The sequence below is a fragment of the Nuphar pumila genome, chromosome 2 (genome assembly GCF_984573655.1).
Source record: "Nuphar pumila chromosome 2, dmNupPumi1.hap1.1, whole genome shotgun sequence".
NCBI lineage: Eukaryota > Viridiplantae > Streptophyta > Magnoliopsida > Nymphaeales > Nymphaeaceae > Nuphar > Nuphar pumila.
The window spans coordinates 124601046-124673134 of NC_143250.1; the positions used below are offsets into that span (position 1 = coordinate 124601046).

General features: G+C 35.0%; 1 protein-coding gene and 1 pseudogene across 1 annotated transcript; both read left to right on the plus strand.

Annotated features, from left to right (window-relative positions):
- Window positions 1–6997: 6997 nt before the first annotated feature.
- LOC149847005 (microtubule-associated protein 70-1-like) lies at window positions 6998–29264 on the plus strand. The gene is made up of 11 exons (XM_089996736.1): window positions 6998–7911; window positions 8062–8147; window positions 8649–8714; window positions 9599–9769; window positions 9876–10046; window positions 10171–10326; window positions 10430–10576; window positions 10744–10815; window positions 10890–11435; window positions 11536–11723; window positions 28862–29264. The coding sequence occupies exons 1-11, from the start codon at window positions 7683–7685 to the stop codon at window positions 28878–28880; spliced, it is 1851 nt and encodes a 616-aa protein (XP_089852862.1). The 5' UTR covers window positions 6998–7682; the 3' UTR covers window positions 28881–29264.
- Window positions 29265–49481: 20217 nt separating this feature from the next.
- LOC149847006 (pentatricopeptide repeat-containing protein At4g19191, mitochondrial pseudogene) lies at window positions 49482–51281 on the plus strand (annotated as a pseudogene).
- The last annotated feature ends 20808 nt before the right edge of the window (window positions 51282–72089 follow it).

The window sequence follows — 72089 nt, forward strand, 5'->3', positions numbered from 1 at the left end:
TGAGTCATTTCATGTAAATTTTTGTAGAGATTCGTCTAGGGACAAGGTGGACATGTAACTAGAGGATATTGGCTAGGTGTATGTCAAATTTAAGGAGATTCTAATATGTTTTGACCTTGCCTATCCTTTGTCCAAAGTTGACAGGTCCTGCCGAGTTCGGATTTTCTTTATTTATAATTCCGGTAGAATAGTTAAGTTTTTGTTTAAGAATAATCTAGGGTTGTTGCATGCTTGCCTATGAGTTTAGATGTAATTTGTTATGCAGGTTAAGCAAATGCAATACTTAATGCTAATGCATACTATTTCACTTACGATAAAAGTAAACATGATTAAAATGAAAGCAAATCATAAACTAAACTCGAAACTTTTTCTCTTCGGGCACAAGTAAAGAGGTAATGATAGATATTCTCCTCTCCAAAGAAGCAACCTCTAAAAGAAAATACCTACAAAACAAAGTCAACAACTATACATATACTAACAGGACTATTATCAAAATAACAAAAAGCCTGTGGGACTAACAATTAAAAACTCAAACAAATTAATTCTAGCTAAATCTGAAAACAACTGAAAGAAAATCAATAACTAATCAACTAATCGACAATAAATCTATCTAATTTAACATTACTAAAAAAAAACAAAAACAATAAGATTATACTAATAGTCACAACTTAACAGAAAACTAAATAAAAATACCTCTATTTTTCTTGACGAAAAACATTGCACAACACATGGACCAGACCTAACTAACACTAATATATCAAATAACACAAAGCAACACCCAAAAAAAAAAAACTAGACTATTCTACCCGAATTGTAAATAAAGAAAATTCGAACTCGGCAGGACCTATCAACTTTGAATAGAGGATGGGCAAGGTCAAAATAGATTAGAATCTCCTTAAATTTGACATACACCTAGCCAATATCCTCTAGTTATGTGTCCACCTTGTCCCTAGACAAATCTCTACAAAAATTCACATGAAATGATGCACTAAAATACAAAATTTACTTTACCAATTTCTATTTTATTGATAAAACAATTAAAAACTAAGAAATTTAATATAATTAAATACTAATCAAAACGAAGACTATTCTAAATTAAATTCTAAACTAAGAAATAATCACTAACTTAATGACAAAATGCTGGAAATTAATTAAAAACACTAAAAAAACTAAACTGCATGATATATCTACCGCTAACTTAAACAAGTACTTGGCTAATATCGACTAATTCAGACCTAAAAATGATAATGATAACAGAATCTGACATAAAATATCAAGATGAAAATAAATTTTAATTTAACTAGTATCGAATTAATCAATAAACAATTAAAATTAACTATGACACATCAAAACCGCAAGACAATCTAACATTGATTGACGCTATTAAATCTAATATATCTAATTCTAATTAATCTAATCTCAAATAAATTTTAAAAGAAAAACTAGAAAACAACTTAATTAATAAATTAATTCAATAAACTAACAAAAAACTACATGCCTAATCTAATTAAACATATTCTATGCTTAACTACAAGCAGTGGGTGAGAGGACTTACCTCAAGGGCCGTCCAACGAATTTTAAGAAGAAGAGAGCAGTCTGCCTTCTTTGAAAACACATACACACATTTTTTTCCTTGTTGTACGTTGATATCCTCTTGTTGCATATGTTCTGGAGCTGAGTCTATAAAGGGGAAGATCGATGGAGAAGAAAAGATGGTCAATGGTTATTAGATGAGATTCTCGGTCGTCGGCAATAAAGGTAATTGGCATTTTCATGCCAAATCCAATTTAAAACTCTAAAAGATTGTACCTACAATTATTAGATACAAAACACAGCAAAAAAAATAAAGAGAAAGCAAAGAACACGAAGAGAATCACAGAGAAAATAAAAAAGAAAAGGAAGAAAAAAAAGAAAAACGATAGAGAAGAAGAGGAAGAAGAAAACATAGAGAAAAAGAAGAAAAGAGGACAACACAACTTTCAATTTAAAACTCTAAAAGATTGTGCAGTTCTTTTTTAAAAATAACCATTTGCAAAATCTCACTATGCATCCATGATTGATCCATATTCACAAATGGCAACCCTACTATATTCAACAAGAGAATCTTTCAATAGTGACAATAATTTAGGTGAGCACAAATGCACAATTTTAAAAAAAATGCCTCTAATTAGTAATTTGAGAAAGATGTAAAATTAAAAATGACATTTTACTATATGCAAAAGGAATTAAGTTTAATGTTGATTGACATGAAAAAATACCTAAATACTAATTGAAAGAAAAAAGTAAAAATAATCATAGAACTTATGCATTCCTCGTATTATGGAATGCATGAGTTTTTTATGATGTGATGTATGCATGATGTTAGGTAGTCTAAAATAGAGCTGTTGAACAAACTCATGCATTCCTCACATGATAATCATAACACACAATATGACAAAAATGCAACACAACATTTACATTATAATGTTCACATAGTAGAGCACAAGATTGAGTTGTCTATACCTAAGGGTATATACAACACACACACTTCTTATCTCTTCTCTTACCTCCCCCAGGCTCAGCCTGACTACACAGTTTATATATATATATATATATATATATATATATATATATATATATATATATAGAGAGAGAGAGAGAGAGAGAGAGAGAGAGAGAGAGAGATCTTTATACCTCATTATTTGGATACTTAGCATTAAGTATTGCATTTGCTTAACATGCATAACAAATTACATCTAAACTCATAGGCAAGCATGTAACAACCCTAAATATCCACAACTAAATGGTGTATGCATATTTTTCAATTTAATTAATATAGGCAACCATAATAGCCTTAAATATCCACAACTAAGTGGTGTGTGCACATTTTTCTATTCAATCAATTAACCATGTTTAAAAATGTTAATGTTTTTTACCACAAATCTAATGACAACTTTGATGGAAGTAAACTTTAGAATCTTTATAAATAACCATAAAAAACAGTAGGTTGATTTTTATTTTAAGAAAAATAAAAATCAAAACATTTTTCGATGTGTAACAAAGTGAACCTTAGCAATTGATATGACTAAGTGAATTTCTTGACATAACCTGTTTAAAGCATTGCTGCTAGGCAATATATAGACACCATTTATTTAATAATTTATCGATTGTCAAAATGTAACTATATTTTTGTTTTTTTTTCCAGTTTAAAAATGTGGTCTTTGTTTCAGGAAAGGTTGTTCTAGATGTATGGGGGTACACCTTCCTTGGTGAGAAATGCTAACGACAGGGATTTTGATTATAGCCAGAAACTGTTGGCTCAATGTTTATAGGGATTGTTATATTAGTTTGTAAAACTATTATAGAAAAACAACAATAGTTTGACAAATGAGAATAGTAAAGCAAACATTTATGTTTTAACTTACCTTGTATGAAGATTGTAGCCAATATTAATGTTTGAGCTCTCACCTCAATTGATTGTGAGGCTTTAATATGGTTGAACTCATGATGCCATAGACCACTTAAATGACCAAGAGTATTGATAATAGGTTGATTCAGTGTAGTGAAATAATGTTATATGGTAGGAGGGCCATTGCTTGGTGTAGCAGTATAGCTCTTGGGCTATCACCGTAGAGACATTGGTTTAAGTCCAAAGGGTGTCAATTTCTTGCAAAAGCATAAAGTTGGCACCACCCTTGGTACACCCCTCCCCACACCCTAGAGTAGTGACCACACTAGATATGACCTTACATTATGTGATATACAAAAAAAAATGTTATTAAAAAAATGTTCAAAAATGGATATGCACATGCACACAAACTGGATTTAATGACACACAGATTGTGAGTTCCTTGTTATATTTCCAAATGTCTTTAGATGTTTATTCAGAGAATGTAGGTCTGGAGGTAGAATGAACATAAAAGGCTGTGAAACTAAACAGTCAGTGAATAAATCAACAAATTATCAGTGATATCTTGTGAATAAATCAAAGTAAAACTATAAGCTATCCAACAATCAGCGAATAAATCATCAAATTATCAAGTAAAAACTGACATCTTGTCTATTTGAAGGCTGAAATATTTGGCATCATTTAAGACAACGGTCAAATAAACTAATTTCATGCTCAAGACAAAAAATAGTTAATTAACAAATTTTGGATAATAAATAAATTCCATAGGGAGGAGGATGATAATCATTTATATTCATATACGTACTACATAATCTAGTTTCTATATAACAATAGAAAATGGAAGATCTCTCTAGTAACCTAGAACAAAATATAATATGATCTAGTGGGTCATCGATATAGCAATAGAAAATGAAAGAATACATACATATGTTGAATATAAGAACTACCAAATGGTTTGCAAATAGTAACCTGTAAGTTTTCTCTATTAACCAACAAAAACTTAAAATATGATCCATACAAGTTTAACCTTGAACCCCAAAAGCTGATCAACTTGCATCAGGACCTAGTTGGTCTATTGGGTTGATGGTTTGGGTCATGAGCTTGCATTAAGATCCAAACTCATAAAAAACCAAGCCATTTTTTTGGTGCCCCAAAGTGGTTTGGCGTAGTGTGATGGCCCCCAAAGAAGAAAAAGAAGAGAAAAGAAGGAGGAGAGAGAGAGAGAGAGAGGAGGGAGGGGGTGGGGTAGGGTTGATCCGATGGTGTCAGCAGAGTAGGGAGGAGGGATGTCGAGGTTTGGCGGCGACAATCGAGAAGGGAAGAGGGAGGCCGGGTTCGAGTTCGACTGCATCACCAGAGAGAGAGAGAGAGAGAGATCACACGGGCCGTTGGACCTTAATTATATACTCAATAATGGTGACAATTATGTCACCATTATAGAGTAATCTATGTCACCGCTATTGACTCTAATCCTTGTATATATATTTAATGGCCACACATATCGCCATTAATAACACATCGATAATGGTGACGTACATGGTTGACGTTATAGAGTAAAACCCTATAACAATGATGTCATAATATCATCATCATTGATCAATAACGATGCCATTTAATGGCCGTTAAATATTGCCGTCCAAAGTATTTTAATGCCAATATTTAACGACTATATATATACGTCACCGTTAAAGATAATCTATAACAATAACATTTATTAATCATCATTAGAGACATCTTTAATGACGATATATAAAAACACTGTTATAGATATATCTATAACGTCGATATATAAAGTAGTTGTTATTGCAACAATTCAACTCCAACAATAGCGGCAACTTTTTATGTGGCCGTTAATGAGTCACCGCTATTGACCCATATTCTTGTAGGTATGGGTGAGATGGGTTGGGTCGAATATCCAACAAAAATCATATCGCCAACCTGACCCACATGTTACCTGAACTCGAATCGGCCTGATTAACATTTTGGTTGGCATTTTTTATTCGAATATGTGAGTTTGGATTGGGTTGGATACCTGCCATAAACCGACCCATTGACAATCCCATCGCAAGATGATTTGTTTCTCTCTCAAATTTCTTAAGGTTTTAGCATGAGCTTAACACGGAACTTGCAACAATAATTAAATAGTATTGCTTCTCTTTGTTGTCTACTACCTATAAATTAGAAAATAACAATGTTATCTACAAAAAGAGATGTGCTTGATGGTTTCTTCAGTATGTATATTTAGATATAACTTTCCAGTTTGACCAATTTGAATGTTGATCACTGTGGCGACCGATAGTGACAAAAGTTAAAAACGGTAAAATATCGGCAGCTAAAAACTTGTGAGAATTTGATTTTTTTTTGAATCTTATATTTTCGGTAAAATCTTGGCAATAAAAAAAAAAATTTTATAATAAAATATAAATACAAATATTAAAAAATAAAAACATGGTTTTCATGATAAATAGCTGATAAAATATAAATTTCGCGTTTAAAACATTTATGTTTTTGATGAAAAACACATAAGAAATTGAAAATATCCCAAGAAATTACTGTTTTTAACTTTCGAATAATTTCTCACAATATTTTTGTGAGATTTTCATAAATCTCTCGAGATTTGTCACACACATAGAGAGAGACTTGTAAATTGAATAATCAATTAAATTTGCAAGAAGGTTTAGGCTGTCAATGGGTTGGGTTTGTCTAACATAATAGATGTTATTCACATCAACCTAAGCTGAGTCAAACCAACATGCAGATTAAGTTTGGGCCATGAATTTTTTTAGATATCCGAGTTAGCCTATGTCACATGGACACGCTTGGATACGTGGCTGTAAACACCGACACATATCATCATTATTTTAATAAAATATATTTTTATAGGAAGCAGATCAGGTCATGCTGAAAATGAGCGTTTTTGCTCATGCGGACATCGTGGCCGTCTGTTTGCATTTTGGATGAATGCCACGTGGTTTTGTTGACTTTTGAGCTTTTTAAAATGCAAATCGCATGGCCACGAGCAAAAACGCTCATTTTCAGCATGACCTGATCTGCTTCCACATGTCACCCAAACTCGATCCGGTATTCAATCCATCAGGGTGCACCCAAACCGCTTAAATAGCAACGGTTTCGATTCGGGTTAACTGAATTGAGAAAACGGAATCTTAAACTTGGCCCATATTATTTTAATATATATTGAAAAACACTCTAGTTTTATAAAAATGGAAGCAGATCAGGTCATGCTGAGAATGAGTGTTTTTGCTCATGCTGACATCGTGGCCATCCGATTTGCATTTTAAAAAGCTCAAAAGTCAACAAAACCACGTGGCATTCATCCAAAATGCAAACAGACGGCCACGATGTCCGCATGAGCAAAAACGCTCATTTTCAGCATGACCTGATCTGCTTCCGACATATGTAGGTTGGAGTTTCACCGAAGAACCGAGCGAAAAAACCTTGCTCATGTCTTTAACTCAAAAGGCAGAGGGCTGATCAGCCAACATCTAATTTTCCAAGTACGACTCCACTTGACCTGTTTTATGCAAGTCAGGGGTATTTTCGTAGTTTATCTTCACCCGTTCACTGCGTAGTATAAAAAAAGCCGACGACCGGGAAGTGTCACGGCGACAGTTGTTCAGCGAGAGGAAAGAGGAGAGAAGACGGGAGAAGCAAGCAAACCGGGTTTCCGAGTCAGATCGGATATGGTGAAATTGAATCGGTTTAGCGTCATTTCCGAGTCTCACGCGCTCTAGTAAAGGCCCCCGTTTTCACACTGTAGTGCTAAGAAAAGATTGGGTCCGGGTCGGATCAAGACGAGTCCATGACTATACGTATCAGACTGAGTTTGGGTTTCGGGTCCCGCCCATGGTCAGCTTATGAACATTCATGCCTCGAACCGACTCTCATCCAACACGAACGAGTCGTTCTACTGATGAATCGGTCTCCCTGCCGTTCAAACTGGGAAAGGGATGAAAAAGAGAAAACCCCTTCTTTTTAGGGATTAAAAAATCACCGTCTGATAAAAACGAACCTTCCCTCCCTCTCTTCCTCGTTTCACACATTCTCTCACTCCTTGCAGAAGAAAACAGCAGAGAGAGAGAGAGAGGGTCTCGGTTCGAACCCTAGTTCCACCTTTGAACCCCTTGCAATAGCGCTCTCGATCGATTTGGGTGTCGGCATTGCTGAATCGAGGGGTTTTGAGGGTCGCGGGAGGTGGGTTTCCAGTTCGGCCGGGGCGTCTGGGGTCAGGAGGCTAGGGTTTGGATGCGAGAGAGGAAAAACAGCCGGAATTAGGATGGGCGATGCTTACGGCGAGGGCGGGGAGGTCTCGGCCGCGGAGCTTAGCTATAGTGGCAATGGCTCGGAGGCTGCGGCAGCCCCAGGATTGACGGTTTCCGGCTCGTTCAAGGTGAAGAAAAAGAGCATGATCCGGCCAAGCCTGGAGACCGACGAGTTCATCAACCTCTTGCACGGTTCGGATCCAGTCAAGGTGGAACTCAATCGGCTCGAGAACGAAGTCAGAGGTGAGTCCTTTCGCTCTCTCGATCTGAATTCTCACGCAAAAATAGGTTTTTTTGTGCCACCTTCTGAGGATTTCTTCGATTTCGTTGTGGAATGGGAAATGCGTTTTCGATCTCCTTTTTTCATGCGAGAAAATTGGAGTTTTCTTGCAGATAAGGATCGCGAGTTAGGTGAGGCTCAGGCGGAGATTAAAGCGCTGAGACTGTCCGAACGTCAAAGGGAGAAAGCGGTTGAGGAGGTAATTTCATTTCATATATATATATATTTTTGGCTGATTTGAAAGGGTTCTTTTAATGGATCATTGATGTAGAAGGAATTATGATGATGATCTTTTACTTCATTTTTATTAATCATAGTGTTTTCTAAGGATCATTAATATAGAGCGAATTTTTACTTCTTTTTGCTAATTTTAGTGTTTTTATAATGGACCCTGATCGAGGCCGAATTATTACGTTGAGTTTTTGGGCTTTCATCTGCTATATTGCTAATTTATTATTTCTGCACACTAGCAATTTAGAGATTGTGTTCGGATCTTCCTTTTTGTGGATCATTCATCCAGGGTTAACTTTTTCTCATGAATGTACTGTTATTCGTTGAATTTTGTGGAGTTACTGGCAATTAGTTCAGTTTTTATATTTGAAAATTTGATTTTTTTATGGTCTCCATTTGTGATGATTTTGAGATATATTTGATTTAATTGAATTTTTTAATTTTTTCTTCTTTTCGGGATTTTTTTTAGCTTAAGGAGGAATTGGAAAAGTTAGAAGAGAAACTCAAGGTGACAGAATCTCTTTTGGAAAGCAAGGTACTTCGTGAACTTCTGTATATTTCCTGCGTTCATTTGTTTGAGCTTCTATAGCTTTTCAGTGGGTAAATATTGAATCAGGCCAAATGCAATGTCTGGATCAGTGGTGTTGGCCCCATCTCAATTGAGGGATTTCATGTTCAATCCCTACCGGGGCTACTCTCTTGGCATGGTTATCAGAAACTGAAAAGGAGGAAACAATCAGACCCCAAATCTTCTGATTGAGATTTTGTCCAATACCACACATCCTATTCTTGGGAAAATCTCACAAAATACTTAAAGATTCTGGTTTTTCTTTGAAAAATCTCAAGAAAGTATTGGCATATATGAAAATTTAAAATTTAAAAAATAAATATATTCATTTGTAAAATATATAATGTACAAATATTAAAACAATATTTTTATTGCATTAATTTTGTGATAAAAATGCAAAATTTTTAAGTTAGTTAATACTTTGACAGTATTGTGTTCTCTCGGCATTATATCAGCTTTTGAAAATATCACAATAAAATCATGATCTTTTCAAGATGTGCCGATATTTGTTGCACAGTAAGATTATTGTACCGACACCCAAATGCTTATCATGTTTCTTTTTTCCTTTCTTTCTTGGAAAAGATGCAATTATGTGCATCACTAATATGATGTTTGCCCTTCTTATATTTCTTATTTTTATTATTGATATTATTCTCAATGTCATTATTATCTTTGACCGAGGGGTCTTGGTTTTTGAACCTGCAGGGGCCTATCCCTATCTTGGCTAATGATTGTTATGCTTATTATTATGGTTTTTATATAGCTGTAGTTATTATATGTTTATTTGATTATTGTTCTTGGTTTTATGTTTCAATACTATGGAAAGTAAATCTTAATGGATTTGTGTGCAGAATCTTGAAATTAAGAAGATAAATGATGAAAAAAAGGCATCAATGGCTGCACAATTCGCAGCAGAGGCTACCCTCCGAAGGGTTCATGCAGCTCAGAAGGATGATGATATGCCCCCAATTGAAGCCATTCTTGCTCCATTGGAGGCAGAACTGAAGCTTGCTCGCCAGGAGGTGCTATGGCAGTTTCAAAATATTAACATTAGTACATATATCTTGATGTGGCATTGCCTGGGTGATTAACATGTTATGTCCACCTTTTGCTGCTTTTCTGTTTTAGATTGCAAAACTGCAAGATGACAACAAGGCACTAGATCGACTTACTAAATCAAAAGAGGCAGCCTTGCTTGAAGCAGAAAGAACTGTTCAGATTGCGTTAGCAAAGGCTTCTTTGGTGGATGATCTGCAGAACAAGAACCAAGAATTAATGAAACAGATAGAAATCTGCCAGGTAACTCGTTATCACTCTTTGATGTCTCCTAACATTTTAATTATGATGCCTGACAAATGTCTCACATTCTACCTACAAATTGTTTCTGTTTCATCTTCATCCTTCATGTCATGTCATGTGTCAGGAAGAAAACAAGATTTTGGATAAAATGCATCGTCAAAAGGTTGCAGAGGTTGAGAAACTTAGCCAAACCGTGCGTGAGTTAGAAGAGGCAGTTCTTGCTGGTGGTGCAGTAGCAAATGCTGTGAGAGATTACCAGAGGAAAGTTCAAGAGATGAATGTATGTATGCCCCTGTAATAACTCCTAGGGTATGATAGAGATTTTATGTATGTGTGTATATATGTGCTGTGTGTAATTTCATAAGCAGCTTTGTGTTTCTTAGGAGGAAAGAAAGACCCTTGATAGAGAACTGGCCCGTGCAAAGGTCACAGCAAATAGGGTTGCTGTTGTGGTGGCAAATGAATGGAAGGATGCTAATGACAAGGTCATGCCAGTTAAGCAGTGGCTTGAGGAAAGAAGATTTTTGCAGGTTTCACACTTTTAAGTTCCTGTTCATCTGTTTTCTGATGCCTATTCTTGCTTGAATTGCCTGATGTTGGCTTTTTCTTCTGGTTAAAGCATGCAAAGAGGTTGTTATTGCATTATATATTTTCATGGACTAGGTTTCAGCATTTTATGGAATCTGTGTATGTATAGGGTGAGATGCAACAGCTCCGAGATAAACTTGCTGTAGTAGAGCGTGCTGCAAAATCTGAAGCACAGTTGAAGGTGACTCTCTTTCTCTCTCTCTCTCTCTCTCTCTTGGCCACTCACTAAAATTTGTGTTTCTTTTGTGTGTACAGGAAAAATATCAAATAAGATTAAAAGTTCTGGAGGAGAGCTTGAAGTCATCTGGAAGTGGTGCCAAGTGCACTTCTTCAGAGGGAAGAAGTGTGAGCAATGGCCCTTCACAACGTCAGTCCCTTGGTGGAGCTGATAATAACTCTAAATTGACACCTAATGGTGTTCTATCTAAGAGACTGCCTTCTTATTCCTTGCAATCAAGGTCTTCCATTTCAAGCAGCACCAGTACTATTTTGAAACATGCAAATGGAACATCCAAGTCATTTGATGGTGGTAGTAGGTCATTAGATCGGAACAAGGTCCTTTCAAATGGAACTGGAGCTAACTGTTCTCTTGACAAAGATTCAGAGAATAATAGAGATAGTGAGGCATATAATTCTTGGAAGGATAACCCTGATGGGAAATCCAGTGAATTTCCAAAAGTTGAGACAAATGATTATGTCTCTGGATTGTTATATGACATGCTTCAGAAAGAGGTCATAGCTTTGAGAAAAGCTAGCCATGAGAAGGATCAAAGCCTTAAAGATAAGGATGATGCTATTGAGGTGCACAGTGTTTCTATTTTTTTTTCCTATAAGCATGAACAGGGAGAAAAAAAAACAAAAAGGATTATACTTACAAATTTTTGTTGCTGCTGTTCTCTAGATGCTAGCAAAGAAGGTAGACACATTAACAAAGGCAATGGAGGTGGAGGCCAAGAAGATGAGAAGGGAAGTTGCTGCCATGGAGAAGGAAGTAGCGGCTATGCGAGTTGAGAAAGTGCAGGATCAAAGGGCAAGGAGAATGAGCAGTTCCAGGGGTCCTATGAGCAGTTCTCAGTTACTCCCTGGAAGGTATTTCTTGGCATTGTTCATGAGTATGGTGATCAGGGGATACAACACTTTGGATATTTGTTAGTGCACTGCCAATAGTTTTCCGACCAATCTGTGTTAACTTTTCCATTTAACACTTGTGAACTATGTTACATAGGCATGAGTCATGACAAAAGTCCCCACGTACCCGTGTACCGGTACCAGGTGTGGGTACATGCTGGGCCTGGGTCGTGTTGGGTCCAACTGAATCCCAACCCGAACCCCAACTGTCTCTCTCTCTCTCTCTCTATTTTTTCCCTATTTTTCCTGTCTCCACCCTAACCAGTGGGAAAATAAGAAGAACGAGGGGAGGAGAAGACCAGAGAGAGAGAGAGAGAGAGAGAGAGAGAGAGAGAGAGAGAGAGAGAGAGAGAGAGAGCAATGCACCTCTGCTTTTTTGAAAAAAAAATAAAAGGACGACCTGATGTGATGCTGCTCCATACTGCACTACTCCTCGGTGAGCCTTCGATGTTGTCCTCTTCCTTCTCGCTCCTTCGATTCCTTTGCGCCGTGCTTCTCTCGGTAACTCTCTCATCACCACCTACTTTCGTTCTTCCTTCTCTGTTGCTCCCTCTTGTCCACCATGATGAGACTCTCTCTCTCTCTTCTTTTCTTTTTCTCTTTCCAACATCTAGCATACACTTCTAATACCCGGCAACAAGGTGTTATAATTGAGTCATTCTTGGATCAGGACCAGACCAGATTTGAATTATTCTTGGATCTGATCCAGGTCTGAATCAGGCCTGGGTCTGATTTGATCCAGATCTGAGTCTAACCTAATATAGGAATCAGACCTGGGTCTGATCTAGCTCCCAGTCAAACTTGGGTCAAAGTCAAGACTGACATAACTATATACACAGAGAGAGAGAGAGAGAGAGAGAGAGAGAGAGAGAGAGAGAGAGAGAGAGAGAGAGAGAGAGAGAGAGAGAGAGAGAGATCATTCTTGGGTCAGACCCAGACCTGTGTCTGATCCAGATCTGAATCAGACTTATCTGGAGTCTGGTCTAGGTCCAGGTATTATAACTGAATCATTCTTGGATCAGATCCAGACCAGATTTGAATTAGGCTTGGATCTGACCTAGGTCTGAATCAGGCCTGGGTCTGATCTGATTCAGACCTGACTCCTGAGTCTAACCTATATAGGAATCAGGCCTGGGTTTGATCTAAGTCGGAGTCAAACTTGGGTCAAAGTCAAGACTGACATAATTTATATATATGTATGTATGTATGTATTTATGTATATGTATAGATTATTCTTGGGTTAGACCCAGACCTTTGTCTGATCCAGATCTGAATCAGACCTGAGTCTGACCAAGGTCTTAATCAGTCTGGGGTCTGGACTCTGGTCTAGGTCTGAGTCAAATTTGGGTAAAAAAAATATTTTATCCCTTTTTGAAAAGAAAAGAACCCCCCCTCCCCCCGCTTGTGTTGGGGGGGTGGGGGATGTTTGTTTCATTTTAAAATGTCGTATTCATGTGACATAGACCCCAACTAGCTGGTGGTGAAGGCCAGGGCCTTGACCAGGCTAGCGGTGGTTTGCCGGGCTGGTCTAGGCCATTGGCATTTCTTTCCATAGTCGGGTGAGACAAAGGGGAAGGGACATGGTGGTGGCAGTTATGGGAATAGTGTTAGGGGATTTGAATCCAAGAGTTGCCAGTCGAGGAAATAGGAGCGAGACGCAACACTTCTAAAATTTTAGGAGGTGGGAAGCGCAGGGTGACTTAAAAGCGAACTGGAAATCGTTTCGGATGCGAGAAGGGAAGAGAATCAGAAGCGAAGAGGGAAGCGACCTAAGATTCGAGTGGGAAGGGAATAGGAATCGAGTTTTCTCGATATTGGGCCAAAAAAAAATTTGTTAAAGGCTTCAATCCCCTCAAAAAAGGGAAACTCACTATTTGATATTGGGAAGCGATGAGAAGTGCACTTCCCATTTAAAAGGGTCGCTTTCCCAAGCATTTCGGAAGCAACACATTTCGCTCTTCCGAAATGCGCTTCCTTGAGTCCTATAGCGTTTTCGGTAACCCTGTTTGAAACACGCTCGTCGCCGTTGGTATAACAAAGGCAAAGGGGTGGGGCCTCGGCTGATAGGCGGCTGTTGGAACTACCGTGGTTGGCTGTGGACACCTAGAATTTCGATCTAAAAGGCACAAGATATGCTCCTGCTTTCATGTCCAACAATATAAGCTTGCACCAAATAAGTCACTTCCCATGACTCTAGGATTTGGTCGATGGGACTATTCCAACAAGGAGAAAGATGAGTCGTCATAGTTGTTGGTGGTTCAATGCTTTGAGTGATCAAGCATACAACAACCAAGATTATCACTGAACTGAGAAAATTTTCGAGTAGAAATTGTCATGAAATACAAAAGAGAAAAGATAATGTCACAAAGTGACTAGGAAATGCACAAACACACAAGCAATAGGACACTAATGGGCAAGAATACAACAAGCCACAAAATGGCAACAAACATAAAATGAGAACAAGAGCTAAAAAATATAGGAACTTTTATAGAGAAAAGCTTCAAGAAACTTAAAGATTACATGGGGCAAAACTCCTTATTTATACACAAAGGGGACCCAAGGAGGGACTCCTTGTAGAGTCGTTGGAGCTCCGCCAACAGTCATATTTGTGACCGTTGGAGGGGTCCAACGTCTCTATGGTGGACCCTCTTATCATGTAATAAAGAAAAAGTAAAAAAGAAAAAGAAAAAGGAAGAAAAAAAGCATATTCTAAATGAATATGCATGTTACAAGTGAAATGACTATTTTACCCCTAATGGGTATTACAATATATATATATATATATATATATATATATATATATATATCACTTTTAGGCTTAGTTCTAGGTAATAAGTCAAATAGAAAAGAGTAATCAATTTCTTTAGATTTTTGAATTTCAAAACCATTTTGTTCTTCAAGAAAGGTTATGTTTCTTGAGACATAAAGTTTATTGTTTTGTACATCATAACACCTATAACCTATTTTATTTTTACCATAGCCAATAAAAGCACATTCAAGAGCATTTGGTGATAATTTATCTTGTCCTTGAAAAAGAACAAAGCATTTTCAACAAAAAACTCATAATCTTTTAAAAGCCGGAGATATTTTGAACAATTTCTCAAAATTGACAACATTTTTTAAAGAAGCGGAAGGCATACGATTTATGAGATAAGTTGCGGTAAGAATAGATTCGGCCCAAAATTTTTTTGGAACATTTTTAGAAACAAGAAGAATCCTTGTTGTTTCAATGAGATGTCTATGTTTCCTCTCGGCAAAACCATTTTATTGAGAAGTTTTGGACAAGATCTTTGATGTACAATGCCGTTTAGTTTAAGATAGTTTTGAAATTCTTTTGACATGTATTCTCCTCCAGAATTAGATTTAAAAATAACTATGTTGTTTTGAAATTGATTTTGAATAAGAATGTGAAATTCTTTAAAATTGGAGAAGACATCGAATTTGTTTTTAATAAAATACACCTATGTGTATCTAGTAAAATCATCAATAAAGACAACATAATAGGAATAACCTCCTTTAGACATAACGAGTGTCGATCCTTATACATCGGAATGCACTAGTTCAAATGGTCTTTCTGAAACAAAATTACTATGTGAATACGGAAGCGAATGCATTTTCCTAAGGATACAATCATTGCAAGTAAATATTTTTTCATTACAATTTTTTTTCAAAAATGAAAAAAGATACAACTTGGAAATACTAGAATGACCAAGCCTTTTGTGCCAAGTCTCAATATCTTTATATTAAACATGATTACAAAAAGATTTAGATGGCAACAGAAAAAAATCTATGTAATATAGATCTCCTCTTTTATGGCCTTGCCCAATCCGCTTCTCGGATCAGATATCCTGCACATAGCAATGAGTTGGTGAAAAAAAGATACTACATTCAAAATCGGCGATTTGAGTGCGAAAAGAGATTTAAATTGAGTTTTGGAATGATTCTAATTTTTGGAACATAAATTTCTTTGTTTTGATCATAAACTTTTTCAAGGTTTCCCATTCCTTCAACATCTAATGATGTTCTGTCGGTTCAAGAAACAAAGGATTTTAAAGTATTGAGACTTGGTTTTGACAAAAGAGATGCATTCATAGACATGTGGAAAGAGGCACCTGAATCAAGAATCCAAGAGGTCATACCTGTAATTGATGAGATAGCGGCACCAGAGGTGGAAGGTGTGGAAGAATTGATTCTCATGAATTGTTAGAATGTTTCGGTAAGTTGTGTAATGGAGTCTTTTATATCTTCATTTCTCTTTGATTCTTCGCTTGAATTGCTTGGACATTCGCTTGAGCTTAGGGCAATCCGGTTGAAGATGACTCGGTTCATTACAATGGTGACAAACAATTTTCTTTCACCACCATTGTTATTTTTTCAAAAATGAATGAGGCGGTTTATATGTCCTCGTATTCTTTCTTGGTATTGATACCGCATGGACCTCATCAATATTTTTTTTAAAGCCAAGCGAGTTTTTTCTTGGCATAAGTCGGGCTAAAATTTCACTAAGAGGGGTAGAAGCCTTATGGAGAAGGGACCTTCTTAATTGTTCAAATTCAGGATGAAGCCCATGAATAAATTGAAAAAACCCTATCTCTTAATGAGGATAGAGCACTATAATAGTCTTTAATGCTCATGTCTCTTTGCTTATTTTTTCTTGCAAAAAGAAATACCTAGCAAGATCTTTTTGAGTGTACGTACATTTAATAAAAAACCAAGTTTCATTTGCTTTCTTGAATTTTGCAAGATTGACCCATATTTTGAGCTCCACATTGTTCATAAACTATGCCAATATCTTGGCATGCTCGCTTTCCCAATCTTTCATGTTAGATTGGTATTCTTGATTAGCTATGGCCTTTTCTTCTTCATGCATGGTCTTTTCTTCATTTCCCTCATTCTTTGTAAGCTTTAGTTGTGGTTCCAAAATGGTTTCACATACATAACCCCAAAGTCTTTTACCTTTGAGATTGTTTTTCATGGCGGCCACCCACATCTTATAATTTGTTCCATTCAATTTGAATGAACGATCGATCTTTGAGTCTTTGTCGGACATCTTGGAGGAGTTTGATCAAGAGCAATAAAAAGAGTGATGCATAAAAATTACTCAAACATGAGTAAGAATATGCCAATGGTACTTTCACAACCAAGACTTTGATACCATGTTATGAAATACAAAAGAGGAAAGATAATGTCATAAAGTGGCTAGGAAATGCACAAGCACACAAGTACTAGGCCACTAATGGACAAGAATACAACAAGCCACAATAAACATAAAATGAGAATCAGAGCTACAAAATATAGAAACTTTTATAGAGAAAAGCTTCAAAAAGCTTAAAGATTACAACCCCTTATTTATACACAAAGGGGACCCAAGGAGGGGCTCCCCATAGAGTCGTTGGAGCCCCTCCAACTGTCATATTTGTGACCGTTGGAGGGGTCCAACGTCTCTATGGTAGACCCTCTTATCATGTAATAAAGAAAAAGTAAAAAAGAAAAAAAAAGAACAAGAAAATAAAAGCATATTCTAAATGAATATGCATGTTACAAGTGAAATGACTATTTTACCCCTAGTGGGTATTACAATATATATACAGACATATATATTTAATATATATGTATATGTCTCTCTCTCTCTCTATATATATATACTTATATGTATATGTGTGCCTCTCTCTCTCTATATCTAGATATATATAGGAATGATAAATACAATTTAACAGAAATAACTCATCTCTCCGTCAAGGTGTGCTCCCCACATTGAATACTTAGGAGATATGAAATCTGATAGAATCATCGCTCGATCGAATCAAGATTAAGATCGTGCTCTGATGCCAATTGATGTGAACCCAATATCGGATTTACGAGAAAAGTTATCCAAAACTGGGAATTAACTAGGAAAACAGGAATTTGAGAGAAATTGCAAGAAAATAACTGAAAAATTAAAGAAATATGGAACATAATTAATTTCAATATTCCATCTGAACTCTAATTGCTCTTTAGATTTTTCCAATATTTACAATAGATGAATCTGAATCCAATAGACTTAACCTACCTATTTTTAGTAAACATAAATCAAGAAACATCCTAATCTAATAAAACTGTCAAATTCAGATATAAATTGGTTAAATAGATTCAATATCTGTTACAAAGACTTGAAACAAAAAAAATATCCAAAGTGAAAATTATGGATGTAAATGATCCAAAAAGCCTGAACTATGATCCACACCCTTGCTGCACCAGGATGTGTGAAATCATTTGAAAAAAGTTGCATCACCTGAATAAAATACTAAGAAATTGAAATTAAGAAAACTTTTGAAGGCAAAGATCACAGTCAATAGCTATATTAGCCTATTAGAAATTGTCTAGATCACTTGTTTAAGAGAATAAAATGCAAATATACATTCAACAAAAGTACAAAGTATTCAAAATCAATGGCTTATTAAGCTGATTTTGGACATTAAATATTTAAATAACAAAAAAATCTTTGCATCAATTAATGCATATTTTATTACATATATTACAAATATGAGAATCTTCTAAGCCTAACAACTTAAGTCGGCTATTATATGATACCTTTATTTCAAACAATTAAAAAAAGATTTTAAAGATAGATAGAGTTTTAATGGTCTATACTTGTGGTAATATGATATCCACCAATCTAAAGTAGAAAATCCTTTCATTTAAAAGACACTTACGAAGCAATAGCAAAACATATTTATGTTAGCTCACCCTGCATTCTGACCATGATATAAGAAATTTAATACAATTGTACAAGGAGTTATGAACATTAAATGACAAATATATATTCTAACTTTGAATCGCCTTCTAAAGATTTTTTGGTAGGGCTCGGCATTGGTTCAGGCCACTCAGGGTGGATCAGGCCTAAGTCTGTTCCAGCTTTTTGGGACCCAACTTGGCCTTGACTGAGCTTTGGCCCAGCCTATGGCCTGTTGATGGGCTGGATGGCCTGGTCTATAATGGACCCAGGCTGGGCTAGCCTAGCCTGGGGGTTGTCTCATGAGAATGACATGAATCCCGATGCACTCCAGAATGGATATCAAGAACCAAAAATATAATGTATTTGAATACACACTCATCGTAGAAGTAATAATGAAACACAAAAATTATAAAATGAATAATTTCATTAAGAATGAAATTCAAGTAATACAAAAAGAAATGCAAAATTACAAACGACCTCACTACAAACACTCAAACACACCAAAACCTAAAAACTACCCTTCACTTTTTCAACCCCTACACATGTACACACCCACATATTTATAGCGAAGAGAGTAGAGAAGAGAGAAAAGGGGAGATCCTTTTCTAAACGACTATAAAAAGTCAACTTGCATTGACTTAGTCAACCTAAGTTGACTATAATATATATATATATATTATATGTATATATATACATACATATATAATATATAAAATATATGAAGATATGTGTTATATTATATATATATATACATATTTATATATACATTCGTGTATATATTATATATACATCCATCTTATCTGTTAACCTCTCAAACTTAGAGTGACTCACTGTAAGTTTAAAATTACAAAAGAAGAAACCCATTACATAAAATGTCTCCATAAATTTCACCATTTAGTGCTTTAAAGGGTGCTTAATCATCCATTACATAGAAGGTCTTAAATATCATCAATTCTTGAAAACCTATAAATAGAGCTAACAAAACATCCCAACTATACACATATCATAAAAAGATTTCAAAAGATTAGTTGTATATTATAGAGAGAGGATGACCAAGCGCGCAAACATATAATATATAAAAAATATTTAATAAGTCAATTTAATCATTTTTCAAAATCATTTAAAACAAAAATAATAATTTTTTGAAAAATCATTAATTTCAAACACGAGTCATTAATCACTTTAATCATTCATGAAAATCATACTTACATATATCTATCACAAAAGACATTAATGTATAACATACATGGATTTTTAACATTATCAATACCATGAAGTAATAACTCACAAGGGAGTATAAATAAAACTATGAAGTAATAACTCACAAGGGAGTATAAATAAAAGGTTATTTTTACATAGCGGGAGATAAAAAATGATTTCAATCACTCAATAAAGACTTAAGAAAAGTCAAATACACATAGATCAATTTCATTTTAGAAGCAATATTAGCGATACAACTAAAAAAGGTCACTTATGGACCAATTGCAAGAGATAACAACATGAATCTCGATGCACTCAAGAATGGATATCAAGAACAGAAAATACAATGAATTTGAATACACACTCATGATATAAGTAACAATAAAATACAAGAATTATAAAATGAATAATTTTATTAAGAATGAAATTCAAATAATACAAAATTACAAATAACCTCACTACAAACACTAAAACACACAAAAACCCAAAAACTGTAAAGAAATACCCAATGCACAAGTACAAGCCTCTTTTGGGAAAGAACAATACACATGAACAAAGACCACTTATGGGTCTAAATACAAAACTCAATCACAAATGCCTCTTATGGGCAAAACCAATACATAAAAAATATAAGAATTTGTTGGATAATTGTTTGAGAACAAGTATACAACAAGAGGATTACTCCCCTTTATATAGAGAAGAGAGGTCATATGGAGCTCTTAGGAATTTCCAAATATAGCTGTTGGGACCTTGGGAATCACCCCAACAACTATATTTATAGTTGTTGGGGAAGTTCTAACAACTCTAATGGCTAAGGACCATTATGTCCTTAGCTAGAAATAAAAAGGCAAAAACAAAAAATAAAAAAGAACAAATTAAAATTACTAAAGTGCCCCTAATGGGCACAACCTATTACATAAAGTGAAGTGACAACAATACCCCTAATGGGTATTACCTATTACAAGTGCAAGAAAAATATATACATATTTATATGTATATATATGCATATACAACCGTATTATACACCTATACATGTACAATTTAACACTCCTCTCAAACTTACAAAAAGTTTGTCAAGTAAGAAATCAAATCGAGGAGAAGGAAGCGCCTTTGTGAAAAAGTCAGATAACTGAAATTCTGATGCTACATATGGCAGGATGATAGTCTTCTCAAGGTATTCTTCACGAACATAGTGGCAGCCCATCTCGATATTCTTATTCCTTTCATGAAATGTGTAGTTGTCAACTATATAAATGGCGCTCTTGTTATCACAACATAACTGCGAGGGTGAGTTCATCAACGGTCCCATGTCTTCTAATAATCGTCTCAACTATACAATCTCGGACATCGTGATAGCCATGATGCGATATGCAGCTTTAGTTGATGACAAAGAAACTTTTTGCTGCTTCTTGCACTTTCAAGACACCAACGAGTCACCTATAAAGATACAAAAACCAGTGGTTGAGCCTCTATCATTGGGATCTCCTTTTCAATCAGAGTTAGTATATGCAGTTAATTCAAGGGAGGAGGAAGATGACAAAATAATTCTTTTAAAAATAAAATTTTGTAAATACCTAACAATACACATAACACTCATGTGAACAGTAGTAGGCGAGTGCTGAAATTGGCTTGCTGTATGAATAACATGAAAGATGTCAAGTCAGGTAATGATCAAGTAGGTAAGAGCCCCAATCATTTGGCGGTACGGAGTGGGGTGATCCAGGGGTGTCTCATCTTCGATTTTCATCTTGGCATTGATAACTTCAGGAGTATCTATCCTCTTCTCATCTGAAATGCCCAACTTGTCAATAATCTTCGTAGTAAACTTGGATTGAGTTAGAAAATATCCTCTAGCTGAGTATGCTACCTCAATCCCTAAAAAATATCTAAGAAAGCCTAGGTCAGTCATTTCAACATTTTGTTTTAAAACATTTTTAATATGAATAATTTCCTGTTTGTCTCCAATAATGATCCTGTCATCAACGTAAAGAAGAAGAATCACAACACCTGCAACAGAATGCTTAACAAACATAACAGTGTCAATATAACATGATTTAAAACTAATATTAAGCATAACAATACTGAAACGATCATACCAAGCCTTGAGGGCTTGTTTCAAACCATACAAGACTTTATGAATATGAAGAACCTTTCTAGCAGAAATCTCATATATTAGCGGCGGATTTATATAAACTTTTTCGTTTAACTCACCATTCAAGAATGCATTTTTAACATCCATTTGGTAGATATTCCAAATTTTAATGGCATCTATAGTTATAAGGGATCTAATTGTGGTCATCGTAGCTATAAGTGCAAACGTTTCATCATCATCAATGTCGTATTCTTGTGAATATCCCTTGGCAACAAGTCTAGACATATCTTTCTAAGGAACCATTACTCTTAGTTTTTACTTTATACACCCACCTACAACCTATGGATTTTTTTTCCTAATGGTAAATCTTCTATTTTTCATGTGTGAGATTTTTCTAAGGCTTCAAGGTCATGGGTCATAGCATCTATCCATTGGGGATGATTTTTAGCCTTTTTGTAGGAAATAAGTTCATAATAAAAAAAGATTTTGGTTCGACAAGCTCTATATTGGGAATAAAAAGAATCATATGAAACAAATCTATCTAGAGGTTTGGATTCCCTAATGGTTCTCATAAGGTTACTAGAATCTTGTGACTCGAGGTTAGAATATTTGTCTAATGAACTAGGCTAAGTCTCGACACCTCTTCTTCTATAATGAAGGAGATTAGGTTTATTACTATCTAAATTATAATCCTCATTAGCAGGAATATGAATTATAGGTTCTTCATCTTGATGACCATAACTAATATAATCTTCATTAGGAAGTAACTCAAATAAGAAAGAATAGTCTCTCATTTTCTTAGGAACATTTTGATCAAAAGGACATTCTTTTTCCAAAAATGTAACATTTTTGGAAATATATAGTCTATCATTTTTTATGTCATAACATCTAAATTCTTTTTGGGTCTCATCATACCTAAGAAAAACACAAGGAATGGCTCTAGGGGATAACTTATCATTTTTTGTCTGTAAGAACAAAGTATGAACAACCAAAAGTTCTTAATCTAGCACAATCAGGAAGAAGTTTGTAAAGTTTTTCGAAAGAAGTGATATTTTGAAGTTTTACCAAAGGAATTCGATTTATGAGGTAAACAACGGTAAGTGCGGCTTCAGCCCAAAACATTTTTAGAAATAAGTAAGGTCCTGGTAGTCTCTATAATGTGTCTATGCGTCCTTTTGGCTAAACCATTTTGTTGGGGATATAAGGGCAAGATCTTTGGTGAAGAATGTCGTTAGTTTCTAAATATTTTATAAAATCATTTGACATAAACTGTCCCCTTGAATCAAAGCGAAAAATAATACTATTAGTTTGAAATAAATTTTTAACTAAGTTATGAAAGGATTCGAATGTCTCAAAAATTTTATTTTTGTGCCTAAGAAAATAGATCCATGTAAATCGCGAATAATCATCAACGAATATCACATAATAGACAAGACCACCTTTAGATATAACAGTTGGACCCCATACATCCGAATGAATTAATTCAAGTAGTTTAGAAATAAAAAAAGTTCTTTCTTGAAAATGAATGACTTTCATTTTTGCCAAGAATGCAGTTAGTACAATCAATTTTTTCATTACAAAATTTTCTCAAATGAGGTACATTTGATAATTTGGAAATGCTAGGATGTCCTACTCTTTGATGCCACAAAATAATATCTGAATTTTGTACATTGAGACAAAAGGAGTTTTTGGTAGAATCAACCGGTCCATGTAGTAGAGATTCCCTTACCTATGACCTTCCTCAATCTGTATCCCAAACTAGAGATCCTATATTACACATTGATTGGATGAGAAAGAGGCCTTACAATTATGGTCAACAATTTGAGAAACAGAGAGACAATTTAAATTATGTTTTGGGATAAATCTAATTTTTGGAATAGAAATTTTTTAATTATTTTAAAATTTTTAATGCTTTTTATTTCAAGAGAAGAGCCATCCGCAGTAAAAGCATTAGATCCACTTGAATTATTTTTTAATTCAGAGAGTAAAAAAAATATTAGAGGTTATATGAAAAGAAGTACCAGAGTCTAAGAGCCAAGATATTTTGCCTGGGAGAGAAGATGAGGAAACAACGACACCCGTAGTAGAAGATGATGAACCTTTAAGAAGTGGTTGTAGAGCCTCTACTAGTTGAGACACAATCATGATTCCAATAGATTTGAGGTCTCCATTGGTTCCATTACGATCTTCTTGTGATGAATCTGCACTCGTTGCTCTTTGTTCATCTCTTCATTTGAATTCGGAACAATAAGGCTTGATGTGCCCCGGTTTGCCATAATTGTGGCAAATGATATTTTCTCTCTCTTTATCACTATGTGGCCTCCCGTAGTTGGATTTGTTGAAATGAGGAGGCCTATAAGTGTAAGTGTTGGCTCTTGGTCTTGAGACTGCCAACACATTTTCCTTGGCTTCTTTTGGCTCAAACATATTTTTTATAATGTTCAACCTTGTTTCTTCCATACATATTTCGGCCAAAACCTTATGTAGAGGTTGAAAATCTCCCTTGTATTCATTGATGTTGACCCGTACTTGCTCAAATTCGGGTCTAAGGCCTTGCATAAATTGAAAAGATTGTTCTTCCAAAATTTGCTCCTTTTAACGACGCACGTCATCGGAAGTATCCCAAATGGGTTCAAACTTGGTCATTTGGTCCCATAGTTTTTTAGGGAGCTATAATATTCAATTACATTTTTGTGATTTTGTTTGCAATTATGGTTCTTGTTGCAAATTTCTCTATTGTGAGCACCATCTTTTTGGGTGTAAATTTTTTTGATAAACACCCAACCTATATTCCGTTCTCTAAAATTTTAGAATGTTTTCACATTGCTCGTTACTCATACTTCCCATAATGAGAGAAAGAACTTTGGCATGGCCTACTTCCCATGCTTTTTGCCCTTTGTATTCAAGAAGAGCCTTGTCTTTTTCAGGGCCTTTAAGAATTTCTTCTTTAGGCTCACCATCTTCAACAATAATTTTGGTAAGAGATGGTTGAGGTTCCAGAGTGGAACCATCAACCAAATGCTATAGCTCCTTTTCCACTAGTATTTCTTTTATAGTCGTGACCCATACATTATAGTTGGTCACATCAAATTTGATGGGAACAACGGTTACAACTTCTTTCTTGGCCATAGAGGTAAGAAGAAATAGCTAGAAAGGATGATGATACAAAGGTAGAGAGAAAAAGAGAGAGGAAGAAAATGGAGAATGTTGATGGCACACTTCCCAAGGCAGCAAAATGAGTCTCTTTCTTTTTTGAGGTCCTGTTCCAGACTCTTTCACTGATAGAGCCTCAAGGCTATGATACCATGTAATGAAATACTCAATGCACAAATACAAGTCTCTTACGAGCAAGAACAATACACATGAACTAGGACCACTTGTGGGTCTAAATACAAAACTCAATCACAAATGCCTCTTATGGGCAAGAACAACACATAAAAAATATAAGAAGTTATTGGATAATTGCGTGAGAATAAGCATACAACAAGAAGGGGATTACTCCCCTTTTATAGAGAAGAGAGGTCATATGGAGCTCTTGGGAACCACCCCCAACAACTATATTTATGGTTGTTGTTTATGTCCCAACATCTCTAATTGCTAAGAACCATTATGTCCTTATTTAGAAATAAAATGACTAAAACAAAACATAAAAAATGAACAAAGTGAAAATACTAAAGTGCCCTTAGTGGGCATAGCCTATCACACAAAGTGAAGTGATAACAATACCCCTAATGGGTATTACCTATTACAAGTACAATATGTATGTATATGCATATACAACTGTATTATACACTATGTCACATGGGTGCGGGTGAGGGTGCGACACGGGTGGGGCCAATTTTAAAAATTTTGGACACGGGGGCTCGGCTATATATATAGATATTTTTTAAAATATATATATATATATATATAAATAATAATATATCTAGTGTGTGCATATATGTGGATATTGTCCTCTAAAGTTTGGCACCAGCATGAGTGTTTTTACAAACTTTTCAAATTATACTTTTGCCCTTGCAGAAAGGGGGGTCCGGGGGCTCCCCCCGACGCGGGTCTCGCTGCGCGGTCAGCGGGCGGGGGTTCGGGGGGGGGGGGCATAGGAGGGCAGCGCCCCCCGAATTTTTCTTCTTCTGGGGCTTATGTTTGAGACTCATGCTATATATATATATATATTTAAAAAAAATATATAAAAAGATCATTTTTTTTTGTTTTTTGCCCTAAAAATGGACATTTTTTGACTCAGTTAACGTTGACCAAGTCCAAAACAAGGATGGACTCGGCCTCGACTCGTTGACTGAGTTCGACTCAACGTTGACCGAGTCTGGGCCGTGTCTGAAGCCACACCCGTGTCCGCACCCATGTCGGGGCGTGTCAACTCGGGTGTGGTGCCTCCCTAGCCGAGTCTGTGTGACAGATTATACACCTATATATATACAATTTAACAAAAACTACCCCATCACTCTCTCAACCCCTACACATGCACACATCCACGTATTTATAGAGAGAGTGTAGAGAAGAGAAAAAATGGGAAATCCCTTTCTAGCTGTTGGAGAAGTTCTCTCCAACGGCTATAAAAAGTCAACTTAAGTTGACTATAATATATATACTAAGTCATGCGGACTCGGCTATAAGGTCGGCGCACCCTCGTCGACATGCCCCGACATGGGTGCGGCTTCGGACACGTTCAACGCACCGGGGCCAAGTCCGTCCACATTTTGGACTCGGTCAACTTTGACAAAGTCTATTTTTGTCCATTTTTAGGGCAAAAGACATATAAAAACTAAAAAAAAAGTGATCTTTGTATATATATACATATATATATATATACATATATATATATATATATATAGAGAGAGAGAGAGAGAGAGAGAGAGAGAGAGAGAGAGAGAGAGAGAGAGAGAGAGAGTTGAGTCTTATTATTGTTATATATATAGCCGTGTCCCCTAATGGGCACAAATTTGACCGAGTCTTATTATTGTTATATATATATATATTTTAAAATATATATACATATGTATAGCCGTGTCCCCGTGTCCAAAATTTTTGAAATTGCTCCGCACCCGTGTTGCACCTGTACCCGTACCCGCACCCGCACCCATGTGACATAGTATATATATATATATATATATATATATATATATATATATATATATATATATATATATATATATATAAGAATACATCCATCTTAACAGGTTGCCCATGGGAAATGGCTGAGTGTGGAATCCAACGGAAACTGGACTGTGGCTCATCCTGACAAATGAACGAGTTCGATTGACCAAGCTGCATCATGCTGATGTGCTGACTGGCCCAGTCAAAAATGAGCCGGGAGGGCCGGACTTGCCCATTGGCCACCTTGAGTTTTTGGGCTATCATCGTCATCCTCATGATCATCAAGCCTTGTATAACTGCATGGGGTCAGTTGGATAAGTCCTGTTTTTCCATTTCCATTCTATTTAGAGCTACAACCTCCATCACTTAGATCATCACTTGTGGCCTTGTTTTAACCTTTAAATGGTCTTTTTCTTTTCTTATTTTCTTCTACTTCCTTTGTGTTAATCTTTCTTATTGATTCTGTATTAGGTTTCCACACACGTCAAACCATCTTAGACCACATTTCCTTAATTGCTTCAATGATGTCCAATAGAAAAGGCATTGTTAGTGGAACCACATCAATAGTCTGCTGTCCTAAGACATTAAGTTTTAGTTCATAGAGCCAGAAGAGAGAAATACCATCCAGTTGATTTTGAAAATTACAGTGATGTGCTGGGATCCTTCTTACAAAGTTCTTCCTCTTCTGCTGGAACTAAAAAGGACTTTGATTTCCACAAATTACATTAGCCAGATCACAGATGGTGACCAAACTATTTGTACATCAATTAAAAATAGACATGCCAGTGTTGTGTTTCAATAATCCATCTTGCTGGATGCCTCTTGTTTTGCTGTATGGACTTCACAAATGATTTCTTAAATTGACCTGTCCATTATTTTGTACATGGAAGTTGCTGGTTATTAGCATGAACTCTGCTGTTTGTGCTTTTATTTCTGTCGTTAACAAATATTTTGCACATTGAATGTGGACCGGACTATAGTTTTTGTTCGTGTGGTTGCATATGTGCATACTCTTTAATGTCATCATGTACTTGCAGTCCCAATAGGTTTCTTTCAGACTACTAAATATCTAACAAAAATACGTGGCTGTGTTGAGAAAATGAACTTATCCGATGAAGAAGCAGAGCTACTTGTTGGTTGTAGAAAGAAATGTATAGATTTTACTTATAGCCATGTCAACAAAGAATTTATTCACAAACCAACAGTTGGACATCTTCAACGAATAAGGAAAAAAGATAGATATCCTTTAAATAGGAAGCGGACTATTGCACCCATGAGTCATGTTTGGACTTTGTCAGAGTCTGGAGGTAGTCAGGGAAGCTGGGGCTACTGCATACTTGCCAAGAAAATCCTCAGAAGGATATCTATCACTGGTTTCAATTAACGTACTTCTCCATGAATGCCTTTGTCTAGTGTTTTTATCCTCAGATTGCGCTACATGGGTATAGCAAAACATACATTCGAGGGTATGATTTTTGAACATTATGAAAAACTTGATCTTGATCATTATGGTAGCACTAGGCCTAGTGGGTGGAAGTATCATGACCTGACCAAGGGTCAAATAAAACTCTATCCTTGTCACTTTTGCCCAAGGAGCCTGGCCAACTAGTATGAATTGCTAGTCCAAAACAAGGCTAGAACTCTTATAATTTTATACCGATCCATAGACTGGTGTATCTGGTTCACCTTCTGACTTATTGACAGCCTATATATATTTGCTTTTCCCAAAGTTTCAGGGGATACATTTTGGCGATTTCCTGGAGTTTTTGTTAAAGACATTCAGTGCTATGTTCATTTTGTTTTCTCAATATTCTGCCTAAATGTTGTGCACCGACTGGAAGATTCTACCCTCTGATCCAGTTTGTAATCTATCAATTTTCTCTTTTTTTCTTTCTTTTTTCTGACTGTTGGATTTTAGTATCTGGTATTGGAAATCCTTGTTTATGTTGAATTAACAAGGACTGTTTTCTTAATGCACAGGCATTTAAGAAACTTGTAGCAGGGAGCTGAGGGAATCCAGTTGGGGTGATGCTATCAGATGTATTTTTACTGGAGGTATATCTGCATAGATTTCCCTTTCGCAATTGATTAAGATTGCAAAAGCCGTTTCGAGCGATCCAAGCGCTCCTGTGATGGCAGAAGTTGGAACTGGAGGAAAAAGTTGCTCTGCTTCTGACTTGATGATTACTTTCAGGCAGTGGAAAATGGTGTTAAAATGTTGCGTGACCTTTGGAAGGTTCTAAGGACAGTGATTGGTTGTATAGGTTTTTTTTGTTGTAAGTCGCGTTCTGTGCATTGAGGTTGTGAATATTCTTGTAATCAGATCTGTGATTTTCATGGGGTATGTATGACCAGATCTACTGATTTGGTGCTTTGTGGCCTACTTCCCTTTGCGTTGTCGAGCATACTAGAAAAGGACAGTTCGTGATAAGTTTCTTTTTTGATAAAATCTTGTGAAAATACCATCAAAGATAAAGCGTTAGAAATTTTAAAAAATATAAGATAACATTAAAAAATAAAAACAAGAAATTTATAAAGGGTGCGATCTTATTTTGTGGTTATATTGGCTTTTGAAAATCTTGCGACAAAATTATAATGGATTGTAAACGTTGCTGATATTTGTTAACTGAGGCCATTTATGCTTGGTAGAGAACTATAAACATATTTCTGCGACCAGTTAGGTGGTAGGACATATTCCCTCAAACGCCTGCATTATATCCTGCCATACCGATGCAGTAAATCTGCAGCAAAAAATAATGGATCGTGCATTCTTCATTACGTTTGCCAATATGGCATCTATTAGGTAGGTAGAATAATGCCTTTCTTTATGGCAGCTACAAATGCAGTTAACTAATTTTTGCTCTCGACACTGTCTCCAACACAACACCTGTTCAGAGGGCCTGATATGCCTCCCATACGCCCTTCCTAGTTGGCCCCAAAGCTGGAGATCTGTCTTCCCGTATTCTAAGCTTTAACTTCATTTCCTTCTTTTCTTGGTGAGAGGTTCAAATTCGCAAATTTTTTATTATAAAAGATCTTTTTACCCTTTGCACAAGCGAATTTTTTTCAGACATGCAAACTTCCTCCCAAATATCCAATTATGGAAAATTCTTTTCAAATATGCGATTTTTTTTTAAATAAGTAAATTTTCTTCCAAATATGCTAATATGTGAATTTCTTCTCAAATATGTGATTTTTTTTTAAAGTATGCCATTTTTCTCCCAAATATGTAAATTTCCTCCCAAATACATGATTTCCCTCCCAAATATGCAAATGTCATACTGTATTTGAGAATTTTCTTATAAAGTTTTTTAATGGTACATTTACAAATATAAGGCCATTTGTGTTTTTGAAGCGTCACTAAAAGGTTGTTTTTACCTTTTAACACACTTTTACAAATACCAGGGTGGAGGCCCTTTGCTGGGCATGTCCTCACATTTGCAAATATAATACTCATGGTTGCGAATGTCCCTAAAATTTGTGAGCCTTCTTTTAATAAAATCACACAAGGGCACGAATAAGAGGACATTCACAAATGTATTAGAGAAAATTCACATATTTGAGAGAAAATTCACATATTTGGATATTTGAAAAGTTAAAATATATAAAAGAAATTCGCTTGTACGAAAGATAAAAAGGTCCTTTACAACAAAAAATTTACGATTTTGGACATCATACGAATTTTTAAAAATTATAGGGCATTTCATAAAATGCATCACTTTTGGCATGCAGTACAATCATTTTTCAAAAATCTTGTCTCTCAAATCAATTCCACAACTTTGCACTCCTCCCATTAAGCTTTGCCACTTCACTTTCTTGTCTATACCAGGCAAACCCCAAATGAGGGTTTTCCCTAAATATGAACCTTTGACATGCCCTTTATAAGACCATATGCCATGTCTACTTTAGGTACCGTTTGGATGCCACTGAGAACTAGGTTTATAACTTGGTTTTCACAAACCCGGTTTTGGTTCAGAATCAGGTTTGTGAAAACCTACCCCACCCCAGTTTTTTCACTTACCTCAGTTTCATCAGAGGTAGGGATGCACAACGAACCGAGCTAGCACGAACTTGGCTCAGTTAAGTTCGGCTCAAAGCTGATCCATGCTTTAAATAAGCCGAGCTTGAACATGGTTCTAATGCTCGGACAAGCAAACGAGCCGAGCTTGATCTGTCTACCAAGCTCGATAGGCTCGATAAGGTTCAAATACAAATATATATATAATATATTTGCAATTCTATTCAACAAGTTATTGTTAGTGTAATGGGTAAACTATTGGATTTTTATCAAAAGACTTTATTAATATAGAGTACTTTTAGTATGCATATATTATTTTTGGTGTCAATGACTGAAATATATGCTTTGGCTTAGTGGTGGGTCACTTGGAAAACTTGAGAGAGGTTTGGGTTTGAAACCCACCTTAAAAAATAATTTTAAAAATTGTTTTTTTTTGGAATGCCTTGAAGCTCAGCTCGAGTTCGGAACCGAGCTGAGTCCGGACAAAGCCATTTAAGCTCGGGCCAAGCTTGAACATATATATTTTGCACAATGCAGAGTTCGAACAACCCAGGCTCGGCTCGAAAGCTCATGTGCATCCCTAGTCGAGGGTGGGGGGTTGGTTCTCCAACCCAGCACCCCTCCTCTCTCCATAGCCCTCCAATAACATCTTCAAGAATCCGATCATTTCTGTCTGGTAAAAGGCTAGAAGATGGTCAAATTAGCACTGCTATTGCAAGGCAGCACTGATTTGACCATCTTTCGGCTGGTTACTGGCTGAAAAATGGCTGGATTCCAGCAGTTTTTTAAAATTTCAATGGACGACTATTTTCTAGCATCATCTGGTCGAAATGTAATGATTTAAAGAAATCATTCATACCATTTTTGGGCATGGGTGGGATGGTTCTGCCCAGCAAGGTCATGTTAAGAGTTATGTATAATATTGTATTACTGCATGTGTTCTGCCCTTTTTTTATATATTTACTTCTATATTACATTCTTATTAGGGGTATTCTTGTCCATATAATATTATGTTAGAGTCAATAGTTTGTCTTGTAGTGTATGATGAGGGGATATCTCTTGGGATGCACAACGAGCCAAGCTAGCTCGGGCTCGACCCATTGAAGCTTGGCTCAAACTCGTTTTAAAAAATAAAGGTTTAGGCTCGGTACACGTAAATGTTTAACGATCTGAAAGAATTTAACTAAAAAATATAGGTAAATTTTTTTTCAATATGTAATCATGCAACGATTTCACCAATGGATACGTTCCAATCATACTAAGCACTAGACGGCCCGCTTAAGCACAAGCCTGAAAGTATCTTAGCTTCCTAGTATAATATCCAGTGCGGAACCACCATTATCAAACCGATTGAACACATTACATAAAAAACCATTAATTTAAATAATTAATCATTGGCATCCTTTTAACCGAATTAATCTCTTGCGCATGCACTATAGTTTAATAGCTCAAAACAAAGTTTGAGAAAAAAACATCCAAATGACAAAAACTCATTTATTTTAAGAAAATGCAATAAAAAATATTGATTTAAAATCAGTCAAACATTAAGAATTTTTGGTTAAACCTTTCGTACACATTACATTCTAAAGCACATACATCTAACCATTCATAACCAAAATTAATAAAATATTGAACAGTCTAACTAATTATCAAACCATTCATGCATTTGTCAAAATGTTAATAATTAAAATAATCAAAATAATATTTAATGAAATTTTGACAGATAGCCCTCGAGATCTCAAAATTATTAGTCTCACACAACACCCTCTCAACAACCTGCATCTGCTCCATCAAATCATATGTTACTTGAAAAATATTGTATTTTGAAAACATGAGACTTTAAAGAGTCAATAAGATTCACATAGATAATGCAAATATACAATACACTAAGCTTGCATAACATGTATCAATCACATTATACAAAATTCAACATTAAATATGCAATTGAATTACTAAACAGTAAAGTTCAAGAATTCATATTTTCAAGATATGTACAATCATAATATCTCATTTCAAACATATATAAAAACAATATATTTCAGATTTTAGGACATTTAATTACATGCATGCATCCACATATTCATATGAACAAATAATACAATAAAGTGAGCAGTTATTTTTAAATTTTACTTGATTACCAAAAAGCTTATCGGGTATGCGTAGACCTTCTACGAAACAGACTAGACTACTTAGGTGTTTATTATGCTATGTATTTTAATTTCTCGAGTAACTGACTAAATGGTTTCTCAAGAGTGGTGTTACGCCAAGAGACACTTTTTGGGGCATGGATTCCAGCCATAACAATGATTGATCACTCACTTCTGCAAAAGATTCAGAGACATGCCCATTTAGGACAAAATTTGACAGTCCTAACTTCCTAAATTCTCTTGACCGGAGGCCACCAAGGCATTTTCCCTCAAAGTATAAAAAGAAAAGGGCCCAAAGAGTTTCATATTGCTTACCCTCTTTAAGGTAGACCAAGGACCATTTCAGTTAAGTACACCTTGGTAAAAGGCTTACCCAGAATCCTGCTTAGGGTTATCTTATTAATTAGGCCATAGGTAAATGCAACTACCATTTAGGTTAGTATATTGTCATCATATGGTTCTCATTCAAGAACCCTAATTCAACATTTTATTGAGCACCCATATGCTTATACAACCCTGTGGAATTTCTGTCACCTTGCATGCATTTCATAAATACAGTATCACATAGCACTACATGCACTCATAAACAGTGAATCACGTAAACGTGCTATTTAACAATTATTTATGCAGTATCACATAATTTTAATGAATAAAAATCAACATGCATCATCATCACAAATATATATCATTCTATGAATCACAGTTTAAATCACTGTTAAGTTGTTTATGTCACGTGGCTAAAGTAACCCGAAACTACAACAACCGAAACATGGTTCGCTAATCACATTGCAATCAAACATGCTCATATTTATATTCACATTCATTGCAGTTAAGAACATAATCATACTCAATTTATCATGAAAATAAATACAGTCCACCTGTCATGAATGAATTTAATCATTATCATGAAGCATAATTTGTGTAGGAGCCTATTTCTCTGAAACATGGCATCCTTATACCAAAATCATAACTTACCAATAATGATTTAACTAGTCTCCATCCTAATTATAAATATTTATATTGGATCTAATATAATTCAAAATTGAATTTATAATTTTTTTGAATAAAACATCAAAACATAATTAGAGTCACGAAACTTGACTTTCTTAATAAGAGCTCTCATAAACCCTTATCAAGAAAATCTATATGACTCTGATTAATATATTGATTTTGTGGTTATATTGGCTTTTGAAAATCTTGCGATAAAATTATAATGGATTGTAAACGTTGCTGATATTTGTTAACTGAGGCCATTTATGCTTGGTAGAGAACTATCAACATATTTTTGCGATCAGTTAGGTGGTAGGACATATTCCCTCAAACGCCTGCATTATATCCTGCCATACTGATGCAGTAAATCTGCAGCAAAAAATAATGGATCGTGCATTCTTCATTACGTTTGCCAATATGACATCTATTAGGTAGGTAGAATAATGCCTTTCTTTATGGCAGCTACAAATGCAGTTAACTAATTTTTGCTCTCGACAATCTCCAACTCAACACCTGTTCAGAGGGCCTGATATGCCTCCATACGCCCTTCCCAGTTGGTCCCAAAGCTGGAGATCTGTCTTCCCGTATTCTAAGCTTGAACTTCATTTCCTTCTTTTCTTGGTGAGAGGTTCAAATTCGCAAATTTTTTATTATAAAAGATCTTTTTACCCTTTGCACAAGCTAATTTTTTTCAAACATGCAAACTTCCTCCCAAATATCCAATTATGGGAAATTCTTTTCAAATATGCGAATTTCTTTTTAAATATGTAATTTTTCTTCCAAATATGCTAATATGTGAATTTCTTCTCAAATATGTGATTTTTTTTTAAAGTATGTCATTTTTCTCACAAATATGTAAATTTCCTCCCAAATACATGATTTCCCTCCCAAATATGCAAATGTCATACTGTATTTGAAAATTTTCTTATAAAGTTTTTTAACGGTACATTTACGAATATAAGGCCATTTGTGTTTTGAAGTGTCACTAAAAGGTTTTTTTTTTTTACCTTTTAACACACTTTTACAAATACCAGGGTGGAGGCCCTTTGATGGGCATGTCTTGACATTTGCAAATATAATACTCATGGTTGCGAATGTCCCTAAAATTTGTGAGCCTTCTTTTAATAAAATCACACAAGGGCACAAATAGGACATTCACAAATGTATTAGAGAAAATTTACATATTTGAGAGAAAATCCACATATTTGGATATTTGAGAAGTTTATATATATATATATATATATATATATATATATATATATATATATATATATATATATATATATATATATATAAATATATAGGTCCTTTACAACAAAAAATTTGCGATTTTGGACATCATACAAATTTTTAAAAATTATAGGGCATTTCATAAAATGCATCACTTTTGGCATGCAGTACGATCATTTTTCAAAAATCTTTGGTCTCTCAAATCAATTCCACGACTTTGCACTCCTCCCATTAAGCTTTGTCACTTCATTTTCTTGTCTATACCAGGCAAACCACAAATGAGGGTTTTCCCTAAATATGAACCTTTGACATGCCATTTATAAGACCATATGCCATGTCTACTTTAGGTACTGTTTGGATGCCACTGAGAACTAGGTTTATAACTTGGTTTTCACAAACCCGGTTTTGGTTCAGAATCAGGTTTGTGAAAACCCACCCCACCCCAGTTTTTTCACTTACCTCAGTTTCATCAGGGGTAGGGATGCACAATGAACCGAGCTGGCACGAGCTTGGCTCGGTTAAGTTCGGCTCAAAGCTCGTCCGTGCTTTAAATAATCCGAGCTTGAACATGATTCTAATGCTCGGACGAGCAAACAAGCCGAGCTTGATCAGTCTACCAAGCTCGATAGGCTCGATAAGGCTCAGATACAAATAAATATAATATATTTGCAATTCTATTCAATAAGTTATTGTTAGTGTAATGCGTAGGCTGTTGGATTTTTATCAAAAGACTTTATTAATATAGAGTACTTTTAGTATGTATATATTATTTTTGGTGTCAATGACTGAAATATATGCTTTGGCTTAGTGGTGGGTCACTTGGAAAACTTGAGAGAGGTTTGGGTTTGAAACCCACCTTATACAATAATTTTTAAAAATGATTTTTTTTTGGAATGCCTTGAAGCTCAGCTCAAGTTCGGAACCCAGCAGAGTCCGGACAAAGCCATTTAAGCTCGAGACAAGGCTAGAAGATGGCCAAATTAGCACTGCTATTGCAAGGCGGCACTGATTTGACCATCTTTCGACTAGTTACTGGATGAAAAATGGCTGGATTCCAGCAGTTTTTTTAAAACTTCAATGGACGACTATTTTCTAGCATCATCTGGTCGAAATGTAATGATTTAAAAAAATCATTCATACCATTTTTGGGCATGGCTGGGATGGTTCTGCCCAACAAGGGCATGTTAAGAGTTATGTATAATATTGTATTACTGCATGTGTGCTGCCCTTTTTTTATATATTTACTTCTATATTACATTCTTATTAGGGGGATTCTTGTCCATATAATATTATGTTAGAGTCAATAGTTTTTGTCTTGTAGTGTATGATGAGGGGATATCTCTTGGGATGCACAATGAGCCAAGCTAGTTCGAGCTCAACCCATTGAAGCTTGGCTCAAACTCATTTTACAAAATAAAGGTTTAGGCTCGGTACACGTAAATGTGGAACAGTCCGAAAGATTTTAACTAAAAAATATAGGTAAATTATTTTTCAATATGTAATCATGCAACAGTTTCACCAATGGATACGTTCCAATCATACTAAGCACTAGACGGCCCGCTTAAGCACAAGCCTGAAAGTATCTTAGCTTCCTAGTATAATATCCAGTGCGGAACCACCATTATCAAACCGATTGAACACATTACATAAAAAATCATTAATTTAAATAATTCATCATTGGCATCGTTTTAACCGAATTAAGCTCTTGTGCATGCACTAGCGTTTAATAGCTCCTTAGAACAAAGTTTGAGAAAAAATCATCCAAATAACAAAAACTCATTTATTTTTCTTTATTTTTGTTGAAAAAATATAATAAAAAATATTGATTTAAAATCAGTCAAACATTAAGGATTTTTGGTTAAACCGCTCGTACACATTACATTCTAAAGCACATACATCTAACCATTCATGACCAAAATTAATAAAATATTGAACAGTCTAACTAATTATCAAACCATTCATGCAACTATCATAATGTCAATAATTAAAATAATCAAATAATATTTAATGAAAGTTTGACAGATAGCCCTTGAGATATCAAAATTATTAGCCTCACACAACACCCTTGCAACAACCTGCATCTGCTCCATCAAATCATATGTTAGTTGAAAAATATTGTATTTTGAAAACATAAGACTTTGAAGACTTAAAAAGATTCACATAGATAATGTAAATATATAATACACTAAGCTTGCATAACATGTATCAATCACATTATACAAAATTTAACATTAAATATGCAATTGAATTACTAAACAGTAAAGTTCAAGAATTCATATTTTCAAGAAATGTACAATCATAATATCTCATTTCAAACATATATAACAACAATATATTTCAGATTTTAGGACATTTAATTACATGCATGCATCCACATAATCATATGAACAAATAATAAAATTATAGAAAAATAAACTGAGCAATTATTTCTAAATTTTACTTGATTACCAAAAAACCTATCGGGTATGCGTAGACCTTCTATGAAACATACTATACTACTTAGGTGTTTATTATGCTATGTATTTTAATTTCTCGAGTAACTGACTAAATGGTTCCTCAAGGGTGGTGTTACACCGAGAGACACTATCTGGGGCATGGCTTCCAGTCATAACGGTGATTGATCACTCACTTCTGTAAAAGATCCAGAGACATGCCCACCTAGGACAAAATTTGACAGTTCTAACCTCCTAAATTCTCTTGATCGAAGGCCACCAATGCATTTTCCCTCACAGTATAAAAAAAAAAGGGCCCAGAGAGTTTCATATTGCTTACTCTCTTTAAGGTAGACCAAGGACCATTTCGGTTAAGTACACCTTGGTAAAAGGCTTACCAGAATCCTATTTAGGGTTATCTTAATAATTAGGCCATAGGTAAATGCAACTACCACTTAGGTTAGTGTATTGTCATCACATGGTTCTTATTCAAGAACCTTAATTCAACATTTTATTGATCACCCATATGCCCATACAACCCTGTGGGATTTCTGCCACCCTGCATGCATTTCATAAATACTGTATCACATAGCACCACATGCACTCATAAACAATGAATCACGTAAACATGATATTTAACAATTATTTATGTAGTATCACATAATTTTAATGAATAAAAATCAGCATGCATCATCATCACAAATATATATCATTCTATCAATCACAGTTTAAATCACTGTTAAGTTGTTTAGGTCACGTGGCTAAAGTAACCCGAAACTACAACAACCGAAACATGGTTTGCTAATCACATTGCAATCAAACATGCCCATATTTATATTCACATTCATTGTAGTTAAGAACATAATCATGCTCAATTTATCATGAAAATAAATACAGTCCAGCTATCATGAATGAATTTAATCATTATCATCAATCATAATTTGCGTAGGAGCCTATTTCTCTGAAACATGGCATCCTTATACCAAAATCATAACTTACCAATTATGATTTAACTAGTCTTCATCCTAATTATAAATATTTATATTAGATCTAATATAATTCAAAATTGAATTTATAAATTTTTTGAATAAAACATCAAAACATAATTAGAGTCACGAAACTCGACTTTCTTAATAAAAGCTCTCATAAACCCTTATCAAGAAAATCTATATGACTCTGATTAATATATTGATTTTTAGTACCTCAAAATATATCAACCCTAATTAAAACATTAATGATAATAGATTGAATCAATGAGTTCATTACAACTAACTCATAGCAAAAAATACACAAGCCAATTTTTCGGTTAAGGCTCTCATAAGCCCAAATCTAAAGACTCATGTTTTTAATTATGTTCAGTTGTAGCCAAGCTTACAAAAGGCAAATCCCTATAATTTAATTTAGTTCATGCTATAAATGACTTAAAAAAAATCAAACCACAACAACATATAAATTTATAGGAATCAAATTCTGAGAAAGAGCCCCAAACCCTAAATCAATTTCTAAGAAATTAGGGTTTTGATTATCTTAAAACAAACCATTCAATTTCCATCCATTCAAGCATGATTTTCAGTTATTTAACAAGTTACACATGATGAGCATCACCATACATATGGAAATACATTCTTTGGAATAAACCAAAATAGTTAAGTCGTATAACAACTAAACTTTTACAACATTTTCCAAACACACCCAACACAAATTTGGATTTAGATCTTACCCAATGTTTGAGTCTATGTTCATATTTCAGTAAGATGTCTTAATGCCGATAATATGTAAGACATGATAGGAAAACAATGAAACAACAAAATCCATACATGTTACTGCCTAATCATATGTACAAGTCATCAGGAAAATTTGGATCCCTAATTTTTACAAAATCCACCAAAAATTATAAATTACATATGTAATCATCACATGTTTACTGAGGCTGACTTCACCTGTCAGAAACACAACCCAACAAACTGATCTTTAAAATCATGAGTATAAAAATAATAAAAATTTCTCTACTGAACCATGTTCTGGTAGAGTTATAAAATAGATTTTGTAAATTATAAAAATTTTCTCAGATTAAAGAATTTATTGAGATTTATAGATAACATTTTTGGCAAAACCCTTTTTACACACTCTTGTATTATATGTTTGACTTCACCCAAATTTGTCATAATTTATTCGGAGTGGTTTTGCTTAGGCTACTATACCTTTGAAAAAGATAGGTCGAAAGAGTCCTATAACCAGAGCCTAAAACTGGAGCTATGTTAAGATGAACATTTCTTCCTCAAAACTGATCCAAATTGGATAAAATAAGATCCTAAAATTAAGTTCTATAGATTACCTAGTGTTTTTATTTAAAAATTTTGCACTGATATTCTCAGAGATACATAATTATTTCTAAAACTGGTCAAGAAGATATAATAGTCATCTCAAATAATAGTTTCTCAGAAAACATTTTTACTAAAAACTATCCTAAGTCCATAGAACCTTTGAAACTTCAATATTTTGGATTCAACCAGATTTCAAAAGGACTAATTTATGGATATCACAAAAAAAATGTTATTGCTACATACATTTTTATGAAAAACCAATGATTCGTGTTTTTGTAAATCCAAATAAGCAATATCTTCGTCAAAGAAAATGTGTATGACTGATCTAATAATGTAAATATACCTCTGAAATAATATATTATACACATATGCATGCTTGGTGTATGTATAAAGCATAAACTAAGTAAATCTTACCTAAAAGAATTGATAGATTGTTAAACTGAAAGAAAATTGGGTGATCTGATAGTCTCACAAACACCACCACCTTACAATATGCAGGTTTAATGACTACTCAAGCCACACACTCCAACTCTCGTAGGTGTGAAGAGGAGAGGAGGAAGAAGTGAAAGCAAAAAGAGAAAAAAAAAAGGAAAGGAAAGAAAGAGAAGAAAATATTTTTAGCACTTATGAATGAGAAGGGCGTGTGGGAGGGGGTTTATAAAACCCTCTTTCACCTAGACAAAGTTTCAACTTGGTTAGAACTCTCCTCTCAAAAAAAATATGTGAAAGGAGAAGAGTCCTAGCCTATATGAACTTCCAACATCTCTTGGATTTTCTTTCTTTATTTGTTTATCAACTTCTTTAAAACTCTAGTTAGTTAGGAATCTACTTATTTATCTTTTTCATATGCTAACCACTAACAATTATCTATATTATCTAATTGATCTAAGAGGTGTGGGATGTGCCACCCTCTTTGATCTCCTAATTAATAATTTAATTAATTTTGGAAAAATCTATTTTTCTAAGTAAAGTCCTAATTAAGTTTTCCAATTAGAAGTAAATGATATTTAAACTGCACGGACTCTTGGATCCAAATGGGGTCCACATAAGTCATCCCATATATGAGGGTCCAATCTATTGGTATTGGATCCAATTAACATTTTAAATCAGATTCAATCCAAATTATTATTTCCATTCCATATTAGATCCGAATGCTAGGATTTAGATCCAAATTCAATATCCATAATCTAAAAATATACAAATAATTTATTTTCTTGTTTAGTCCGCATATTTTAAATTTTACAATTGAGACCGAATTTCATAATTAGTCAAAATCAAGAATTTCAAGAAAATCAAGAATTTCTGAAAAATCAAGAATTTGCACTCAAGTCATAGATACACAAAAAAATTTATCATTTATTTAATTCAATTATCAAAGAAAAATCTTGGGTCTTACAAAATGAGCCGGGCTTGACAAGGTAGTCTAACTCGGATAAGCTCTGTAAGCTTGACTAAGCTCAGCTTGCATACTTATATGAAAAAATAAATTTTATATATGTATTATTTTGTTCATAATGTGACCATAAAGAAAGGTCTTAGCATCTTACCTCAACGGGTGTGGGTTCAAATCCACCACTTTCCACCATTTCAAAAAGATTTTTACACAAATTACAAAACCTTTGATATTTTTTTAAAAATTAAAGGTGTTCAACTCAATCTAATCACGAGTAAAGGCTCAAACCCGACTCATGTGCATCCCTATATCTCTCTCTATATAGATGTATTTTCTTTTCCAAGCTAATGAAGTTTTTTAAAACTCTCCCTTTTTGCTTATTGTTCTTCTCTTATGACATCATCTATATTCAGTATGGTATCAAAGCTATATTGGGCCTAGAAGAAGAAAACAAAGGGGAGATCATGCTGTTGTTGAGACTTCATTCAAGGAGGGTGCTGACGTCAGCATCCATAGTTTGTCTTCAAGGTTTTGGGGCACGTAGGTATTCATTTGGTAGTTCTTGATTTTATAAGCCTCTAGAGTCAAGAACTTTGACCATGCCTTAGATTGAATTTTCGAGTGACTTTTTAAATCATTTTTCTATGAGGATTTGAGACTTCCTACATGCGGTAACTGAGTATCACTTGTTTTTGCTATTTCTTAGCTATTGAGTGCCTATTAACCTATTGGTTGTTGTCGAGCATAGTAGAATAGTGTTGTGCATTGATTGTTCACATGAGTAGGGTAATATTTTTGGGTGTTGGATGTGATTAGTGTAACGATCCCAAACTCAACCTTGAAAATATGCAGAAATATTTTTTTTTAAATACAAATGCATATTTTTAAATCATCGTAGAAAGACATACCTATGGATCCAGGGTACATCATAGATTTATATCACCAACCCATATCAATTCCAAACAAAAAATTTATTTAAACCAAGATTTAATGTAAATGAAATTTGATCTTAATAAACTCAAACATTATGTCTATAAGTTTAACAAAAACAAATCCCCAATATGGTTAGAATCTCAATAACCCATCATAAAGGTTGCCACCTCCAGTAATCTAGTTCCGGTTCATGAATAAATATATGAGTGTATATTCACCTCAGATCAAATGAAATAAACACATATTCATGCTCTTGGCTAAACTCGGGTTCATATCATAGTAAAAAAAATGGGATTCTCAATCTTGCTAAAATTAGATTTTCATTCAAAATCCCAGATTTTACATACTTGAACAAAGCTTCAAATAATATCTCAGATAAAAAAAAAGTTTGACAACAACCCCAATTTATTAAATTTAAAATCCCACATTTAACTTTAAAATCCATCATTGATTTAGAGCTTGTTTCCTCTAAATAAAAAATCGGTAATTCAGCCTTAAGGCCGATTAGAAATCGGATTTAACTACTCACTAAAAACTCATTTTTTTTTGTAAATTATCTCCAAAATTTTATTTATTTACCACCATAATGATTTTCAAATGCACATGCTAAAAAAAATATAAACCTATCACACCGATACTATTCTGAACAGTCCAAACCAATTTATGTTTCAGTTTGACATGAAACCTCAAAACTGTTATGAGGTTCATGAGTCCAACTCGAACCCTGAAAACTGGTTTTGGTTTTAGTCCAAAAGAATACCCAACACGCGTGAGTCATACCGATTCTTTTTATTCTAGATCAGTAAAAATAATTGGTATACAAAAATCCAAACGGTACAAGTATCAACCAACATAAATCGATGAACTAAGAACCCAAAACTGTATACACTCATCAAATATAAATTGATGCAAAATCAATCAAGATTCGTATCATGAACAACATCAAAACATCAAAATCATGTAGGATTCTAAAATTTGTACACAAACATGCTTGTAAATGTTGACATGCTTATTAAAATGGATATGCTTGTTAAACCTAAACATGTTGAAACATTTGAACAAACTATTGATCTGCACATGCTTATAAAATTTAATTAATCGACTATGCATTCTGTACATGCTCCTAATCTATCAAAATTTCCATGTGCTAAACCAAAAATTATAAACATGCGATAATCAGAGCATGTAAAAAAAATATCAGAGCATGCGATAATCTGAGCATGGGAAAATTTGAACATACCATCAACAATATCAAAATTTAATCAATTAAACAAAACCTGTTCATGCTAATAAAATCCCAAAGCACATGGATTAAACCTATTTTGGATTTGCTTAAACATATGCCTGATTCAATCTATGCCAATCCTCTCGCCCGTCGTTTCATATGAGAGGATGCACGTACCTTAGCTGATGATATATGACCTAATTGAAGCTTCACAATAAATTATGGCCTCCTCCTATGAAGCTCTGAAAATCTCGGTAGCCTCCTCTCTCTCTCTCTCTCTCTCTCCCTCTCTCTCTCAAAAACACCATTTTGAGAGAGAGGAGAAGGCCTCACCCTCTTGTAGAGGGAACGTCCCACCTAGGTCATAACTCCTAGGTGACACCCCTATATGAAAGTCCTTATAAAAATGACTCTCCAAGGAAAACATCCCACCTTTCTAAGTTTTTTTCTAATTAAGCTTGATTAATCTTTCTAATTAAGATGTCATATTTGAAATTGATTTTCTTGATTTTAGAAAACTTACTATACGTACGTGGACCATGAATTCCATCCAGGGTCCAATGCATATGCCAACCCCTATATATCACGTTTAATTTATATTAAATTATTATCTACCACAAAAAATTACACCAATTACCATCAATTAAATTTCTAAAATCTGGACAATTACAAGGTTTTACAATTAGTGCACATTACCTTGGATATAGATAGAATGTTCTCTACCTGGTACATTGATAGGTAAGAGTTAATTGATGTGGCTGGCGACTGTGTTGTCTTGCATAGTTGTCTGTGTATTTTCTAAATATCTGGTGGTATTTGTACTGTTAATTTTGTGTGTGTAGCTTCTGTAGTTTGAAGGTTGTGTGAGGTACGAAGAAAGGAGTATAGATTATCCCAGTGAAGAAGGTGACTGTGTTGTCTTGCATAGTTGTCTGTGTATTTTCTACATATCTGGTGGTATTTGTATTGTTAATTTTGTGTGTGTAACTTCTGTAGTTTGGAGGTTGTGTGAGGTACGAAGAAAGGAGTATAGATTATCCCAGTGAAGAAGGTGACTGTGTTGTTTTGCATAGTTGTCTGTGTATTTCAACATATATTAGGCTAATTTTATGACAATCGTAATCATTAGAAAGGAGCTTGGTGGCTATTTGAATGAGACCAAAGCCAAACCAAAACCTACATATGCCGATTATGAAAAATTATTATAAGAATGAATAGTGAACAATGCATAAATGAATGCCTGGATATTAGGTTCAGTAGAATATAATATATCTGTGAATCACTTTAAATTTCAGGAGTCCAAAGTAGCATGACTGTATTACAAATAAGTCTACATACAAAAAAATTGGGCTAGGCAATACTGGCTCGTAAAAGAATTGAAGGCTATGCATAAAGAAAACAAATCAGTTGAGGAGTTTTATTCTGACACAGAGTTTGAGATGCACTTGCACTCATGGATGACCAAACCAAATGTGAAAAGTGTGCAAAGTATAAGAAGTGTACTACATGTCAAACTTGTATGAGGCCCACATCTCCTTTTTAAACCAATATTGTTTTGTTGCACTTTGTTTATAAACATGAGTATTGGTAAATTTTAACATAATCAGTTAGAAGTTCAGTGCTTGTATGTAGGTAATGAAGTTAGTGACTGTTGGTCTACAATATTTTTTTTCTAGTACAAGGGTCATAGTTGATTTGTCTCTAGAGTTGGTGACGATGGTCCATGTTAAAAAGGTGAAGAAGGTGTCACAAACTTGTGGGCACACTTTTAAACAAGTGGGTATTTGGTGAAATAAAGTTTGTGCAGTTGATCAAACATTATATATTGTAACTAATGATATTTTGATGTCGATGGTTATGGGATTGCAGAAAGCAACATCTTCTACTAAAGACTACAAGAGAAAAGGGACTTTTATTGGGAGTACAAGGGATAATGGTAAACCACATTACTGCAACTATGAGCCACTAAGAGTGAAATCAATTCAAGGTAGGGCACGTTTGCAACACCTGTGATTTTATAACTTTCAAACATGCAAAAATGCAAGCCGTGAATGTGATTCTAGCTGTGAATGTTGAAGTCTCAAAAACTTGTGAAAGTCTTACACAAGTCTAACCTTGTGATTGACTTTCACAAGCATTAGATGTTTAGTTGTGAATGTGATAGAGCAGTAACATGACATGATAGACACATAATCACGTAGATTTTCACACAAGTCAAATTTATAACCTAAAGCAAACATGAAAAATTTAATGTTAAAAAAAATAAAAAAATGATTGAATAAAAATTAAATAAGAGATTATGACGGAGAAATAGAAGAATAACACATATATACATGGTTGGACCAAATACCTAGATCCACGAGAAAAAGCTCTCGCATCCTCTTTTTTTCTTATTTATTTTATTCGATCTCTCAACTCACATATTTATATAGGTTTATGATCCAGATAAATAATCTTTATCTATAACTAACATAAAAAATAATCAAGATGAGTTAAGGATGAGTGATTGATAGGTGATAATCTTGGGGACTGTAACTGCTCTCAAAGATAAGCGATGATATTGAAAGCTACCATTTACGATTGAAAGTATTTTCCTATATTGTTATAAATTCCAACACACTCCCTCACATTGAAAGGTGAACAAAGAGAACTCCCAACTTGAAAATATGAAAATATATGCTAGAATTGATAAAGATGGTTGAATGCATTAATGTTTCAGCGATGATAACATAACAATAGAGTATCAAATAGACTACAATATGAAGCAAAGTCGTTGAAAGATGCACAACATGAAGATTGTAGTATGAACTTGCCAATGAAAAGAAGATTGCAGACTTTAAGTTGGTAAAGACAACTCCATCGAATACCATGTTAAAAAATAAAAAATAAATTAAATAAAAATTAAATAAGAAATTATGAAGAAGAAATAGAGGAATAACAAACATATACGTGGTTCGGCCAAAGGCCTATATCCAAAAAAAAAAACTCTCACATTCTTTATCTTTTTCTCTTTTCTTTTTCATTTTATTCAATATCTCAACTCACATATTTATATAGGTACATGATCCAGATAAATAATCTTTATCTACAACTAAAATGAGAAATAATAAAGATGAGATAATGATGAATGATTAATAGGTGATAATTTTGGGAACTGCTACTACTGCTCTTTGAGATAAGCGATGATCTTGAAAACTACCATATGTGATTGAAAATATTCTTCCATATTGTTATAGATTCTAACATTTAATGTTTTAGAATGTGAATCACATAAATCACTTTTTCAATTGATTGACTTGTGATCAAAACAAACATGCCCTAGATTAGCTTCGCCAATGGTTTTACTCTCTAACTAAAAAATTATTCAATGGAATCAAGAAGATTCAGTCTCGGGTTACATATGAATGAGTGAATTCCTACAATTCAATTTGATCAATCATTTCATCCTTTTAATTGTCATAAAGAATGAGTACCTTTTATGCATGCACATTTTGGTATATTCTTACTGTGAGTGGTGCATCTCTTCGTTGCATTGCCATCTGATTCAAGACTGCTAGATATTGATATCAAGTCAAATGAGATGGTCAATTTTTTAGCTACCACGTGCATCACTTGATAAAAAAAAATTGGTGTAAAATAGTGACTACGGACTGCAGATCTGCGAAAGTCCATAACATAAGGTTTTTTTCCATCTCTATATAGATCCTTGTTAGATATCCTCTAAAGTGAAAGATGAAACATGCATTGCTTCAGCATATAGTGGAAAGCAAATGTTTTTCACAAGAGTGATTGTGTACATGAAAATATCAAGGTTTTATCAGGTGACTTAAAGGGTCATAATTGGAAGTCATGCTTTGAAGTTTCATTGGCTGCATTACTTACCATTTTCAATTCTACAACAAAAATCTTGCATCATACTTCTTGTTTCTCTAGATAAATGCGTATTTTTTCATAAATGGTGTAGTTCACTCACCATTACGAAATAACAGCGCCTAGCAACAATTATATGCCATACATTTTTCTGCAGCTCTACATTGTTCATTTCTTTTTCATTTGGAATCCATAGTTGAAATTGAATTACAATAAAGGGCAGGTATGATCAGGCATATCTGTTTAAGTCTTAGTTTTTCAATGAGACGTTGGGGACAATACATAAGCAATTTGGATCAGGTAATAATATTAAAAGAAGACCCCAAGGAGATGAATTTATTGGCTTCCGTTTCAACAACCAAATGTACCTGCATATGCGTTTGTGTGCATGCATATGATATGTTAGGTGTGTGCATGTGTATGTGTGTGTATCGATTATCATGCGAGAAAATGTCTCTCCTTAAATTATAGTTTGAACATTAATCGTTGTAGCCCAAATTTGATTGTTACATCTTATCATGTAAATCCTACTGGAGGATACTCTTACTAAAACAACTTGTGTATCTGTAATTTTTTACATGCTAAGCATGCTATGGTATATAGCTAAGGACTAGCATCTCTCAGTTGCTTGAGGAAGAAGGGTACTGTGCAAAAAATGCAAGTTTTCGGAAGAGAGCTAAGAGGGTGACAATATTAGAGATTAAAAGCAGATATTTTTTAACAGCACATTGATCAACACAATTATTAACCAGGATTTTGAAATTAATCCACGTTTTGTTTGAAAGCTGATCCTCTAGTTTAATTCATCTTTTGGACAAAACATTGAAGAAGTCATTTTAAAGGCCAAAATATGATATTGAGTATGAAATGACTGTAAAAAATAAGGTGTCTACTGGGTCACCCCACGTGGTCAGTGGGGGAGGTTGTAAAGACAATGACATGAAGGTGTGGATCAAACCACATTGGCACACGGGTATGTTCATAGCTTTTGAAGGTAGACCATGTAAGGCAGGGTGGTCATGGCCCCACTTGGGGTTTGCCTCAGTGAGAGGCGGGTGCATTAAGTGGCACAGTTCTTAATGAGGGTTCCTCATCATAAAAACAAAGAAAATACAGTGTTTTATCCCAATATTATTGTGTTATGAACATGATATTGACTTTTTTATATTTTCATATAATTTTAATGGTTTTATATTTTTATAAAATTAAATTTAATGGTAGTTTCCTGAGATTTTTCCAAAAGAACATATTTTCTTAATTTATCAAGAGATTTTTCTTTGTCGACAAAATCCTGATAACGAGACTTGATTCCAACTGAATCTGATGGATTTGCCAAATCTATTCCACAGACAAGGGGAAAGATCAAACTAGAATTAGGATATAGATTATAGACTGCCCATATCCAGTAACATGGGTTGGAGTTGATTCAGACTTGAGTTGGGACTCTGACCAACTTGTAACTCTAAGGCCGATTGTAAGGCAGAGTTAGTGTGAACTAGGGGTGTCAACAGATCGGATATCCACCAGAATGAATGGGTTCAGACCCGTATCCGACTAGGAGGGGTTGATATTGGATTTGAATGCTGATCTAATCGGATCTTTTATAAGAAAAACCATACCCAGATTCATTAAAGATTACGAAAACCAGACCCGGTCATTACCGGGTAAAATGGTATTTTTTAAGTTTTCTACATTGAAAACTTGCAGATCTTAGTCAGCTATGGGTTTGGTATAAAATTTTGTAAACCACACACCGGTCCATTTAATAATTGGAGTTCATGGGTCAGACCCGAATAGTTAATGGGAGCCTTTCCTTTGTTACCAAACCCTGACCCTATGGGCCATAACCGAGCCGTGTGAATCCAATTATGCTGGACCCAAGTAGATTGGGCTTCTAGATCCAAGCCGAATCCTGAATCCGAATTCACCTTCCGATTTAGAAATAGCGAGACACGAAATTCGACCTCTGTTTTTGGTCTTAGGAAATTGGATTGCCATGATTGGATCTTTGTGAAGTCTCCTTGTGCATCTTCTCTGAATGCTGAGCAGCGCATCTGTTTCTTCATGGAACTGTTTGGTTCGACGGTATACACGAGATGGGTTGTACGGAAAGTCTCTGTATCTCTATTACATGATGCTAAAAACTGATTGCCGTCCTGATAATTTCACCTTCCCTTTTGTCATCAAGTCTTGTGCTCAATTGGGCCTTCTGAATGATGGGAAGAAAGTCCATGCCCACTCCATTTTCATGGGTTTGGAGAGTGATCTCTTTGTGCAAACTACCTTGCTTGATATGTATGGGAAACTTGGGGACTTGGCCTGTGCGCGCCAAGTGTTTGATAAAATGCCCCGAAGAAGCATTGTATCATGGAACGCAATGGTTGGTGGTTATTGCAAGGTTGGTGATCTCAGTTTGGCACTTGGGGTTTTAAATAGTATGCTGATGGGTGGTTTGAGACCCAATTTAAGTACCTTAGTGACCATTACATCTGGCTGTTGTAGGTGTGAGTGGTTGCGAGTTGGCACTTCGATTCATTGCTACGGGATGAAAATTGGACTTGATTTAGATTTGGTGCTGTGTAACTCAATTATGAATATGTACATTGTGTTCGGGCGTGTCGATTCTGCTCGCCTCTTGTTTGATCTGATGGCAGAAAGGTCAGTTGTTTCTTGGACCACAATCATTGGTGGGTATGCAAAGATTGGAAAGTTTCATCAGGCTTTCAGTCTTTATTACAAAATGCTGCTAGAGGGAATCAGACCTGATTCAGTTGCATTTATAAATATGTTATCTGCTTGTGACTATCTTGGAGGGGCTCCATTGGGAAGCTCAGTTCATGCTTCCATCATCAAAAGTGGCTGCGAGCATGATGACTCTACCATGACTGCACTTGTATCCACGTACATGAAATTCCATGATGCGAATTCTAGCCGTAAATTATTCGATATCAGGAGTAACAAGAGTGTTTTCTTGTGGACGTCGATGATCAGTGGTTATGTTCAAAATGGAGATCCAAGTGAGGCACTGGTGTTGTTTAGAAACATGCTGATGTTATGTACAAAACCAAATGAAATAACCATTACAAGCGCTTTATCTGCTTGTGCTGAATTGGGTTCATTTGCAATGGGGAAATGGATTGAAGAGTATATCTGCACCAATGACATTGAGATGAGCATTCGCATTGTGACTGCTCTTGTTGACATGTACTGCAAATGTGGAAGTATTGAAAATGCTAGGGGACTATTTGATAGATTTCCCAGTAGAGACTTAGCCTTATGGAGCTCTATGATTGCAGGATATGCAATTCATGGGAAGGTAAAGGAAGCCATTGATCTCTTCTCTGAGATGATAAAAAAAGGTGTAAGGCCAGATGAAGTTGCCTTTACTGGAATACTAACTGCTTGTTGCCACTCTGGGTCAGTTGAAGATGGACTACACTACTTTTCTTCTATGAAGAATGATTTCAGCATAGAGCCCAAATTTGTACATTACTCATGCATGGTTGATCTTCTTAGTCGTGCTGGTTACTTGAGTGAGGCATGGAATATCATTCAAGAGGTGCCCGTAGAAAACCAGAGTGCTTTAATGGCTCCTTTACTAAGTGCATGTAGGACTTATACCAATGTTGGCTTAGCTGATGCTGCTCATCATTTCCTTGAACATGAGCCTAGCAGTAGTGGAAATTTCATTTTGTTGTCCAACATATATGCTGCAGCTGGGAAGTGGGATATGGCAGCTAATACAAGAAGATTAGTTGAGGAAAAGGGGCTGGTTAAGAAAGCTGGATGTAGCAAGATTGAACTAGATAATGGGGGTGTCGTTCTTTCTCATGGGTGATCTGCACTGGCTCAAGAAGAATGCTAGTTGAATGTTGAAGACATATATATGTTCGTTAGTTTCCATTGTAGATAGTTAATGTTGTAAATATTCTGATTAATGTAAGATGTGATCAAATACACCTGAACTAAAACTGTTCAGAAATATTAAATATATATGCACCAAGCTTGCGAGCATTGCATGCACAATACCTGTGCATAATAAGCAAATGGAAGAGGGTAATGTAAGGAATTAAGTTGTCTTTATAATACCTCTCCCAGAGTAGAGGCTTAAGAAATTATTTATTTATTTTTAATAATTGTGCCATTTGGAATCATTTTCTTTAAATGTGATATAAACTTAGGTAGGTAGCTCCCAAGAATTCCATCACAATTTCACCTTCTTACCTCGTGTCAAGGGTTCACAAGAAAGCTACTGAGAATATGTTGCGCATGCCACTAATATTACTCTGAGCTAATGTAGCATGATGCTGCAAAAAGCTTTTAAGCGAGCTGCAGCACTACAATGAAAGCATGGATCAAACATCAAGTATGGAATGATACAGCATAAGTTTTACAAATAATTTTTAAAAAGGTCAAATAGATAAACATCCATGTAATATGTTTGAATTGATTACGAATAAGCAACAAAAAATACTAGATAAATTCTTGCTCCCATGCTTTCTCTCATTTTTCTCTCTTCTTCCATACGTATGCTCCTCCTTGGCCCAACAAGGAGCACATTTACGTACGTGTGAGGAGTGGGAAAAGATCGTGGTGAGGTCATTGCACACGTTGGATGGTCCGTTCATGCTTGGAATCCGTTTATCGTGCACGTAGGAGCAAATTTTGCCAAAAAGGTAGGGGGTCCTATACTCTACACGTAAATAAGAATTCGTAGGCATGAATTTCTTTGATTTATCATAAGAATAGACCCTAAACCATGCCTTCTATATGTGGGTTAGAAAACCCTTCTAAAAATCGATTTATCTAAAAACTGATTTCTCAAAAATAAAATCCATAAAAAATTTAAAACACATACCTTACTTAGTTGTTTTTCTGTGGATTTTGGTTGAAATTAGTAGATCATGTTCATACGAATATACTGTAAAAATTAGAGTGATTTTTATGGTTGTTGTCATAGGACAATATGTGTTTTATGTTACCAGTTTTTTTAGAAATAAATTTGGTAATTTTAGCAAAAACCATGATATATCTAATTGTTTTCACACAAAATTTAATTGGAGATTTTAGTGTATGTGCATGTCAATACTCAGTGATTATAGCATAATTTTTTGATTTTTAGTTCATGAAAAAATATAAATTTACCATACTTTATTGTAATTTTACCGAAACTATTTATGAGGAAATAGGCTTCGGGGAGACGGGTCTGTTTTTCGGCCTAACGGTTGCAAAAACATGACTTATCCATGGTAGATTAGTTAGAATTGATTTAGATGTGATTTTATGAATTTTCGAGATGTGTGCATGTGAAAAAAAATCAAAAGTATGAATTCGGGTGGCCTATTTTGGCCCACCCGAATGCATATTTTTTGAAATTACGTATTTTGGCCTGACACTTGACCAGTAAATTGCTTGTATCTTTCTCGTTTAGAGGAGTTTTAATGAGCGGTTTATTACATTGTAAAGCTAACAAAATTTCACAGCTATTGTGAAATTCTGAGCTTTGTTCATAGAATGAGAACTATTCTGTAATAGTCAGAACAAAAATGTATAGGTCTATAACAAAATGTTCATAACTTCCTCATATAGATGAATTTTTATGAACAGTTTATGACATAAAAAAGTTCACAAATTTTTTTATAAATTCTGAAAAATTTAGCTCTAACCACTGAATAAAAAAGTTTTTGTAACTTCTATAACTGTCAGATAGAGTTTAGTTTTTCTCAAGGTGGAACAGGTTTAAGAACCAACCCTTGAATGTTTGTGTAAATTACGCATCTATGTGTATTCATTTATGAATGGATGTTAGCATGTTTATGTACTGCCATAAGTTAATTTTCTGTAGGAAATTTAATGCCCAACTCTGAGGCTTGAACTGAATGTTAAGCGAATGAATGTGCTTGCCTATATAACCCTTCTCTACTTAAGGGACCGAGGTGTTTGTATTGCGAATTAAAGGCATATGTGAATGAACTATTTATGCTATATTTTTCCTTATGTGATTGCCATGATGATCATGTTGAAGATGTTGATGTAAATAAATGGACGCATGTAATGCTTAAGAATTTCATTATGTTGTTTATACATATGAGCATATGCTTGACAAGAAAGAAGCACAAGCATGAATGCGAATGTAATGTTTTAAATATGCATCCATTGACCCTGCAAAGGTCGAATCCTTTTTTTATGCATTCATATACGGTGTTGCATGTAAGACATTTAATTTAAATAAGTGAAACATGTAACACTAAAGCAAGGGCTTGCAAGGAGAGGGTAAACAATACTTATGACTTCGTGAGAATTTATTTTTGAGTATGGAAGGTTGCTCCTCTCCAACCACGAAGATAGAAGAAACCCTCTACACTAGTTTGCAGCATAGAGGAAAGAAACTCATGAGTGAAAGTCTGATGCATCAGGATGGTGGTGTTGGGAGCTTCTCTCACTCTTGTCGTCTCTCACCCGGTACTTGTGAAAGATGTTCGGCCAGGCCAAAGTCACCAATGTATGAAAATACATCCTGTGTCATGACCCTGGTTTAGGTATATGCCTGTATTTGTACTCACAGAGCTAAGAAGAGAAACTTAAAGGTATGTGCATTAGATAGGCATATCATACATCATATAAGAAAGAAAAGATAAGAATAAGCTCATGTATAAGAACGACTTTGACAATAGTAAGTATAAGTATTTTTAACTATGTTTATGCAATTTTAATTATTTATGCTTAAATGAATGATGGATTAAGATTAGTTTCACAAATGTATGCTTGTACGAGATATTAAGAATGCATGCTTAAATTCACAATATTTATTTTTGTTAAATGCATGAAAATTTATAGTAATTCCTGCTTGTAAATTTTAATTTACATGTTTTGTATAGTTCTACCCTATTGAGACAAGTGTTGTCTGACCTTACGAATTTTGATATTTTTCAAAAAGTGAGCTCATGTGCGATGGTGGGTGGTTGCGATGGTGGGTGGTTGCGATGGAGACCGAGCCATACTTTTTCTAAACCTCCGAGTGTTTTGGATTGAGAGTAATTTTAGTTGCTCATAGACTCTGATAAATTTGATTTGTTAAATGAACAATTATATTTAGTTTTGGACATGTATAGACATTTATTTCAATTTGTGAATGCTTGATTTTTTAATTAAATGCTTGTATGGTTATGAATGTAAACGAGAAGTAATTAGCCAAGTTTTTGTTCGGTTTGATTTTTTTAGCTGCAATTTTCTAAAAGTATTTTAAAAGCATTAAAAAAAATTTCCATGATTTTTAGGATATAAAATTTGGGGTGTTATAACTTGGTATTAGAGCAGAGGTAAAGTGTCACTCAAATCCTATTCAACCGACCAATATCACTGTGAGTATGTTCTAATTTTATGTTTATTTTATGCTTGATATGAAAAATATGTTCTAAAGTACTTATTTTGAATAAATTGTGCAAAAAATAGAACATAGACGCCTAGTAGAGTCATCATAACATAGATTCTATTTATGCAAAGCTTAGAAGTAATTTGAATTAAACTTTATTGTAGATGTCGTCATGACAACTTTCTGGATGGACTGCTCAGAGGGACTTCCTCTTAGAAGCCCTTGCTACACTCACTGTTAGATGCCAAAACCTCGTAGATAGCAGAGGTAATGACAATAGCAGGTATCACCCTGATGGCAATAGGGTGACTAACTCTGCGACCTATGAAGTGTCTTACAAACGCTTCATGGAACTGAGTCCCACAACCTTCACTAGGAAGGAGGACATATACGCAGTTGGAGAGTGGGTCCATGCCATCAGTGAGATCTTCGAGATTCTTGAGGTCCTCACTGAGAGGCAGATCGCCTTCACAACCTACCGACTCTAGGGTGACACCAAGAGTTAGTGAGACTACTCGAGAGGTGCGCTACACACCAGAGGCGCGATGCACACTGACATGGGAGAAGTTTTCAAAGGTGTTTCTAGACACCTACTTCCCCTAGAATGCTCAAGATCACAAGATGTAGGAATTCTTGAATCTCCAGTAGGGCAGCCTGAAGATGGCGAAGTACACCATACAATTCTGGCATTTAGAAAAGTATTGCCCACACACTTACATGATTGACGAGGCACAAGCAACAAAGTATATCCACAGACTGCGAGACAGACTGAAGACTAGTGTACTTACTAGCCGTCCTTAGAACCTCAACTAGGCCATTGAGATAGCCACGTTTCTTCAGGTGAAAAAATAAAAATTTAATTTTTTTATGATCCAAAGACAATCCCAAATAGATAATAATAACGATTTTTGTGTCGCAGAATGACTAGGAGTCTTCTAGGAAGACTCAACCGAAGAGGTTCGATAGGTCGAAGGGCAATCAAAACAAAGCCCCTAGACCTGTTGCCGAGACAAGTAGAGCACCATTTGCAAAAAAAGGCTAGGGTGCAGCAGGATGGTACTTGACCACAGCAGACAACTGTAGTATGTTCGTACTGTAAGATGACCCACACAGAAGTGTGCCACAGGAAAACAAGAGCTTATCTAAGATGAGCCACTTCATCAAAGACTGCCCTAAGAAGTTGGCTCAAGAGGGAGCGAACCCCACACCTCAAGGGTAGCAACAACAACAACAACAACCCCACACCTTGAGCTCATTCCATGTCGAGTCAAGAACCCAAAGCCGATCTCATCCATAAAGGCCATTAGCTTGTGATCATCGTACAACTACCAGGTTTGTAGTAGCTCAAGGTACGATCATATCCTCTTCTCTAGAATCTCCTAAAAATTCAAATCAGAAGTTTTAAAAGGTCAGGAGGCCTGAAAGAAGGGACCAAAGGTTAGAAACATATTGCTCTCAAAAGGGCTAAGCTGGAAATATGGCACCCTTGATCCAGAAGAAACATTAGAGTCACTAGTGAAAGGAAGGAGACATATGAGCTAAATCGTTGTTGTCATCGACGTCCTCCTAGTACTGAAAGTGAAATCTCCACAGCTAGGAAGGCATCCCTACTAGATAAGGCCTCCTGAACGAACCTCTTGTGACCCTTTCACAACACGGTCTTATGTGGAAGAACCTTAGGCTCTTCACTCTCCTTCAGTGCCACTCTTAAAGGAGACTCAGACGTTCCTCCATCCAAAGAAGTAGGGGCTAGTGCTCGCAAATCCTCTGGCCCCTCCCTAAAAGAAAGGCCCAAGTAAGTTTTCTCACCTAAATTGGGTTTTTCTCAAGACACGAGGTTGTGTCATCAGAGAACCGTTAATGACAAGTTAATTTGTCATTAATGGACCTCTAACGACAAGTTGAGTTGTCGTCAAAGCCCTCATTGGAATTCCTGATGACAACTCTTCTTACAAGGAATTCTCATCAAGGCTCTTCGACTTGTCGTTAGAACCCGCAACACCGACGACAAGTTGTTGAGTGTCCAAGGGTTTTTAACGATGATCCGACCCATTTTCAGCCAATTTTCTCAAGTGAATCCCCATTTCTAGGTTTTTTAAACATTCTTAATGCATTTCACACTAGTTTTTGAACATTCTGAACCTAAAAACCTAGATTTTCGCAAATATTTTTGCCCACAATCAGATTTGGGGTTTTTTTCTGAAACTAAAGTGTCACCCTTTGATTCTTGCTGATTTTTATGTTTTCATTCATAAAAACCATCCCTATGCTATCATTTTTACCCTAGAAATCCTCTGCATCGATTTAATCAGGCAATTATGATGTGAAAATCAAAATTTAAAATTTTTGGAAAAGAGGGTTTTTGGCATACCTCATTCTCGAGCAATTCCTGCATATAAAGAGGGTTCATTCTATCGAATCCAACATTCTCTCTCTTGCAGATGCCATGGATTGCAAAAATCTTTCAAAATTTTTATAAAAATGTCAAAACTTTTTAAAAGTGGTAAAAAAAGTGGCCCCAAACAAGTTTTTAAACCGTTTGAGCACTGATGACAATTCATGTCAACACAAATGTTGTCAGAGCCCCTTTAGTTGTCATCAGGGATGTAAATCATCTAACCTAAGTCTGGGATTGGGTCTAGTCTACTAACGATAACATATATCATCGTTAGCCGCCTTTTGCTTTATCAGGTCCTAGGACCCAAATATGACATTTTTGCTAATGACAACTTTTTTTTAAGAATTGTCATCAACACCTGAACAATCATCGTTAACGAGAAGTAACTTGTCGTTTGCGCTTGTTTGCTCCTATGACCTCTGGATTGTTTTTGGGGCTTACTAGGATACAAAATTTCATGCATTTGCATCCATATTCTTCATATTTTCATGTATTCATTCATTAAATTGCATTCATTTATAAAAAAATTACATTCATCCATCTTTATTCATTAGAAAAAGCATTTACTTGAATTAGATAAACCAAAAAAAAATTCAAGCATGACATCATCACTGGGGAACTCAAAGTAAATAAGTGAAATCGTAATCAAGGCAGATATCCTCCCACCAACGTCAAAGTTAGTATTAGTGCTCGGAGCTGTAAAAGCCTTCAAGGTTGTTACAACAATATTCTAAGAGAAGTTGACTACCTCCAAGTATGCGATCCACTCATTGAAATCTAGATTCACCTCCTCCAGCTTGTCTTTAGAGGCCCTATTGTTCATGGTGCCCTAGGTGCGCAAAAATTGGTGCAAACATCAATCAGGGCAATACAAAATCCTATAGTAAGGTCTTGTGAACTAGATAACCTTTCAAGGAACCGATGTCGTAAACTTGGGCAGACCAAAGGTAGCAGTTGGCAAAATATCCTAAGTGATGGACTCACTCTTCAGGTTATTAAGCAGCCTTTGATCAATCTTCACACACCAATGCTTCTAGGATCCTACAAAGTTAGCATAGTTCTTCGACAAAATTCTTATCATGAGAACTTAAGGAGGTAGAAGATCTGTGACATGCTTGTAGAACCATGTCTCTAGAAGAGCTTTACTATTGAAAAAACCCTTGTCTCGACGATATGTAAAAAAGCTCAGCCCCCTATACAGAAAAACTAGAGCATCCATGTGCAATGAAAGGTGTTTCTCATAATGAAACAAATTCTTTAGAAGATATGCATGTTGAGGGTCTATAAGCTCCTGAGTCTCACCAAAAATGATGAAGGAAGCCACGCATAGGGTAAAGCTACCCCTCACTTATGCCAAACATTGCTCAAACAGACTCTTGGTGTCAGTGAAGTCATAATATGCCTCTCACAAGAACCATAGTGATGGACATGAGAACCTATCATAATCCATGTGTGACCATTGTGCTCCATATGTCAAATTTCATAAAGTTGTATGGTAATCATAGGGAGAACAGTTCAAGAAAAACTGATTTTGGCGAGTCTCACCTCAATATAGATAAGTGAGCCCCAAGATAGTAATACACTCATCCAAAGTGATCATGAACTCCCCCATCGAAATCCAAAATGTATTAGTGCATGGGTTCTATCTTTCTGCGAGTGCCGAAATAAGTGAGCCATTCACTTTGAAAGAGAAGAGTTGAGCAGCCAATAGCAAGTTGAAAACAATCAAATACTCCTTGTGATAAAGCTAAAACACATGCACCTAGTCAATGAATCAAGAAGAAACAATAATATAGAGAACAATGTCCTTCGAATTATGCACCCAAAGAAAAAGGGGAAAGTAAAGTTAGAGGAAGAAGAAAAGGCGAAGCAAAAGAAAAAATGACCTTACTACATCTCCTTCCTCCATGCAATAATACTCATGAGTCATCCCCAGAATATCAAAGTGAGAGAAGATGTTTTCCTTCCCAATCATCATCATGGCTCAAAAAAAAGGAAGTTAAAGGAGAAAAAAAACTATAGGAGGATCATTGGTAATCTGAAATAGAAGAAAGCCTTCAGACCTCTAAAAAGTTGCCAAAAAATCACTAACGACAGCTTGAGTTGTCATTAGAAGAGGACAAGGTGTCACCAATGAAAGCAACATGTTCGAAAGTTGTCATCAATCCTAGAGGCAAGTTTCTAAAAGGAAAGCCCAACAATGTAACTTGTTGTCAGAGTAAAGGAAAGATCTTTGATGACACATTCAGTTTTCATTAGCAACTTAGAAAACTTTTATAACGATAAGTTAACTTGTCATAGAACCGTGTACCATAAGCAATATGAATTGTTATTATTGGATCCCCTTAATGATACAATAATTTATCATAAGAGGATATCTGACATGATAGGTCTCCTCTCCCCATGGGGTCCCCCTCAGTGATCATTTTGATGCCTTTCATGAATGTTTTATGCATTTTTCATATATGTTTGCCATGCATTTCATGCATATTGCATTTTCTAACTTGTTTCTTGGAGGAACCTCAATCAAAACCTTAGAAAATCCTAACTATATCTCAATCTTAGAACCATTTTGTAGGTAGACAGACATTAGATGCTTAGACTACCCCACAGGTTGATGGAACAATCTGATAACCCATTCAATGATTGTATAAGCCGTCTAAAACTCAATCCTATTTTCTAAGTTATGTTTCTGAAAAAGGCATTGTTCCATTCCATTCCTTCTCCTCAAAAGTCCAAAAAGTAAAAAAAAAAGTCTTAGTCTTTTCGATGCTTTTGCCCTAAAAAGCTTGTCTCTATCTTCATCTTTTCAAAAGAAGTCTTTATCTTTGTCAAATCATCGGTCATCTTTCATGCAATTCTAAGCTTGTCTTTGTCTTCGTCTATATATTTTTGTCAAATATCTCTTTTTAAAATACTTTGTTAGAGCCAATCTTTCGCTCTATTCAAAGGCCGGTGTGTTTACTTCTTTGTTATCTGAAGATGCATGAAATGCACATCATTTTCATAAAATATTCATGCATTTTTATGTATTTTGAAAGATAAAACCCATGTATTTGCGTATTTAGGTGCAAAGAAGACAGAATTAAAATTTCACTTGAATCTTAGCTAAAATGAAGAAATTGAAGCATTTTCAAGGTAACTGGAGCAAACTCCAAGGTAAATCAGATCCAGACCCGATCCAAAGGTAAAATATTGGATCATGGACTGGACCCAAACCCAAAATATCCATGAGCTCACATGATCCAAGGTGTATTCCATGAGCTTTTACTGAAACCCCCTCTTTATAATGCATTTAGGTAGTTAGTTGTAACTAATAGATAGTTTAACATTTAGTTAGAATTAGGTTAGCATTTAGGTAGCTTTTAGAATTAGAAAATATTTTTAGGGACTTAAATAGCTTAGTAAACCCTAGTTCAACATTTTTTAGAGTTTGATAAAATCGCCCCTCCCTATTCCTTTCTCTCTCCCCCTTCCACTTTCTCATCCCTTCACCCTTTTTATTTTTCTTCTCATCTTATTTTTTTTCTCCCTTCTCCCTTTCTTTCCTCCACTTTGTTTTGTGCTTTTCTTGTGTGTGTGCTGTATTTTATTTTGCAGATGTTGCAGATTTCTCTAGAAAGCTTCCAACTCAGATTCGGCTTGCCGTCTACCAACACCGAGACCCGACCATGTTCTCTCTTCAACCGGGCCTCTATCTATGCTTCCAACACTGATCTCGCCCTCCACAATTTAGCTCTCAGAAAGTTGCAGCTGCTGAGAATAAGTTGCAGACCTCCCAAGATGTCTAGGGCGTGTTTCCAACCTCCATTGACCACTCGTGTTCTCCCCCAATTCATTGGATGAGCTGAGACGTAAGTCTTTCTTTCTCTTGTCTTATAGTGTCAAGTGTGTCGGGTCGCATCGTAGGTCTGGTCGTGGGTCAGCTTTTTTAGTGTTGTGTCAGTCCAAATTTCATATTTTTACATTTTAAAATGCTATTTTGATCGAGTTCTTGCATAAGCAAGAACCGATCTTGAATCCGCTATTTAACCGATTGAATCAAAGTCCACCGATTTCAATTTTTGAGAACCAATCGATTGAATAGTGTATATAGTGTAAATAGTTTTATTTTTAATTTTCATTTTCATTTTTTAGTTACTTAAATTCTGATTTTTGTATGAGTTTGATAGGTCTGGTCACGATCTAGCTGCAACTAGATCCGACCATTAGTTGTTCGGTTAGTGTTAGAGTTAGGCATTAATTTAGTTTAGGTTAATGTCAAGTGAATGATTGATTTTAATTTTAATTTTAATTTTAATTTTATTAACTTTAGTTTTGATTTTTAATAGTTGTTTAACAATGAACTAACATTAGGTTAATTAGATATATTTGCTGTTGTTAAATCTTTAAGTTAGGTATAGTTAAATAGTTAGTACATTAGGATATATTTGATAGTTATCATTAGTCGAGTAGTATAGTTTGCCTTATATTTTTTATTTGTGTTACTAATTTTCATTTGACCAAATTCGGTTCATGTAGGTCAATTAGATTGAGTAGAGTTAGGTCAACATATGTTAGTGCAATTAGTCTATTAGGTTAGCATTTCAATTTTTTTTTCTTTGCACTTCATTTTTAGCAAGCTTTGACTTTTGATTAGGATTAGGTCATAGAAACCATGCAGTGTATTTTAGGTAAGTTCAATTAATTGTTTCCTTTAGCCATAGGTAAATTTTGCATTTTGAATCCTTAAGTTAATTACCAGATTTTGGTTCTTTATTTTAATTTTTTGGCAAGTACTCATTTTGGTAGGTTTAAAGTAGTAATTAGATTTTTAGTTAGGGTTTCATAACAATCGGCTAGTGTATTTAGGTAAGTAAGTGGCATTTTCTTAAGTCTTACTTTAGTTTTCATTCTTTGATCTTTAGGTTAGATTTTGAATTTGAATTGATTAGCATAAATTCCAGATCTTGTTTGATTTGCTTTAATTAGGATTAATGGTTAGGGGATAGTAAAAATCGTGTAGGGTGGCAATTTAGGCAAGTCGAGTAATTTATTTCTTGAAGTTTTATTTGCTTTCTTATTTGGGATGCTTAGGTTAATTTTCATATTTTATTCTTTTAGTTTGTAATTAGAGAAAGTTCTATTTTAGTAACTCATTTAGGAGGTCTTTAGCATAGGAAACGTTTTCAACCTTGCCTTGCTTGTTTCTTGGCTTAAGTTTAGTAATTTATTTAATTGCTCTTTTAATTATTAGTTCAAATTATTATTTTTTTTTGTTTTTAGTAGGTTGTATTAAGTCTTAGTGGGGTCCACTAGGGGGGTGTGAGCATCCAATCTTGAACCAAATTCATAATCAACCCTTGTGCCTTAATTAGAGTTCATTTAGCTTTAAATTAGATTCTAAAATTAAGTAAGGTAATTGTCTTTAAATTCAATCTTTACATTCAAGATAATTTAGTATAGATTACATTAAGTACATTAGGTTAGTGTACTTTTAGTTGTTTAAGTTACATTAGTTATGTGTTTAGTATAAATATTAGCTAATCTATGCTTAACTTAATTAGTGAATCATGTATTTATTGAAGTTAATTTAGTTTAACATATTATAGTATCATAGTTAGATTCTAATTTTTGTCATTTATATTCCTTCTATGCTTAGTTCAGTCATGTTTAATTTTGTTTAATCAATGTGTTTAGCTTAGTTAAGTAAATTAGTTCATTTAGCACTTATTGGTTAATGCTTAGATTAGTTATTGTAATGGTAGCATAGTTAACAAGTAGTTGATGTTATTTTAGTTCTTAATTATTTTATTTAATTCTCTGCTTTAGAGTAGGTTTAAATTTGTTCATTTTGTATTCTTTTAGTAGTAATTAAGTTGTGCTTAATTAGTTCTTTAGTTATTATATTTTTAGTTAATTGATTAGTCAAGCTAGTGAAAATAGAATTTCTGCATAAGCTGAATTTTAGTCAATTTTGGCTCATCATTTTATGTGTTTTTTAATGAATTTTGACATGAAAATTTTAGTCATCAGCGTGTCTACTATGTCTCTACCAAATTTCAAAAAAATTTATGCTGATTTGGTCAGGCAATTAAATTGATTTTGAAAACTGATTATGCAAAAATTCCTGTTTTGATTTATTGTTGTCAAGGGGCATTTCCATAAATTAAAAAAATCATTTTTTGAGAATTTCGGAGAAATTTTTAAACTATGTAAATTAGGTCTGTACCCCTGAGTGTGCTTAGAATGTCTCTATAAAAATTTGGAGCAATCTGACCCCGTTTACATTTTCAAACCCCCAAATTACCTGAACTTGTCCTGTATTTCCTGCTTGACTAGTAGTCAGGGTAATTTAGTAAATTTCCTTAGAATTAGGTTTTAATTTTTAATTCTACTATTTTTCTGATCATTTATAGTTAAATTAGATTTTGTTGCTTTGTCAGAAGTTAATTAGATTAGTTTAGTTAATTATTTAGTTAATTATTTAAACATTTGATTCAGTAGCATTTATAGAGTAGTTGTGATTTTCATTAGTATTAGAAATAGTTTAAGTGCATTGTATTAATTGCAATTTTTTATTAGTTTAGTTAGTTAGATAGTTAATTGTTTATTATTTCCTTAATCTTGTTTAGTTTGAAGTAGATTAGGTACTAACATTATTTTGTAGGTTCGAATGCACATGGAGGAGGGTGGGTAGTGAAGATCGATCCTTTGGCTTCTTCAACTGACAGTAGAGTCCCAGAGTTTAGATTATGATTTTATTTTTTTTGTTATCTGTATTTTTGTAAACATCGTAATTCTTTTATTTTTAAAGATATTAATAAAGTGAATAATTCAAGTGAATTGCATTTTGCCATATTCTGTTCCCTGAGTTCGACCTGGTCTTAATTAGCACTAGTGTAAGCTGGTTTATTTTTATTATTTGGTGTACAGTTTACACATGAGTTTTTATTGAAAAATTGTTTTAAAAATTGCTTTTACAAAAGTTACACCATTATCGATCGAGCTTCGCATGCTTGACAACATAGATGGGTGTTTGTAGACACATAATTTTTTATCGAGATATTTTTCATACCAAACTTTCATCTTTTTTCTAAATCTAGACACCTTAAATCCAATTGTTGGCCTCCAAAGCAACCTCTTTTAGGTTTTAAACCAAATAAAGAGTTAAAGAGAAGATTCTCAACTTTTCAACAAGACAAAACTCAGGTTCATTCGACATCAAGATTGAAAGTTATGGTCGAAACAACTTTTCAATCGCTGACGATAACTTAACTAGTCGTTAGTCCTTTAATTTTCATCAACCCTGTCGAGAATTGTCATTAGCCTTGTCTTGTAGTCATTATCGTCTTTGAATTATTATTAGTGTCTTAGAATTGTCATCGGAGAACCCTCACTTCTAGGAAGATAACATCATCCACCCCTGACGACACCATAAGTTATCAGGACCCCTGCTATCCGCCATCATTGTCAGCTTAAGACATGAGTTATCGTCAACGCCTACCTCTAATGATAACGTAACTTGTCATTAAAGGTAAGTTGTCATCAATGCAACTTATCGTCAACCACCATTTTTTTCTTGTCATCAATTGCCTTTTTGTGTGTCTTTGGGACGGGATTCACTTGCTCAACCTTCTAAAATCACATTTGGAAATCTTCCAAGCCCCAAAATCTCCTTATAAAATTTCTCCATCCAAAGCAATAAACCTTGACTAAGTCCCATCCTTTGATTCAAAAATCTTCTTTTAAGAACTGTTCATCTAGAAAGATCCTGGATACACAAGAAACATATCTGGATCCGCCTAGAAAAGTATAAATAGAAAGCCACCCTCCTATTTCAAATCTAAAATCCGACAACCTCACTTTTCCAAATCTTTTACACGGCCTAACCAATCTAGACTAGTCGACCTAGCCTACCGAACCTAGCCAAGGGTCCAGATCATCCTTGTCTTACCCTCTTTTTAGAGCTTGCGCCTAACTGAAGTATCACTTGTTCTCCTCGATGTTCGTCAACTGTAGAAAGGGATACCTAAGCCCAAGGTGAGATTTGTTTTTTATTTTTTGTTCATATTTTGCTTATTTTATGCAATTCTCTGAGTTTTGATAGCCCTAACGTTCATATGTTGTTTTATTATCTTTTCTCAAGTTTTGGTGGCTCTGACCACCAAACTCATTTTCTTTTAGGATTCATGTACAAGGTATGAGTCTTCGTAATGCCACCACTCCAAAAACAAAGATTGGGGATTACTAGTTCAGTTGATCCCTACTCAATGGAGGAGGAAAAACTTGTGACCTTGAAGAACATTCCCCACACTCTCTCAAAATTCGGATCCGGTTTCAGATCTATTTTTAAAAGTAAATATTTTTAGTGAAAAACCTCTTTCTTTTGCTCTCGAAAACTCGAAGGGATCTACAATGCATGGTTTAAGTACTATGTGGTCATTATTGATGCCTTTTCAAAATACTTCTAGTTTTACTTAATTAAAAACAAATTAGATGTATTACAAGTTTTAAAAGCCTTCAAATTTTTTGTCAAAAATATCACAAGGCACAAAATAAAGTTTTTCTATTCAGATTAGGGTGGCGAATTTCAAGTTTTATCAAAATATTTTGTTGAAAATGTCATTGGGCATAGAATTTCATGCCCTCACACTACCCAACAAAATGGGGCTACCGAATGAAGGCAAATATATACAGTTGAAATGAGATTGTCTATGATGGCGCAAGCTCATATCCTATCAAAATTTTGGTCATATGATTTTAGTTCAGAAGTATACTTGGTCAATCAGACTCCAATAAAGATCCTCAAATTTAAGTCACCCATAGAAGTATTATTCAAAATCTGATTAGATTTTAAATATGACATGTATTTTTCTTGGTTATGCTCCCAATCACAAGGGTTATTAATGCATGGATGTTTCAACAGAAAGAATTTTTATCTCTATACATGTTTTTAATGAAATCAAGTTTCTATTCAATGACCAGAGTATGAAGCCTGAAACTATTTTCTTGCACCTCCTTGACAAGCAAGTTGTCTTGATACCATCTTTTCTTATAAGTGGGAATTAGAAAAATTGTGACCGGGGACCTAGGAGAGGCATAGAAGTTAAACACATTCAGTCTACATACATTCCTAGAGTCTTAAAAGAGAGGAATCAAATTGGATATTCTCCCATTGAGATTGGACCTCCTAATGAAACTCGTGAGAGCCCTGAATCCACATAATCTATGGCCCAAAACCTATCATCTAATCCCAAGTTAGTCGACCAAGAGAACCAAATTCAGCTAGTTTGAACTCATGCTATGACAACTAGATATCAAGTTGGAATTTTGAAGCCCGATCTAAAGTATTTTTCTAAGATCCTTTTAGCCACCAAGTATCCTATTCTCATAGCTTAGCTTATTACCTTAATTCAAGACAATGAGCCAATTACCTTTAAGGAAGCTTCTAAAAGCCAAAAATGGTAGAAAGCAATGAAAGCTGAATATAATGCCTTGATTAAGAATAATATATAGAGACTTGTTCCAACTCATAGTGCCTAACATGTTATTGGATGCAAATGGGTATATAAGATAAAAAGGAAAGCTGATGTGATCCTTTAATGATACAAAGCTAGACTCATAGCAAAGGGTTATTCCCAATAGGAGGGTATTGACTATAATGAAACCTTCAGTTCAGTTGTCAAACCCACTACCATTAGGATTGTTTTCTCTATAGTTATAAGCATGAATTTTGTGGTAAGGCAATTAGATATTCAAAATGCTTTTCGCCATGGATATCTTGCAGAAGAAGTCTATATGATTCAACCACCTGAATTTGAGAATCCTAAGCACCCTGATCATGTTTATAAACTTCAGAGGGCTTTATATGGCTTAAAACAAGCCTCAAGATCCTGGTTTGCTAGGTTGAGCTCTTTCCTATTTAAAATGGGGTTTTACGGAGCCAAGACAAATACATCACTATTTATATTTCAAAGTACTTAGCTTGTCATATATGTTTTAGTTTATATTGATGATATAATTATCATAGGGAGCTCAACAACTTAAGTACAAAACCTCATTTTAAAATTTGGGTAAGAGTTAGCTATTAAGGATTTAGGGTACTACACTATTTTCTGGGAATTGAGGCTCAGTATACACAAGATGGTTTGGTTTTCAACCAACAAAAATATATCTTTGATCTTCTTATGAAAGTAGGAATGACAGGATCCAGACCGATATTCATACCTATGCCACCTCTCCTCCTCTCTCAGCTCACTTTGGATCAACCTTTCATGATCCAACCCTTTGTAAAAGTATTGTGGGAGTCTTACAATATGCTACTATGTCCAGACCAAACTTATCTTTCATTGTTAACAAAGTTTTTCAATTCATGCATAATCATACAGATGATCACTGAATTGCAATCAAGAGAATTATCTAATGTTTGAAGCACACACTTCACTATGGTCTTCTCATTAGACCTCATGAATCATGGATAGTGTCTGCTTATTTTGATGCAGATTGAGATGGATGCCCAGATGACAAACGTTCCACTGGAGGATACGCAATACATATAGGAACAAATCTTGTGTTGTGGAGTTTCAAGAAACATGCAGATTTATCCAAATCAAGTACTGAAGCTAAATATAGGGCTCTTGCTTGTAGAAATTACATGGATAAAATATTTATTGCAAGAACTTGGTATTCCAAAGGAAAGACCTCCCATACTTTGGTGTGCTAATATAGGAGCATCATACTTGGCTGCTGGCTGCCCATCCAATGTTTCACAACTGATGTAAACACGTTGAAATAGACCTGCACTTTGTTCAGAAAAAACTTGACAAGAATGAGTTATGTATAAAGTATATATCAACCACAATTTAGATTGTCGATATGTTAACTAAACCTCTTACATCTCAACAATTCCGCTATCTAACCAGCAAGCTCAATGTCATCCAAAGACCTTGAGCTTGAGGAGAGATGTTAGAGAAGATAAGTCCAAGCTAGATAGCTAGATAAGTCAATGATCCAGATAAATCAAAATCTAGTTGCAAGAGGCAAGAGGAGTCATCTTTGGTAACCCAAGGATTCATAACAACACAATCCAGAACAAATGGGAAGGATTCCAAGTCAAAGATAAGTGGAGAAAATTCTCAAAATAAAAAAAGAATGAAGATAAGCTAGGATCTATGTTTAAGGAAAGAGGCCCTAAAATCAAGGTAACATAACTGGATCCCTCATTCCTATCTTTGTGAGCTCCTATATATATATATATATATATATATATATATATATATATATATATATATATATATATATATATATATATATATATATATTGAAGGATGATTAATAGAGAGAGAGAGAGAGAAACAATGGGATTTTTAGGTCAGGAACATAGGTTCCAAGGGCGTAGCTAGGGGGGGCAGAACTGGGCTCCTGCCTTCCGAAACAGTTAATTTTTTTTTTTTAAAAGCCTAGTCCTAGCCCAGCCCTGATTCCATATGAAATAGATTTTTATCCATTTTTGTAGCCCAGTCCAGTCCTAGCCCATCCCTGACTGCAGCAAATAGTTTGATTTGTCCATATGAAATAGATTTTTATTAATAATTGTAGCCATTTTTTATTTTATCTCAATTTTTTTTTCGGGGCCGCTGCCCCCGAACCCCCGACTATCGCACAAATAATTTTTTTTTTGCTACACCCCTGTTTGCCCCCCCCCCCCCACATGAATCCTAGCTACGCCCCTGGTTCATGTAGAACCAAACCACGTTAAATTGGTGTGTTCCTATTTCTTTATCTCACGTCCGATTCTTCATATATAGTTACTGCAAACTTCTTGCCATATGGCAAAAAATCCTTTTCCAACTCAAAAGTATTGATCAATAATGCTCTTGTGGAGGAGGATGTAACTCCCTTGATCCTTCACAGGGCATAGAGCTTTCAGTAAGTGACTACCTTAGCATTGAAGATACCTTTGAAGCATTTGCCTATCATGGTAAAAATCATGGCTTCAATGAAATTCTCATGGAACGCTGGAGGCAAGTGAAGGGCCATTTTATTGTTGCCCAACCTAGAGATAGGAAGGGGCTTGGTTCACAGCTAGGACATTCCTTCTCTGCTCTCCCATGGAAGAATTACCAACTATGAAAGAACATGTCACCCCAAGTTACATATGGCAGAACTTTCTCAAAGAACCTAATCATTTCTGAAAAATAATGGAAGCGTTGATTGTTAAGAAAATACTAGAACGTCTTCCCTACATCCAGTGGTACACATGATGAAAAGTTCAATTTTGGGTCAAGTTTCATAAGATCCAATTTTGAATCAGGTCTTTAAATATCAGACCAAATTGGAACCCCATAAGAACCGTGTTTTGGTTATAATCCAAGCACATACACATTTTATCACATTCAATTTTGATTCAGGCTTGAAAATTAAATTCATGCTTGAACCAATAGGAACTGGTTGATTAGAATTCTCATGCATATACACATTTTATCACATCCAATTTTGGTTCGGGCTTGAAAATTAAATCCATACACTGTAAATGGAAATTCCCTTCTAGTGCTTTCCAAAAGTTACTTGTCGATCTAAGGGAGTAGTAAAGATAATAAATTAAAATATAACACAAGTTTGCTACAATTCATTGTTCCTACAATCCAGTTGGAAAAGCCCATCTTTTTTATTTTTTTTAGCAAATGTCACCTCATAGATGTAATCTACATGTTTTGTTTAGTGGGAATCAGCTTTTGAATTGCCATAACTAAAGGCTTTTTTGTGATAAGAAAATCAATAGTTGTAATTGTATAATTTTTTTTTGACTTAAAAAAACATATTTTTCTTGTAAAAAACACGATCCAAGAGTCGACTCCAGCTAAATCGACCATGCCAAACACATCTACAAGGTTAGGGTGTATTAAAACAACTTTCATCGTGATATCCCAATTAGATGTAGGTATATATAATTGATCGTAGCAAATATATATCTATTAAAATAACCCAGTAAAGGATTGAGAATGCAACGTTTGCAAATGACATCATTTTTATTCTACTCTCCAATCTCTTTTTTTTTTTATCTTTTCAACAAATTTGTTATACTTGCACTCACAACTTGTCGAGTGAGTGCATAAACCACACAGATTGTCGATGTCAGGAACTTTAATTTTTAATGCCAACATTTGTAATTCTCACTATCAAATTTTTCTAGACTTGAAAAAAGTCCCTACAAATTCCTAGGGCTTAATTCTTAGAAGTGGAAGAATCCAGCAATTTGTCATATCAGAATTGTAGACTCCAACAATTTTGTATATAACGAATTTAACCTCAAATTGGTAAGAATTCAGCTTCGCCATAAAATGCATCATTTAGTTTAGGTTCTTACAAAGCAGAATGAAACAAAAATCTTATTAATCTAGAATATGAACAGGCATCGGCCCAGGCTTCGCACTTGCCTGGTTGGGGGCTTACAGGACTCTGTCATGCATGATATATATATATATATATATATATATATATATATATATATATATATATATATATATATATATATATATATGGAGAGAGAGAGACACACACACTTTAGCTAAATGAGGGTGCTAAATAGGGTTTTCAGTCTTTTTACATTTTATTTATAAATTTTGTTAGTACATATCTGATCTCTGTACTTGATTTTATAAGGAGAATGGTTCAATTCTGACACATGGGTGGGTTTTTATAAGGTTTGAAAAACCAACAGTCCAAAATCTTTGCAAATTTTTTGGGTTCTAAATATCATTTTTTTCATTGAAAACGTACATCCATGTGTAGATTCCTCCAAAATCGACCATGCTCAATACATTTATGGGGTCAAAACTGCAAAAAAAAACATGAGGCAGAAAAAACCCATTTATCACCTAACGTCTGAGCAGCTCTCTCTCACAAAAGAGAGAGAGAGGAATGAAAACCTGCCCACTAAAATAACATGCCAAACCTACCCACTAAAACTTGGACCGATTGATTAATGATTGGATGGTCCAGCCTCTCCCTCTCTCCTTGTCTCTTTCCCTTTTCTTTCTTTCTTCTTTTTCCTCCCACCACCGCCTCTTCCTCCGCTGTCCCACCACCCTTTCCCGCCAGACGGCCTCCCCTTCAAATCCGACTCCTCCCTTGCCTGAGCACACCACCTTGAGGTGGAGCCAGAGCCGTACCTGTGTTTTATGGGGCCTGAGGTAGAGGGAAAAAATGGCCCCCCTATTGATAGTAGGAGTTTGGGGGCAGCGCCTTCCATTTTTTTTAAAGATACAAAATAACAATAAAATTTGCATTCACATTAAACAAATATAATATTCCAAATATTTATATTATATTAAGTAAAACTATATAAAATATTAATAAACTACCTAAACAATGGGCCCCTAAAATTTTTTTGGGCGCAGGGGCCCTGAGGCCCAAGCCTCATTGGCCTCTTTACAGGTCCGGCTCTGGGTGGAGCTCCGACTGTTTTACAATTGGTGGTTGATCTCCATGATAAGGGAGGTCTAATAGTCTTGCAGATCAAACGAAGGTATCCTCAATGGTGGTGGTGGTGGTGATGATAAAGGAATCGAGAGGTTGGCCCTCATTAATTTTTTGCAGGTTCTAGTTTTTGAGGGAAAACAGAGGCGAGGAGGTAGTGGGAAGGATAATGCATTGGCCGGACATGGGAGGGTATCTGGCAGCCTTGCTCCGGCCAGCACCCACCGCCTGAGTCCCGGCACCACCGTCGGAGCACCCCCCTCGGTGCAAGGAGAGGGATGGGGAGAGAGAGAGGGAGAGGCTAGACCGTCCAATCAATTTGATCGAACGGTCCAGGTTTTAGTGAGTATGTTTGGCTTGTTTTTTTAAAGGGCAGGTTTTCATTTCTATATATATAAAGAGAGAAAAATGGGTCT

Coding starts and splice junctions, on each gene's coding strand:
- LOC149847005 (XM_089996736.1), top strand. CDS start 7,683: ATGGGCGATGCTTACGGCGAGGGCGGGGAGGTCTCGGCCGCGGAGCTT. Junction 7,912..8,061: donor GCTCGAGAACGAAGTCAGAG/GTGAGTCCTTTC, acceptor GTTTTCTTGCAG/ATAAGGATCGCGAGTTAGGT. Junction 11,436..11,535: donor ATAAGGATGATGCTATTGAG/GTGCACAGTGTT, acceptor GCTGTTCTCTAG/ATGCTAGCAAAGAAGGTAGA.